The sequence below is a fragment of the Gordionus sp. m RMFG-2023 genome, chromosome 3 (assembly GCF_954871325.1).
Source record: "Gordionus sp. m RMFG-2023 chromosome 3, tfGorSpeb1-WG-v2, whole genome shotgun sequence".
NCBI classification, from domain to species: Eukaryota; Metazoa; Nematomorpha; class Gordioida; order Chordodea; family Parachordodidae; genus Gordionus; species Gordionus sp. m RMFG-2023.
The window spans coordinates 43,132,217-43,203,315 of NC_088777.1; the positions used below are offsets into that span (position 1 = coordinate 43,132,217).

The following is a 71,099-nucleotide window of genomic DNA, read 5'->3' on the forward strand; positions in this document are numbered from 1 at the left end:
ATGATAGTTTTCGCTTAAAAAATATAGTAATTACCCAGCTATAGTCTCGAGTGCCTGCCAAAAATAAATCACTTCGGGTTGAGATCAATTTCTATAAAAATATTTTACGGTCCGGGACAAATACTAACATTGATCACCCAAAGTTTTATTTGTATTATGTGATGATATAACATAATTATACCATAATATATTGTTTAAGCAATCCACATAACTTATTTATTAAAAAAATTTTATATTAGTTGCTATGCAAGAATAATAATAAAAATATTTAATTCCGCTAAAATAAATTTTACAAAATTTAGCTAATTTAAAACGAGTATTATTTTTGGGATTTATTAATTAATCAATATTATTGATTTACACGTGTTCATATCGAAATTTACTTTCCTCAAATATAAAATATAGGCGTATCCATGATAGATTTTGGTGCGTTCTGCACGCGTTTCCCCTTCCCCCTTAGGGTTGCCTTTGGTATTAACAAATCTTATATAATATCAGACCTGCAGAGATGCCATTTGCCCAGCCCATATTTTTTTTATTTTCTGCCAGGAGAGTGCAGACTATCCAGTGATGCATAATTTTTTATATAAATTATATGAGAAGCGTTATTAAGCTTCTTTATTAAACTCAATAAAAATATTTTTAATTTAGTAAATTGTTTATGGATTAATTAGGGGCAAAAAACGTCAAATGAGTCCATATTTAAGAGGAAAAATAAACGTTGCGCGTCTCTAAATAGCTTGAAAAAAAGTGAACATGATAATAATAAAAATTTGAATCATCAAATGGAATTGGATGATTCGCAAAGAATGCTTTATAAAGTTTTAAGTACACCGGTTAAAATGAAACGTACGGATCCAAATAAGAAAAGAATTCAAAATAAATTCTCAAGAAAAATCATAAATATTTAAATATTCTTTTATGCAATGTATATTTTATTTTTTGTAGATTTGTATTATAACGTTTTCTTTTTTATTATATGTGCCAATTAAAATATTAATATCTATGCCATCCTTATAGTCGCGTATTCAATGTTGATAATTAATCAAGGAATGTTAAAGAATTATAGGCTAGGGTTAATTAAAGATTTGACATATAGGATAGCTTTTAAAAAGGTATAATCTTTTTTTGTTAATATTTTGTCAAATCTGACTGGTCTTGTAATTATAAATAGAAGGATAAAATTTTAAATAAATCAGCTGTGCTAGCGACAATTATATGAGTCGGACCATAATCGAAAATATGAGGTAAAAATACATTTTTTTATATCACTATAAAATATAGTAGTGACAAAATATATTATAATTCTTTCTTATTTTAAAATTGATAATCTCATATTTCTTTAGTGGGTGAAAATATTTAAATGTTATTTGTTGGTAGATGTTAGCAACAGGAATGTGATCCCTTCGACAAAAGTGCCCGAGTTCAGAAATAAAATATTTGAAAAAATATTTGGCCTCAGGGTTTGGAGAGAATAAAAATAAATTGCTATAATATAACCATTTATTTTTATTCCACTCTATATTTTATAAACAATATTTACTACCAAATTTTTTTTTAATTTTAAATATTCTATTCTATCAAACAATCAACATGTTTCTAAATATCCTCGCCTGGCGGTTCCAATTTGTTACTAAGGTTGCTCAGTCTGATTTCAAAAAATTATTATCAATTATGATTTGACCATGTTTTGAGATAATATTATTCCAAATGATTTTTTGTTTTCCAGCTTTTACTTTTCAACTCAGCGTATACATGAGCGTGAAGGTAAGAACAGTTTGTATCCAATATTTTTTATGGGGGTAGGATAAATTTACTGGGGAAGGGTTGTCTCTCAAATATTTAGATAAAATAGGGTAAAATGTATTGCTGTAAAAATCAACACTTTTATTATAAACCTATTATAATATATATTTCTAAACATCGACCAAATCTATATATTGCTCACAATCATGGACATTATTTTCCAAATAAAACAATTTCTAGATCAGTTTCTGCTATCCTTTAAAAATAATTTAAAAGGTTTAAACCCATATTTCATGCCAAACAGTATACTACAATAATACATTCATTGTAAATGTGAGTTTTAAAATTGAATTCATGTTCTAAAAAATAATTCTTTTACGTTCACAATATTTTGATAGTTGTTAGTAGAGTATTAATATATTCTTTTTAAATTTTATGAAAGGACTGGTAATATAATTAAAAGGGCATAATTAATTATGTAGAAATATCGCTACCGAAGGTAGCAAAATCTTTTAGAGGGCTAGGTATTGTTTTTGAAGGGGATTTACATCCAGTGAATATTCTGTGAACGGGGGGGGGGCGCATCCAATTTTTCTTGAGGAGGGTAGGATAAATTTATAGGAGGGTTATCTATTAACTTAATGATATAGGGCAAATAAATTGCTGTATTAATTAATACTTTTATCATAGACGTATTTTTATGCAATGTATAGCTAAACATAATCAAATCTATATATTACACATTCATTGACATTATTTTCTAAATGACACCATTTCTGGGTAATTTTCTGCTATCCTTTTAAATGTAAATTAAACGTGAGTAGGGCATTTTATCAGTAAACTCGTATTCACGCCAAACAATATACTATAATAATGCATTCATTGTAAATGAGGGGGTTTTTAATTGAATTCATGTTCCAAAAAGAATTAATTTTACATTTACAATTTTTAGATATAAAACATTAATCACTTAAGTTATTCTTTTAAAATTTATATAGGAGTACAATTATATAAGTAATTAATAATGAGGTATGTAAGTATAGGTTTATGAGGGTGGTTTACGTCTACTGACAATCATATCATGAAGATGCTGTTTCAACCAAATGATTAAAATACAAATATTTTATTTCAAGTATAGATAAAAATTCGAATATATTTTTTAAATATAGATAAAATTATATACATTTTATTTAAAGGATAAGTTTATATACAAAATATAAAAATTTTATTAATATAAAAGTTATAAAATACACTTAATTTAAATTTATAACTAGAATGCAAAAATAATAAATGGTTAAAATTTGCCGGCTCAAATAAAAAATATTTTATATTAAATTATAATTTATATTAGAATTTTATTTGGATAATTGAGGCATAAAACTAAAAAATTATAAGAAATGAATAATGGTTCCACGAAAAAATCCATATTTTTCATTATTTTTATTTATGTCTTGAATTTGAAAATATTTCTTACACAAGAAGAGGGTTCGGGTTAACATTTTTATAGTAGGCACATTCAATTTTACTAATTCTAACTTAGTATTATTAAGAAGCTCGATTGGGTTAATTTTTTAAAACGGCCCGATTAGTCTGTTAGCCAAAATATTAACATGCCAGCCTGGAGATTTTGCTTAAAATGGCAGAAAGGTTTTAACCTCTATTTCAAATCTCGAGGATTGCATAATATCATTTTGGCTAATATCTTCATCAGGCTTTAAAATTCGAACCAAATTTTCTTTTTAACAATGCCATTCAAGCCTCATTAAAAAATTAAAGTATTAAATTATTTTTACGAATTCTCTGATTTGTTTAGAAAATAAATTGAAAAAGTTAAAAAAATTTTTACAGGTCATTTTCTAGTAATTTTATCCTAATGCTTCTCTATGCGCCTGAATTTTATCCTCGAATTCAAGCTTATAGTTGCAATCACTATTGACATTGCCTATTAAAACAATTTTTAACCAAAATAGCAACCAAGATGGTTAAATGATTCTATTTAGAACGATTTTTAAATATAGTAGATTATGATTTTAGATTAAATAATAAGCCTCATTTGACAAATATAAGTTAAAAACTTTCTGCAATCTTTGAGCAAAACCTCCAATCTTACATAATTTTAATTCAGCTAAAACTTCAATCGGGTAGTTTAAAAATTGATCCTAATCTGCCGAACAAAATATTAATTTCCCATAAAAAATCATGGCCTACTTAGCGAATGATTAGTTTTCATATGAAATTTCTGACTTACAATTATCTTAACATTGTTAATTTTGTTATAAATCTTATAGAATTATCATGTTCAAAATAAATAACCATCAAAATTGAACCAACTAATTTAAAATTATTTGTTATCAATGTCAGACATCATTATTTGTCTGCTTTCCAAACTGTGACAGATCTCGTTAAGTATTTTCTGATAAATCAGTTAATTATGATAAGTTAAATGTTTTTTGAAAAATTATTCATAAAATCATCTATATTTTATAAAGTATCAAGAAATTTTTGTAATAAAGTATCTTTTGATAATAATAAAATTGTTGAATATATTGATTTTGTTAAAAAACAACAGTTAACTAATCATTTCTATTTATTTGAAAATTTATTATTAAATTGGAATAATTTAGCAAAAGTTGAAAAAGAATTGGTTGAATTAGATAAATTAATAGGTATTGATTTATCTTAAACTCACTTCAATAAGATTATAGAGGAATATAATGATGATCAATTATTAATTTTGGCAGCAAATGACAAATATAAATGCCTTAATTGTATTGAGGACCTAAGAAAGCAAGTTATAAACAATTTATCCTTCATTAAAATTATATATATTTATATAGATATTTGACCAAGTTCTAACATTAGATAGATTTATTGATGTAAAATTACAAAATAAAGATTCAACAGAACTCAAACATTCCAGTGATAGGGAACATGATTTTTTTAATTATGAGTTAGATGAAAATGGAATAGCCTTGGAAATAACATCAGGTGTTGGTGGTCAGGAGTCCTCCTTATTTGTTAATGAATTATTTGAGTTGTACAATAGTTATGGACTTTGGCTAGGTCTACAATTTAATATTCTACATAGTGGGAAAACTGACATAGGTATATAATATTTAATTTTCTGTAAATATATAGGGCCATTTTAAAATTATATAATTTGATCCAGGAGACTAACCTGATACTATAACTAGCCTTGGACTCATTATCAATTTATTATACTCTTATTGTTCCTTATATCTTTAAGGTTTAATTTACCATTGACTGTTTATTTAAATTATTAGTAGAATTTACCCAAGGTGTTTAAGATATTTTTTAATATTTCTTGAATTTTTAAAAAAATTGGTTTGGTTTGGCTTTTTTTTACTTCCTATTTTTTAATATTATTTTAGGCAGAGTATGCCTATTATTGTTAAAAAGTCTCATTTAGGTCATTTTTTATAAATGCCTAATTAAAATTTTAGCCAAAATATTATTATGTAAAATCCTAGAGATTTGGCAAATATCTGTCCATATCTTTCTGCCATCTGTTAACAAAATCTCTAAACCAGGTTTAATTTTAGCTTTACCCATTTGGGGTGGGGGCATACAAAAATTTTAGAGTGCCAGTTAAGATCTTTTTTAACACCATTAAATAAATATTTGACTTGTTTGAACTCAAAATTGAAATAATGATTTTATTTGAAAAATGTTGCATATTAAAATATACATAAATATAATTATGATCAAATATGTTTATAAAATTAGATCAAAAATGAGAATTGACTAATAGCAGAAAAGAAATAAGTTAATTTAATGATTTCATAAATATTATGTAATATCATTGTTATAGTATTGTACAGCAGTATAAAATGAACAATAATAAAGCATTGACAATACAATATTGGTTGATATATATTTTTAAAAAGGGGTTCGAACCAAAGGCGGAGAAGCCAGGTTTTTCTGAAAAAAATTTGAACCCATACCAAACCTGAACCCCATTTATAAAATTTTAAAAACCCCAAAATGAACCTGGGAATTTTATTTGAGTTAGGGTTCAACTGGGTTAAGTGCTTTGTTTAAATTAATATAAGATATTTGTATAATTGTAAATACAAATATTAATAATACTTGACATTTTATAATATTTTCAAATTTTCATTTAAGTGAAGTGTTAATAAATTTTAAACAACTTAATTCATTTACTCCATTTTTAAATTTATTCTCGAAGATTCCTATTGGATTGTTAATAAATTTTAAACAATTAAATTCATTTACACCATTTTTTTAATTTTAACTTATTCTCAAAGATTATTAATTAGAGGGAAATGAAAGTGAACAAGTCAACGTAAAAATTATTATATTGGATATTGTAAATTTAAAGAAATACATCTAAATAATATTTTTTTATACCTAATTCATGTCTAGTTTTTTAATTATGATTTAAATATAGAATATTTTTGTTTATCAATTCAAAAATTCTTAAACCCGAGCTGAACCCAGAACCAAACCCGGGTTTAAAAATATTTCCCTGAACCATACCCAAACCAAACTCACCTATTTTTTAACCTTAAACCAAACCCAAACAGAATCCAGGCAAAAATTTTGCCAGGTTCGCATCTCTATTTTTAAATGCCTTAAAAACATTTTCAAGGTTAATAGTTTCATTATAGTTTTTTATGTCCTAATAAAACCAAGTTACCCTTTCTTATACTACTACAGAGACATTTATCTAATTTAATAATTCTTTTTAGTGATGAAAAGTTGACTCACAATTTGATATGGATGATCTAAACTGATGCAGAATATTTAAAAACATTTGGAAATGCATTTGTGAGGGTATAGAAATTTGTCAAAATCTGATGTAACACTATCTTTATAATTTTCTTAACATTTAACAATTAATTTTTTAATAACCTTGATTTCATTTACTGATAACTCTTCGGTAATATTGTTTTCCAAAAAGGTTTCTATTTATTTATGTCTAGAATAAAATGTCTACCTTGATTTAAATTTTTTTTCCAATCGTTAATTAGTTTATACAAAAAAAAGTTAAAAATCTTTTGTTCTTTAGGATCCATCATGTTTTTCAAGGCCACTTTTTCAGGAAATTTCTTCCAGTTGGTAAAACCCGTTTTGCTGTAACCATTGTTTAAGTTATAGATCCTATGATGAAAGCAAAAAACAAAAAACTGCATCCAATTATTTATTCAACACACATTCGTATTTATAAAACTTTAAACATTATTAGTAACAGTCTTTTTGAGTGATATTGGCCCATTTGGTAATACCTAATTTAAATCAGTTGGTTTTAAAAAAATATTTGAAATAAGAATGACTAAAAAATCTAATCTCCCCTTTTTGTTATTGGAAACTCAGACTCATTTTCCTTATTCTGAATCTTGGCACCTTGATCATTTCATCCACCAAATTCATTTAAATTTTCTCCTTATTCCTCATAACAATATGGGGTGTGGTTGGCGCTATTAGGTATTTCAGCAAATATGAATGAATAGTTTTTTAAAGCGATAGTAGTTTGAAAGCTATTATTTATCTCTTATTATTACATTCTTTTTTAAAATAAATTATCAAAAAAAAATATTTAAATGTTGGGGGGCACTGCCCCCCCCCCCAATAGGCCTAAGATCGTGCCTGCTTCAAACTTGCATATTATTTTAATTGGAACGTTTTTAAAAATCCACCTAAATTGGGCTTTTTAACTATACAAGAGTACCAATACCACTTTTTTTTTGACCATATTGCCAATACTTGATACTATAAATGAAATATAATCCAAGAAACTTAAGTTTAAGAGAAATATATGGTTTTTTATAGTCGCCATTTCCACAAAAATATTTTTTTTAATTTAAGCCTTAATAAATGTCTTTCTATTTTAATGAAGATTGTAGTCTGCATTTATTTCCCTGTTTTCATAATAAATTAATTCCACAACAAAATTTTAAAAGTAAAAATAAATAGGCAAGAAATTATAAATGTAGTTTTTTAGAAAAGTGATGTCACGATTGTTTACATATTTTTTCTAAAAATGTGCATATAAAATGCTAATCATAATCAAAAAATTTTTTAAGAAAATTCCTTTTTTGTTCGAAGGTCTATAATCAGGTCTAATAGACCAGTCTTTTATATGGTCTTTAGTCTAAGACAATGCAACCTATTTTATGTATAAAATTTTGGTCCAAAAAATGAATTATATGTTCCCACCTCTTTGTGTCTCTCTGGTACATCAGCACGTGAACAAGACCATTAGTATTCATTATATTTAAAAGAAAGCATCAATGATAATTTTGTTTACGTATATACGATATTTTGATATAAGATAGAATTATATATTAGACTCAGAACTTAATGGGTCTGAACTGGTCTTTAAGTTTTAGGTTCAGACCGAGAGTGGGACCATGTAGATCGATTTTTTAACTTAAACCAAATTTAAAATTTTATTTTTTTGACTGATAAAATAATGGTGGCTTTATTATTTTTAATTTTAATTAATGTTATTTCCTAATTGGGTGGCCTGATGCATTAGTCAAATTTTCGTTAATACACCTAATTTAAAATAATTCCCTCTTCCTCCCTTTTTTTGATAGAGGCTAGTTTTTAAATTATAATTTGATAAATATGGTTAATTAACCTTTTTTCTGAGAATAAACAAATCAAATAAGTAATCTAATCATTTTTAAAATGTTTGGTTGTTTTGCAAAATTTAAAAAAGATTAATTATATCTAAAAGATCAGTTTACTATTTAATTATTATTGTATGTTTAATCAACATTATTATAATACTTTCCCTGACACATTTGTTATCCTATCTTCTAACTCCCAAATATGTTTCAAAATCAAATTTAATAAACAATGAAACCAAGGTGGCAATGGAACATGGCTAATTTTATAACCTCAACCAATCTCTTATGTATCAACCATGATAGAATTTCAAGCTACATCTGACTCGTTTAATAAAATTATGTTTTCAAATGAAATAAATAAAAATGAATAATGGCTATTACGACCATTTAATTCATCAGCTGGATCCCAAGTAGTTAAACCACCATTTATCCTTATACCTACTGTAAATATGTGATGGGTTCATACGATAAAACCTAATATTCCAATTCCTGTTATATTCTAGACGAGTAGAAAAAGCTGAAGTGATAGATATCTTTCGATTAGAAAACTAGTTTTCTTTTATTAAATTCAAATCTCAGTGTCGAGTACATGAAGTTGCAATGCACTGCCAAAGTTAGGCATAAAATCAATCTTTTAATTTTTATCTAGATTTTGGAAGATATCATGATAGTTTTATAAAATAATCTAAGTCGCGACTCCAAAGCTAATCATAGTATTAAGTTTATTTTTAAATCTCCATAATTTTAACAGCTATGATTTCTGAAAAAATATTTAGGAGGTCTGAGAAAGGCAAAAGCTGAGATATCGGGTGATCCTTATTTAGTGAAAAATTTTAAATATGAATCTGGAATACATCGAATTCAAAGAGTGCCAAAAACAGAAAAAAGTGGTAGAATTCACACTAGCACAGTTGCTGTCTCTATCTTGCCGATATATCTAGACGTAAACAAAATTTTAATTTTGGTTTTTATTATAAATGTTAAATATTTAATCTGATAGTTTGTTTAATTAAGTTTATTAGTTCTTTTAGTACAGATTTTTTTAATCATGCTTGATAAATTTTTTAATATTTTTTTAAATAATTTTTTTTTTATAGATTGATGTTGAAATACACAATAAAGATCTTAGGATTGACACATATAAAGCACAAGGCAAAGGTGGACAGCACGTTAACACTACTGATAGTGCTGTGCGAATTACGCATGTGCCTACTGGTAATTAAAATATTTAAATTCATAACCATAATTTTTTAAAAAACTGTTATATAAATAAGTGGGGGAGGGGGGGGGGGTATATTAATTTGAATAAATTTTATATTCTGTTATATCCACATACTTTTTTTGACCAGATGGACTTAGACCTGAATTTTAAAATTGGAGTGGCTTGTACATAGACGCTGTGTGGGTCATGAAAATTTTCACTACACCATTAATCACGACATGAGCCTGGATTTTAATAAATAATTCTTTTGAGAAATTGTTTTTTTTTAAAAAGGGATACTCTGGAAATTAAAATTTTTTCCTTTCATATTTTTTTGGCCCACCCTCGCGTAATTCAATTTCTGTCCCTCTCCCCCCGAATTTAGATTTTGCCAATTTAAAAATATATATATTTCATAAAGTTATTTATTTAATTTTACTTCTCGTGATATTTAAATATGCCTGAAGATTTCTAACTACGATTTTCTATTAAAATGCTTACTTTTGCTTTTTAAGTTTTTTTGCAAATCTTCCTTAGTCCACTGAAGAATCAAATAAGAAATAAAATAAGTGAAAACCTTTTTTTAGCCTTACTTTTCGCTCTTCTTTCCATATAGGGTTTAAAAATTAAGACACCTATATTTTATATTTAGGCCTATATAATAATCTAATCTAGGAAAATATCATTTCCATGGAATTTTTAGAAATATTTTAAATATCAGTTGGAGATCAGAGGTTTTTCACTATTATCTTCAAAAATTGTTGACCAATTTTTCAATTGGCATAATTTTGTTAGGCTGTATATGAAAACTTATGATAATTTTTAGAATAAATATAAAATATATTGTGTTCTATGTGACAAATTTGATGTTTGTCATTACTTAACAGCATTACTTCTTAAATAGCGCCTTACTTTGTTTTTTTTTATGCTAATGATGGACTATAAATGATATAATTATATATTAATTCTTCGGCGAATTAGCATAATTTGCATTTCAATCCGGTCTCCTCTATTTGATAACCAATTATTTTACTGAAATATTTAATACCTACTATAAGAATGGCTGAATAGTATTCCATAATTAAATGCTGCCCAAACTCATGAAAAATCCTGATCATTTTAATCAAAAAACTTATTTCAGAGGTGATTATCATCACTGAGTATTATATATTTCAAATCTTACAATTTTTATTTTATTAAGATGACATGAAACAATATAAGTTATAATTATTATCCAAATGAAAAATTCTAGAGCATGTGTGCTCATTGAAGAGAGAAATTTAGGTATGTTCTTTATCTCTTCTAAAAAATCAATATATAAATTTTTCAAATATTCTGTTTGGGAGTGCGGGTCCCAATATTCCATTGGCCGATTTTGCCCATATCGACGGCTATTTCCATCCTCATCTTTTCGATTAGTTCCCATATCTTAAGTTTTTTAGACTTAATAAATTATTCGTTCGATTTTTCTCAGCAATCGTAACTTTGAATGCATTCCATGTTTCAGGGGAAACAATGGCTCTACTTGCCTTTGCGAATTTTTCCCATTTTTTAATTCTCCATTCACATAATTTTTATCAAATCCACGGTTCAATTTCGTTTAGGAATCTGTTCCGTGGTCCGGTTCGGTCTTTCGAGATCGGCTCCAACCTTGACTAAAACGTGACTTTCACTATAATAAATTTTATTTATTTGTACCTTTTTTTCTTAATAGGATTAGTCGCTGAGTGTCAGGAAGGAAGATCTCAAATAGCTAACAGAGAAAGAGCTTTTGAAATATTGAAGGATAAAATGATAGAACATAAACACGCTAATGCAACATCCCATTTTACCAATATTCGTAAAAATCAACGGGGTAAATGATATCTTAAATGTTAATTATCAAAAAAATAGATATATTATGAAATTTAAGAGATAATATTAATTTTTTTGAAATGAATTTTATTACGTTTTTCTTTTGGAGGGAAAAATGAAATATGTACAGAATATAGATTATTTTTATCTATTTTAAATTATAAGAATATTTTAATTATTTTTTAGAAGTTCATGATACCAAAAAAATGATTTGAAGATTAAAATCATTTATAATAATATAAAATTACCAAATAATTAAAACTAATTATTATTAAAAGAAACGCACTGATTTATATTATGATTTTTATTTTAAAATTTGATTTAATCATGTCAAATCTACCTGTCGGCTTCTGGTAGGACACACACATCCGCCTTTATAAAACCAACTCTATAGTATAAGCCCACTAACCTAATTTCATTGAGAAATCCCAGACATTTTCTTAACACCTATTTTGAATTAGAATTGTATATATATACATATTACAGAAGATAAGAAATGCATTATATAATAAAGGTTTCAAAAAAAGACTCACGTCACATGCTTCAATCACGATTTTTTTTAAGAAAAAATACCATTTTATTCGTAAGAGCTCAAATATGTAAATGGTCTGCAAATGGCAAAGTTTTCAGGCTCGGGCCGGTGGGAATTTAGTTATTGCTCGTCCTAGCAAAAAAATCAGGGGCCGGACCGGGCATTGAAGATTTACTAAAGCGATTTGTTCAGTGAATATTTTTTTCATTAATTATATTCGTATTTGAATAATTGTGTTTTATAGACAATTAATTTTCTTTCTTGGCATTATTATGGCTTAGAACGGATCGTTCGAAATTTTATTTGTATTTCGCCAATCGAGAAACTATGCGTAATAATGAAAAAATAATCAATAGAATAATTAGCCTTTTCTTTCATTACTCATATATTTGGTATTTAAAATTACTGGTAAATATTCAACTGATACTTTAATTTTCTTTGCCTAATTTAATTTTCATATCTCTTCTTCAACAAAAATGAATTAATATTTTTCGATCTAGTGATTATTTTATTCGTATTAATGCGGAAAATACTTCTGAGACTATTATTATAATCATTTTTAATTCTTAGCATTTTATAAATAAATATGTATTAAGCAATTTATTCAGAGCGAACTAATATATATATATATATATATATCTTTTTTGAAAAAATATTACTATAGGTACTCTAGGAAGATCGGAAAAAATTAGAACTTATAATTTTCCTCAAGATAGAATAACAGATCATAGGTTACCCGATAAGGCTTTCCACGGTCTTAAAAAATCTTTTCAGGAACAGACACCCACTCTCTTGCACGATATAATCTGTTCGATAGATGATTACCTTAAAAATCTTAAATTTCACCAAATCATGTCTCGATTTTCTTAACTGTCACCTTTTAAGTGTTATAGAATTCGTTTTATATTGTAGTAAATAAAATTATTTATAAATTTGATTATGATATGAATAATAATTTTCTGAGTAATTTTTTTTTTTTTTTCTCTTTAGCTTTCACCTTTTCTGGTGGTAAGCTCCTTCAACATCTCTCTCCACTTTATGTTATTCGTACAATCTCTTTTATCTATTATATACTTCTTTATATTGGCTCTAACTTTATGGCCACATTGAAGTTTTGGCCTTCCTCTTTTACGTTTGCCCATCACTTCCAATCTTTCAACTTTATTTCCTATGTAGTTCATAGGCCTTCTCATTGTGTGCCCATACCACCTAAGTCTGTTTACCATTAACTTAGTCTTAATGGGCACTACCTTTAAACTATTTAGTATTCTTGTACTGCGCACCTTATCCTTTCTTGTTACCCCAGCAATCATCCTCAGCATTCTCATCTCCATAGTTTGTAGACTTCTCTCGTCTGATTCTTTGGTTGGCCATGTTTCCGAACTATATAGAATAGTTGGTTGTACTATGGAACTGTAAATTTTTCCCTTTAATTTGTGTAAGATTCTTTTGTCAAATAGCACTCCAGATAAAGATCTCCACTTTAACCACCCTTGATTAATCTTATTCTTTATCTCTTTTTCTATTGTGCCGTTTGTTTGTATAGTGGAGCCCAAATATTTGCAGCTTTCAATTGCGGATATCTGCCAATCATTTATATCAATACTCTCCGTTTCATCTCCTCCTATCACCATATACTCCGTCTTTTCTCTATTTACTTTTAATCCGTGCGTTTCTAGGATATTTATCCAATTCACTAACCTTTCTTTCATTTCATCCTTGGATTCGGCAAGTATTACAATATCATCTGCAAATATCATATTCCACGGGACTGTTTGAGGTATAGACTGTGCTAATACATCTATTACTGTAATGAAGAGAATCGGGCTGAGAGCCGACCCTTGATGAACTCCTTCGGCTATTGTGAAGCCTGCTGAAGTACCTGTTGTGCTACGGACCATTGTTGTATGTCCCATATACATATCCTCTATTATTCTTATATATTTTTCGGGAACTTTTTTGTGGCGTAGCGCCCACCAGATAAGTTTTCTTGGGATTCTATCGAAGGCCTTTTCTAGATCGAGAAAGACCATGTGTAGCTTTTTGTTCTTTTTCCTGTATTTTTCACTCATTTGCCTAATTGCATGGATAGCATCGGTTGTTGATCTTCCAGGCATAAAGCCAAACTGTGTCTCTCCTATTTCGATTATATCTCTTAATCTTTTTTCTATTATTTTTTCGTATAGTTTTAGACAGTGTGACATTAGTTTTATGCCCCTGTAATTTTGACAATTGTGTGGATCCCCTTTATTTTTGAAGATAGGAACTAGATAGCTCTGCCTCCATTTTTGGGGGACCTCTTCATTTCCAAGTATTTTATTGTACAGATTTGTGAGGAGATGTATTCCATCATCTCCTAGTGCTTTAAGGCTTTCTATTGGAATATCGTCTTGACCCCTAGCTTTGTTGTTTTTCATATGCTTGAGGCATGTGATTATTTCTTGTTCTGTTATAGTTGTACAAGGTTTTGACAAGGGGAGTGTTCGTCGAGATGCAATATGTGGGAATTAAAGTTGAGAAGCTCCTGAAAATATTCTTTCCATCTATTCATTATTTCTTTTTCCTTTATTATCAATTTCCCATCTTTATTTTTGATTACTTTCGGAGCTCCGTTTATATCCCTAGAGTTCTTTTCTCGCTGTTTGGCTAATCTGTATATTTTATTTTGCCCTTCTTTGGTATGTAGATCTTCGTACATGTCATCGTATGCCATAGATTTGGCCCTAGCCACCGCCTTTGTAGCTAATCTCTTGGATTTTTTGTATCTTGACTTGTCATCTGCATTTTTGGATTTGTACCATATTTTATAAAGGGCTTTTTTCTCCTGTATAGTGGTTTGTACCTCTTGATTCCACCACCATAGTTCTTTGTGTGATTTGTTGCCTCCTCTTGTCAAGCCTAGCGTCGATTTTGCAGTGTCTATTAATCTGGATGAAAGGTCTGTCCATATTTTTTCACTGACTTGTGAGCAATTTATTGTTTCAATGTTTGCATTGATTGCAAAGGCATCTGTCATTGTTTTTAATTTGCCCCATTTGATGCATGGTTCCAGTTTTATCTTATTTTGAGTGGATTTATTTGAGATTTGTAAATCCATGATTAGTAGCTTGTGTTGCGCGGCGATATCTTCTCCTGGGATGACTTTGCAGTCTATTACATCTTTTAATCTTCTGCGAGAGATTAGCATGTAATCTATCTGTGTTTTCCTAGTACCACTTTCATATGTTATTAAATGACTGTCTTTTTTCCTATAGTAGGTGTTGGTTAAGGCAAGGTCGAAGGCTTGCGCAAATTTCAGTACGTGCTCTCCTTCATCATTTCTTTCTCCGTATCCAAAACCACCATGATGCCTTTTGTAGCTATCTCTTGCTTTCCCCACATGCGCATTTAAGTCACCACCAATTATGACTAGGTCATCCTTAGGGATTTCCATTACAGCTTCATCAAGGATAGCTCTAAAGTCATCTTTCTCTTCTTCCTTGCAACCCGTTTGAGGAGCATATACTGATAGGATGTGTAGTATTGATTGACCGCAGAGTTTTATCTTCATTAGTCTATCAGAGATCCTGTTGACTTCTACTACTGAAGAGGTTAGGTCTTGGCTGAGGATGATGCAGACACCGTTCCTATTGCTAACAAGTCCATTATAGTACAATTTATACCCATCTCCAATCATCAAAGTTTTCTGTCCTTTCCATTTAGTCTCTTGTATGCGCGCTATATCAACTTTTCTCTTGTTCAACATTGATGCCAATTCTCTCGTCTTACCTTTAAGCGTCCCAATATTCAAACTTGCCAGTCTTGTCTTCTTTGCTTTGACTTTTACTTTATTTTTCACAGGATGGAGGTCTACACCCTGCGCGTCGCATTGAGGGAACGCCCTAGCTTTCATATTCATATTTTCATTTGTGTCCTTCATTTGTTTATTGGACAGGTATCCTTAGCACCCGGCTGTCCAGGCCTGTCGGTGACCGGGGTGTCATCTCTAAGCTCCGAAATTCATCATACCATATGTCTTTACACATCAGTCATCGAAGAAAAACTTGAAAGTTTTTATGGTTCTTACCAGGATTGAACCCGCGTCCTTGTTCATACTCCTAGTAACATTAAAACTTAAAAAAATCTACGAAAATAAATAATTTACTTTATTATATATCAACAAAACTTTTTTTGCTCTATTTGGGATCTAGGTTAACCATCTTAATAATTTTTCAGTTATAAATACTAAATTTTTGTGGATATTGAGATAATTATTGATTTTTCTAAAAGAAATAAAATTTTATTCTAGAGAAAAAGCCAACAAATATTTCGATTCAATTTTACTCTTATGCCAGTTAGTATAGCTAAAAATGGATTAAAGGGACAGGCCAATCCGCTGCATCTAAGGCGGGATTTAATTTATTTGTGCTTCCTTTAAAGTTAAGCTTATTTTTTTAAAATATTCTAGGCCAAGGTCATAATATTTGCTAAAAATATAAGGTTCCGCCGGCTAAGCATTGGCTAATTACCAAACTATACTGGTTAGCTACTTAAGGAGGGAACGGAAATAAAGTATAGAATTTTTTTAGTATTGGTTATTTGTAAGATCACGAATAATAATTGATTAACACAAAAAAGAGTATGCTAAAGATTAGCGAAATCAATTTTATTTTGGCCTGAGCCTAGAATCATGATATCGAAAAAAAATTAGGTTTCTAAGCCTGATCCGCTGCCAAACTTTAAATGGAACTAGGGAGAGGCTCTCCTTTGATCGTAATTTGTCCAAGTGATGACATCATTATTAATAGGAATTTCAATGCAGATAAATATTCTATCTGTGTATTTATTTAATATATCAGGTTATTCCGAGTAATATTTAAGATATTATCTTAATTTACAACTATTAAATGGACCAAACAGTAAAATGGACGAATTTACTATAATGACTTGATCATCGTTAGGCAAATAGATATTTTATTGATATTTATCTTGTATTCTCTTCATTAAAAAATGCGATATAAATATGAAACAATTATTTTTAAATAATTTATTTTATAATAAATATTTTAATGAGGCAAAAAAAATAACAACTAAATATAATATAATATTTTTTTGGGATGGGGGGGGGGACGCTAGCTTGGTCTATATTTTATTTACAATGTCTCGGGCCGGCCTTGTGGGACCCTAAATAAAAAAAATAGATGCTTGTCAAATAAAGCAAAGGTTTTAAATTATGAATGTAAAAAAATTTAAAGATAGGGGGCCGTAACTATAAAATAGAGGTTATAGAAAGCCAGTAATGTTAATAAGATAGAAGGAAAAATGAGGGAAGCGGTGAAGAAATTGCGGAATTTGAGATGTTGAAGAAAATTCCTAATTAGCAGATTAAAAACGCTTTGAAAAAAGAAAAGCATAAAATGCATTTGTATGATTAATATTGATATCTTTCGGAATAAAGAATAGGATATTCTGTTTTATTTTCTTTAAATCAGAGTTGTACATTTGCTCAAAATAAAAAGATCTTCATAGATCTAGATCCTTGAAGATCGTAAAATTTGAAGATCTTTTATTTTTTAAAAATTTTGTCTAACGATCTTCAAAGATCTTCATGATATTTATTTTTTTACCCCTTTATTAAAAGCCCAGATGTTTTTCAATTTTATTAATATAATATTTCTTTTATGTTTTATACCTCTCCTCCTGCCTTGATGAAAATTGAAAAACATCTGGGCTTTTAATAAAGGGGTAAAAAAATATATGAAGATCTTTGAAGATCGTTACACAAAATTTTTAAAAAATAAAAGATCTTCAAATTTTACGATCTTCAAAGATCTTGCTCAAATTTTTGAGCTAGATCTCGCTCAAAAATCTTAAAAGAAGATCTTTTGTACAACTCTGCTTTAAATCACAATTTTAAAAATAATCCACCGATACCTAAATAAATTGAGAATTTGCTACTCTTAATTTAGTCGTTATTAGGCAGAAATATTCGAAAAAGTTATTTAAATCTATATTTAAATGAAATCTAAAACTAAGAAATCAAATCCATAATCTACATAAGCAACGGGGAGGGTATCAATTACATTTTGGGTTGAAATATGGCTAATATATTAATATAAAAATATATATCATTTAAATTATTTTTTTATTTTTAGCCCCCTTTCTAAATTTTGAGGAAAGGTTAAACCCCTCCCCACTACCGTCAAATAATTTTAATAATTTTTCAATAGTGTATTGATTTTATGCTAATCTTCTCAAAAATTACCGCTTCGGAATTATCCGATAGGAATAGCGTTGTTAACATATAAATTGGACTTTAAATTTTTTCTCGTTTAATATTTCTCAATTAGTTAATTTGCCTTTATAAATATATTTTAACATCATGCCATTTTAGATATTAACAAAATGATGGAATTTTTTTCGCATTTAAAAATATTTGCACTTAAGCAATATACAATTAAGTTTTATATTCATTTTTTTTGATTAGATTTTTTAGCATAGTATAAAGATTATTTTAAGTTTACTTAAGAATCCTGTAGAAAGAGTTTCAAGGCTAGCAATGCTTCCCTTGCTTCTATGGATGCTTATCATTGGATTGTCTACTTAATTTATAAGAATTATATTGCTGCCTTAAATATAGATTTGATGACAACACTATAAATATTAAAATATTTATATAAAAATTGAATATCAAGTCAGATAGGCGCTGGTTATTTTGAAATTGCTCTACTAGTAGAGATTAACACTTAATTTATAGTACCAGGTGTTTTAAAATAATATCATTCGTTCACAAATTATTTTTAAAATAATAATGATTTTAAGATTATGCATATTCCTTATATTATGGTCTTCTTATTTGCTTCTATATTTTACTAGAAAACCTTTGGGCATTGTAATTTCAATTTATATCTATTAATTTAATATTTTTTTAAAGATCAAAGTAAATCTTGAGAAAGATTATGATTATTCAAAATTTCAAATTGGTTTATTGGATTCTGCATTTTTGTTACCATATTCTCTTGGTCAGGTAATATAAATATTTATCTTATAAAAAGTTTCTGCATCTTATCTTAAAACATTTTTATAAAAAGTATCATATAATTTTATAAAAATGTCTGATACTATTTTATATCTCAATGCAATTTTTTTTATTATAAATATTTCGCAGATATTTTTTGTTAACACAATCAAGCAACATAATCCTATGAGATTTTTGCTAGTAACATTAATATTGGCAGGTTTGTCAACTTTAAGCCTGGGTCTAGTTGTTGGCAATTTTGGAGCATTCTTTATTTTACTTGCTTTAAATGGCTCTTTTCAGGTAAAATTAATTTTTATTATATAATTACACATATTTTCACAATATTTATAAAATAAAATATGGGCTAAGGATTGAATTTTGATTAAGGTTATAGTTTATATTTAATGTCACATGTGGATGGTTCATTTTTTACCATCTACAATTATATTAAATATATATTTAACACTTAAAGGTTTTTTGGGGCAGAGCACCACCCCAGAAATTTTAAATTGTTTACAAACAAACTAGATATTTTGGCCTGATTCTTTCAACAACAAATATATGAACATTCTTTGAGTTGATAACACTTCTATTTAAATAATTAAATAGGATTTATAATTATCTTTACTTGCTGGGTATCACAGCTGTTAAATATTAGACCTGCATATGTACCATTTGTATTTCAGAATTTTTTTTAAAAAATAAAATTGTTGGCCTTCCCAAGGTTTTATATTTTCAGACCTAGCCTGGATTCTTTAAAATATATTATATTTATTTTTAATTTTTATAGATAATAATGGTGATTTAAAATATTTGGTTTCACATTAACATGGCCTGGTCTGAGTATTTTTTCAAAAAAAGTGCAAAAATTTTTTTTAGACCGAGTCCATCATGGATATATAGAAAAATTAAAATACGGCCTGGACCATGTAGGGGAGACCAGGGCTAGTCAGTGCAAGGGGCTTGTCGGTTCAAAGGATTTTATTTTAAAACCAGTAAAGATTAAAAATTGAAATTTAGTTCTAAAATAGAATTCTATAATATCCATAATTGGGGATGAAAATAATCTATAATATTTAGCTATTTAAATTTTTATCCGTTATGACATGTTTTTGACATAAAAATTACAATATTTTCACTTAATATTATTAGTTTGTATTAAAAAATTAAAAGTTCAAATTAAACATGACAAAATGAACATTATATGAAAGTTAAATATCTATTTTAATATTTGGGAAAGTTCCAGATTAATATATAATGCTTAAATATATGTTAAGATCAAATTAGTAATATTACCACCATTGAGGTTAGTAGAATCGTGGCTAGTCAGCACAATCAGTCAATATTTATTATATTATTATGGTACCCAAGTATATATGCTAAATTCAAAATAGTAAAATTTTTACTATAAAAAGATTATGAAGAAACTATAAAACTGTATGAAAATGATATCTCATTAAGAAAAATACCATTTATTACAGGTTAAAATATAATATTTTATAAATGTAATATAATAAATAATAATTAATATAAATTTACTAATGTGATTGATTTTTCATAATACATTTCAATTTTAATATAATATCAGATCTAAATAAATATCTTGCAAACATATTGTGATAATATATTATATATTGTCACAGATAATATAATATTTTATAAATGTAATATATTAAATAATAATTATTATATAAATTTAGTGATTGATTTTTCATAATACATTTCAATTTTAATATAATATCAGACCTAAATAAATATCTTGCAAACTAAAATCTTCATATACTTATTGTGATAATATATTATTTATTGTCACAGATATTATATATATTGCATATATAAATTTTAGCCTGATAATAAGATCAATTATTTAAATTTATATCTAGCAAACAAATATAATATATATATTTTTTTTAATTGAACAATATTATATGATTCAAATTAATACATTTAATAGATATGAACATTTTAGCATATAAATTTTACCCTGATAAAAATATCAATATATTTAAAATGAATTATATCTAACAAACAAATATTTATATATATATCTATTTTAATTGACAATATAATATGATTCAAATTAATTCATTTTATTGGATATGAACATTTTAATTATCAGATTATATTTAGCCTGATAAAAAAATCGAATGATGTTATATATTTAAATATAGAATTAGATAAATTTTGAGTAAATTTATTATTAATAAAAAATAAACATTAATAAAAAATTAATAAAAGATGTGTGTATTATATGTAAGCTGGATTATAAAAGTTTTCATAATTTTGAAGATTTTCAATGTAGAGTGGTTCTCTGTCAAAAAAGATTGTTATTTTATTTGTTATAGTTGTAAATAGAATATTATATAAATAAAGTATCATAGTTATATATTAAAATCTGAAAAAAAAATTTCTTGTCCCATAAGAAGCCTAATAAACCACTTGATTCGACTAGCCCCATCGATGATCCGACTGACCACGGGTTCGGGGCTATTAGGTTCAAAAAATGACTTTTACTAAAACCTTTCTATAGAAATAATTATTAAATATTTAAAAAATATAACTATATATTTATAGGTAGATGTTTAAGGTATCTATTAGTATTTTGTAAGATTTTATATGATCATTATTTTCGGAGCTATGATGAATTTGACAAAAATTGCGCCGATTAGCCCTGGTCTCCCCTATCCATAGTGGGCTTAAAGTCGTGCTTATATATCTGAAAAATATTAACTATAAAATGCATAACCAAAGTAAACAGAAAATTATCATATAATCTGAATTTTTCTATATATCTTATTTTGAAAATACCCCCAAAAACATGTTTTTCATAAAAATTATTATGTTGATTGATTGCCAGAAAATTGACTTTCAGAAAAATCGGCTCTCAGAATATTGGCTCAACGAAAATCCCCCCCTCACCATCCCCAGATCTGAAACAAATTATTCGATTCATATTTTACAAATACGAATAACCAAATGAGTTCGAATCGAATATAAAATAGGAAAATTATTTTCTGTAAAATAATTTTTTATCGATTATTTGATTAAATTATTCCTATAATTTGAAATTTTTTGTAGTATTCAAAATTTACCATAAATATTTGGCATTTTTTGTAAATATTTGACATTATTCGTAAATATTAAAACCTATTCATAGATATTTTTAATTATTTGCAAATATTTAACATGTTCCTTACAGAACATCTTATTTTTTTTTAAACTTTATTTCCACAACTATAAATAACTTTTTAATTTTAAAACCTAAATTTTATTAGTGTGTAGAAAAATTTATGATCAAATTTCACCTAAACTTCCATTGATGTATAAAAAAAAATCTGTTATAATTTTCATGCTTAATAAATTCACAATTTTCTTTTACAAAAAATATTCAAGAATTCATTCTAAAAAAAAATTTGAAGATTTTTTTTTCATACTTTTGAAATTTTATTTTTGAAAAATATTTTTAATGAATTTAATTTCGAATCAAATATTCCGACGAATCAAATCGAATAATGTTTTATTATTCAAATGTATACAAATAAATAAGGATGGATCGAATACAAAAAAATAAAAATATTCTATTCGCATTTTTATAGTTATCTAACTATTTTAAGAATATATTTTTTTTATAATTGTATTATTTGGCGTAGAATAAGAATAATAATAAAAACCACCGAGATAATAAAATACATTTTATTTTTTTTGCAAATTATAATACAACTTGCATTTATTCATATAGACTCTCTTTTCTAATAAATTATAGTATTAAGTCACTATTTTTTCTAAAAATGTCCTATATCTCAAAAAAAAAGAAAAAGATAAATATTTTAATATTAAAAGTAAAACCAGAGGTCTAAATTTTAAGCCGGGCTCTCATTTAAAAAAGGGTTTATCGCTTCTTTTATTTTTATATTGATCATGGAATCAATACAATTTTTGCGTCCACTAGATTAGTACCTACTGACTCTAGATACTTATTTAGTAGTGGAGCTATTGTTATTAATAACTCATAATGGATAACATAATTTATATTAACGCATTGAGATAAAAGACCAGAGGCTTCGACTGAATCATGAGTGGAAACATCTAAGTTAAGAGTTCTAGAAAAGTAAAATAATACTCTCATAAATTTAGTGAGATGTTTCTAAATGACTAGTCCACCTCTGGTCTAAAAGCCTCTTAAGAGTATGACCTGTATATTTACAGAATACGTTAAAATGTCTAAAAAAATTTACAATGCAATTTTTAAAAAAATTAGAAGTTATAATATTATAACAATTTTGAACCACAAGATGCAACTTATGGTTGTAACAATATATAAAAGGAACTTTCTTATTAATTTTTTTTTTGAAATAGGATTTTCACTCCTCCATTTTGATCAGACATGACGTTTGCATCATAATATGCCTGGCTTATTCTATTCGTTGAATTAATATTTAACTCATTAAGTTGCTTTAAAATGCAATCAGTAATGCTTTCAGTAGAAAGACACTGTAAATTAATAATTCCTATTAAATTTTCTTGGATTTCCTCAGGAAAAATATAACGAATGTTATGCTTAGGTTTTCACAATCTGATGCATCTTTTGCCTCGTCAGCTTTAAGACAAAAAAAGGCACTCACTTTTGTCATATTTATTTAAGATATTTCAAGCACTATATCTGCCATAATAGATATTACTTCGTTTTGAATCTGGGGTGATGTATATTGGTTTTTGGGTATTAATTTGGATATTTTTGGATGATGTATGAAAACATTGCCATAAATAATCCAGAAGAATAAATTATGTTTTCATCTTTTGCAGCATCCGTAATTTTTTTGAACCAGTCCCAAGGTTGCTTATGCTAATAAATAGCATCAAATCAAATATTGATTTCTAATAGATTACAGTTAATTTGTTGGCTTACCAAAATTGTTATCTATGTATCCTTAATATTAAGATTTTTATCATGCCAAATTCTTATTGAATTTAAATGAATTTTTTTTGAGGGGGGGGGGTGATAGCCCGCTCTCCTCCCCCGTATCTACGGCTTTGAGTGTGGCTATAATAAAATAATCGGATAGGATGCATTTTTATAAAATATTTTTAAATATGATTTAAAATTTATTATATTTATTTGAAAAAAGGCGTTCTTTTGGCCATTAGCCATTCAGTTGATATCCAATATTTTCACGCATTCCTCTCATCTCAATTTGATCCTTGGAATTTATGGTACATGCGCATTTTCTGGTGGAACTATAGGCACCTTATTCGCGGTATACTTTATGTGACGTCAAAAAATTTTTGAATTTTAAGTTTCATTTTTGATTTCATCTTGAAAAGATATTTTTTATGCACGAAAATTGCTGAAAATTTACTCGTAAAAGATTTTACCTTTTTTAGGTAAAACTCTAATCTTTAAAAAATAAAACCTTATCTTTTTTATTAGCTTAGAAAATAAATTTTTACTAAATTTTATATTATATTTAGAGTGTTTAGATAAGAACTGTTTTATAAAACAAAATTATACTAAAATTCCTGTCTTTTTTAAAAAATAAACAAATATGTTAGCGGTTATGTGTTATTTTTTCATTTTTTGAGCGCGTTTTTTTAACATTTAAACATCTGATTTTACCGGAAATATATTTCAGTATACTTAGAATACCTGTCATATGAATTCTAGACAATTTTGGCTTTATTATTGAGTCATTTATAATTTATATGAAAATATCTATGTGTAAATGAATCAAAAGTTCATGGCAAAATTGTCTAGAATTCAAAGGGCAGGTATTCTAAACATCATGCAATACATTTCTGGTAAAATTAGATCAAATTCAAAAAATGATGCTTAAAAGAATGATATATAGTTGAAAAATAACACATTTCCGGAAAAAAACACATTGCCGCTAACATATATGTTTTTATATAAAAATAAATATAATTATAATATATTAGGTAAAAATTTATATTAAAATATATAAATGCAAAAATTTTACCATATACTCAAGCCCGGCTCGGCTCGATATTTTTTTAAAAAAGTTTTGCCCGGCCCGAACCCGAAATTTTTTTCCGAACCCGAAATTATTTTTGAAAAAATTTACCGGCCCGGCCCGAATTTATTATAAATATAGAAATTAATTTTTATAAATAAATCAAAATAAATGATACAAGTTATATGGCGTCTAGTTCCTATATAAAATCAAATATAATATTTTTATTTTACACAAAAAATTCAACATAAAATTGATAAATTTAGATATATTTTAAAAAAATTCTAAGACCCGGCCCGACTCGAATTTTCATAAAAAATATTAGGCCCGACCCAGCCCGAGCCCGATTTTTTTAAAAAAATAGGCCCGAAGCACGTTCAGGCGGGGTATGGGCCGGGCCTACTTTTGCAGATCTCTAATTTATAGTTTATGCTGGGCATATATCGAAATAATAAATGATAGAATAAATTAAATATTTTTAATTAGATTTATAAAAATTTAATTGCTGGATTTTATTAGTTTGTGTTTGGAAAATTTGATGGACATTTCCATATTTTTTTAATTTATTTTCAAATAAAATTGTTATAAAAATTTTTTAATTAAATAATTACGAATTGTTATTAATGTGGATCTCAATTATTTATATGCTTTATTTTATATTTAGGTGTATATAAGAGACAAATATGATTGGCGCTTGATCTATCCAATAACGTCACTGATTATGGTAAAAAACGAATTCTTTATATTATTCATTTTAGATTTAATTAATCAATTGATATGTGAAACCATTATCAATGACATTTGACAATATTAAATTCATTCAAAAATATATGGGGAGGGGGGGGGGGTTAATAAAGTCTTTTATATAATTGGGAAATATTTTGTCTTGTCGATTCGATTAGTCATTAATTATAAATTATAGAACCTACAAAGATCAGAATAATCTTAAGAATTTTTTGGGAATTTTGGCCTAGCCGCGGATTTTTAAATTTTGATCATTTTCCTGGGCCCGGCCCAGAAATATTTTTAAAATTTTGTTATTTTCGAATATTTTTGCAAAATTGTTTCAATTAGTAAAATTGAAAATACGAGCAGATAAATGAAATATTAAACATTCCTTTATTATTTTTTTTAACTGATTTAATTTATTATAAATTGTTTTTTTCAGCCCCTTTCGAGCCTTATGTCTCACTTTATTTGATGAATAATTTTATTTAATTCCTTATATCTAGAACCAAATCTCTAGAAGGAAAGGCTGAGAAAGGCTTTTCAACTAACTAAATTTTTAAAAATACTAGAATTTATTAAAAAATGTGTATTATTTAAGGAAATTTTTTTTTTGCTATTTCATATTTTCTTTTATTGGTATAATTGCTTATATAGAGTATTATAAACAAACCCCTTCCCATCCGTCATTTAATTTTTAAAAAATGTAACTTTCAAGATTCGCTTAATTAATAGTATTTAAAAAAAATAAATATCGTCGGGTAATCAGGAGTTAGTCAAGATTTAGCTGTGCTATATAACCTATATGTCTTCGGTTGACTATTATAGTGTTCTATATCCACTTCTTTTTGTTTTAATGAATTATATGTATTATTGCATCGTAATTTCCTATTTTAAAATACAAGAATCCTTTTTCTTGAATGCTCTCTTGAACAATTTTTTTTAATGGATATAGAACATTATAATGCTTAGTCTATGATATATCAGATGTTTATTAGTAGTGAAGGTCACGAACTGTATGTTTATCAATAACTATACAGTGTCGACCTTTTATTAGTTCTAATTTATTTTATATATGTCAATCTTCGGTGCATAATTTTGATTATCTTTTAAAGGCATTATATCAGAGACCTACCAGAGATACCATTTACGCGGCCTGACCCAGATATATAAAAAAATTTCGGCCCTGGCCGGCCAGGGTTTTATTTTCAGGCTCGGCCCGGATTATTTTAAAAAAAATATACGGCCTGACCCGTGTACCCGGGCCGGGTCTGCCGGTCTCTGATATTTTTTATATTGTAATGTTTGTTATTATCATTTACAAATTATTTATCTTAAACATAAAACACGTATAACAAGATTTGTTGCGCCATCGTTTTTATGATAATTTACGAATACCTCAAGACACGCCTCATTTCTCACAACATATTTCAAGGGTCGGACGCAGGAAATATTAAAACCACCAACGGCGGTTTCTTTAAAAAAAACATAGTATAATAACAACGAAGCCTTTCTAAAGTGACCACCCATTATATTACAGTTTGTGAAAGTCAACGATCCAGTTTGGACTGGGGCCAAGGATCGATATTTCTATATATTGGACCGGACTAAAACCCGATTGCAAAAAAATTAAACGCTTGAAGACAGTTTATAGAAAAATAGGATTTCTCCGATTTCCGGCGCTCACATTCGCTAGTTTTTAAAAACTATGTTAAGTTTAAGATTAGAGTCGAGCCGGAAGGCATAACTTTATGTTAAAATATAGGCCCGGGATATAGTTGGAAAAATATTCCCTTTATTTTTTGTGCCTGATTGAATATTACAATTTTAAAATGAGGAAATATTTACTATTAATTTTCATATCATATTTTTGTAATAGATAAAAATAAAATAGATAAATATCTTCTTCTTCATCGTTTATTAAAGGGTTTCCAGTTTTCCCCGGGGTATTTTACGATCCTGAGCCTCTTGTAAGACTCATTCATGTCGCTCGTTATCACTTTCATCCATATCTTCGTCGGTCGTCCTCGAGTTCCACGAAGTCTCTTAACCCAATCATCTTGCGTCTTTCTATCAACGTGCCCACCACCTCAGACTATTTCTCCTGATCACCACTCCAATCGCTTCTATAAAATTCTTCCAGGAATTCGTTGCTTGTTTTTCTCTCTCACAGGTGCCTCATGTATCCATCTGACCATTTTCATCTCCGTTCTTCCCAATTTAGCTTCATTATCCACATTTCGCCACCGTAAACTATACAGCTTCTCACACAGCTTACATAAAATTTTTCTTCTCACCTTCAGAGATACGTTCTTATCTATTAGAATAGACGATATATCTCGAACTAACAGTGGAATCAACACCTCCTTCGTTCAGCATGTTACCCAAATAACAATACTTTCCCACTTTTTCCAGAAGAGCTCCATTATCTATATTTAAACCACCTTTTTTTACGTTATCATTATCATGAACCACTTTCGCTCATGTTCTGATAAAAGTCACGTTTGCTTTCATCAAACTTCCGTTCTCACCATCACCACTACATTTTTTATGTACCCATTTCTTACAGCCGGTACATTGGATTGCCTAGCAACGCCTTTTCCACACACCACTTGTATCCCGTTTTTTCCTTTTTTCCTGATTCTTAGTCTTCAAGCATCATCTTAGTCCTTCCTTCATTCCACTTTTAAACTTTAAAATTATCAAAGTTATTGCTTGAATGTTTTAATTTAAATGAAGAACATTAAATTATAGAATATGATTTTTCCCCTATAAGTTTTTTTAATAAAATTCTGGCCGTAATGCGCTAGCCTGGCCTAAATTTTAAAAATAATTGCCACGGGCTGACTAGGGCCAAGAATTTTTGATCTTATAGGTCTATATTAATAATCAGACTTAGGGCCAGTTTTTTTTAAACATACAATTGACCTTCACTAATATTAAGGCTATGATCATTTAGAGAATAATTTAAATATTTGGGTTCAGAGATGGTTATGTGAAATCATGGTCACTTTATCATCCACAAGGTTTTATTGTATCGAATTTTATTTTTTTTTAGCGGTTTTTAAAAAAAAAAATTTATATTTATTATATTCCGACTTTTCTTATATTATTTAGTTCCCAAAGCCATCAATGCTCTTCGTAATATTTACCAGAACCCTATGATGAGCATATCCAACATTTATCAGGCGCTAATCAACAAGATACACGAAGCTCTGGCGATATTTAAAACTGTTCCGTAAAATATAAATCTTTCATTAAATTATGAGGGAATTGTATATATATTTTTTTAAATAGCAAAATGAAATGAAACTTCTGTTACAATATCAATAATGTATATATATATTTCTAGATTAGCGATTCATTAAATCGGCCAACCCCAGATATTTTAAAAATTCTTAGGTCTCTAAGTTATTTTTTTTTCCAAATAAAACTTTACGACTTGGCCCGTATATCCGGACAGGACTTTGCCCCGGGCCCTAGAGATTTCTGAAATAATATTGTAAATTAAAGAAGCGCGTTTCGAAGAGTTATATTTTAAAAAAATCCTATAAATTTAGAGAGGCAGTAATAATTATTAGGCCTAGCTAAAAGGAGGGATGAATGGACCCCCCCCCTCTTCTATCTGAATATTCTTGTTCTCGTAAAAATATTATTTTTAATTAATATAAATTAACCTTCTTACACTTCCCTCTCCACCAAAAAAATGTATACAATACACCAAGCAAGAATTTTAAAGTAAAACAAGTTAGAGAAGTTTGATAATTTTTTTTAAATAATGCCTATAATTGCAAATTATTAGAAAGAAAAGTGAAAACCCAAAATTATTTTTATAAAAATATAACATATCCAAACATGTAGAATAAATGGGCTTAAAGTCCAATAAAAATTATGACGGAAACCCCCATTTTAAAAAAAATGGGTTTTTATGTAATGAACTCTGAGTTTGTCGAAGGCTCTAAAAAGAGCTTAATTTAATAATGATGTTCCTAAAAGCCTTCCCCCCTCCCCTTAGCAAAATTTTGGCTACGCCTATGGTATTGATTATTTATTGTTTTATATATTTTTTTTTATTAGAATGGTATTCGATGTATCTTTATTTATGTTATGTCTCAAAACTATACGATATATCCTTTACATGTGGCTTCCTTTGCTATTGGAGCAAAAGGTTTTGTTTATAATACTAAATAGCGAATATTAGTTGTGTTTATATTGTAATTATAATAATTTTTTGATAAATTTAAGTTGGTAAACACTAATTAATACTAATCATGATTTTTAATATTTTATCGAATATTAGAGTCAATATAATAGTACCAAAGCAGGTAACATATCCGCCATCTTTGAAATTGGGGGCTTGTTGGGATCTATCATATTAGGTTACCTTTTGGATAGGTAAGGATTTAAACCATTAAATTGGAATAGATTTCATTTAGTAATTTTTATATTTAAAAATTATTTTTAATGTTGAATAATTTTATTTTACAATTTAAAAAAAAAATAAGATACAATATATATTTTAAAAGAACAAATAAGAATGTATTAAAAATTATAAAACAAAAAATATGATTTGTTGATTATATAAATTTATTAAATAGAAGATCAAATCGTAAATTATATAAAAAATAATTAACAGAATAACCAAAATTTATAAACAAAAAATAACAATTTGATAAATGAGTTGCTGGTTTACAAGAGAAAATTCATATAATTTAAAATTAATTATTTCTTTAATTTTTATTTTATTTTAAATTAAATAGGGGGGAAAAATGTGTATATATAACCATACACAGAGTTGTTAAGGAGCCGCTACATTTTTTCAAAAACACCTGGAGCGCCCCTCCTTTTTAAAATTGAGGAGCGGAAGCGAGATCTATCTCTTTTTAGGGCTGGAGTGGAGGAGCGCCGCTCCCTCTCCTTTAAATTTATTTTTTAAATATTAATAATATTTAATTAAAATTTATCCATTATTAAATGTTTAGCCGAGTTTTATATTGGTTTTTCATCTAATCATTTTAAATATTAAACATCAAGTTTTCCTTTTTATATTGAAATTTTTTTGGAAAATCTTGTAAGTCATATTAATGTTCGTTTTATAGATATATAATAAAAAATAGTTTTAGATAATATATGGATTTAGATATCATAGATGAAGAAATCGAATTTCCATTTCCATCATACATAAAATATTTTAAACTTCTAAAAGATGCTGATCCAAATGATCAAACAAATTACGGGCAAAATGTCTTGTGTTTAAATAAAACTATTTAATTTTCAAAAGTGAGAACTTCAATCTAAAAAAGCATCTAAAAGTAAAAAATCTTTCTTTTAAATACAAATTAATTTGGAAGATTTTTTTGGATTCCATGAAATTGATCATCAGGAAGATAATATATTGGACAAATATTTTTTAAATAATGATACCAAAATTACTATTTTTGATAAATTCCCTGAATTAAAAACTATCTTTATAAAATACAATACCCTGTTTTCCTCTAGTGCTTTTGGAGTGCCTATTTAGTATTGCAAAACAGATCTTAGGGGAGAGGCGTGAATGTTTGATAGATTCTAATTTATTACTTTTAAAAGCTAATAAAAGGTTATAAATATTTTGATAGATAATTTAATATAAATAAAGCTTTTTGATAAAAAAAAATAAGATTTTATTTCTTATACCCTCTAAAAAAATGAAAATCAAAGGAGCGGTTATGGAGTGGCACTCCATTACTTGGAGCGGGAGCTAGCTCCTTTTAAAGATGTAGTAGCGGGAGCTAACTCCTTTTGAGAAGGTAGGAGCGGGAGCTAGCTACTTTTAAAAAGGAGCGTTAACAACTCTCCCCATACATAATTTAAATATGAAATAATATTCGTTTGGGCTCATTTTATACCTCTGCCATAATTTTCAAACTATAATCTCTTTTTATTTATTTTTAATAATCAAAAGTAAGAAAGAAAAATTTTTCTTAGATTCTACTACTTATTCAATTATATGCTTTTCGAATTTACAATTAATCATGAAATTTTAGATATCACATTATGCAATAAAGTACCTACTAATTTTTTATATTTAGATATTTCAAAAGGTGTCAAATGAAAGGCGTTTATTATTTTTTGGTATGCAATTTGATATGCATCTTCGTTTTTTTGTATTGTACCAGCGATCCTGGAATAAATTGGATAACGACCGCTTCCATTTTGCTCTTTTTAGGTAATTACTTCTATTATTTTAATTAAATTTATTAATCTCTACAGAAATATGCATTATTTTTGCACATTTTTATATAAATTCGACTGTTCACATGTCACTTGTAAATAAATTATCGTTTATAAAGCTACCATTTTAAATATATATTTTACATTAAGGTCTGTTCCTAGGTGGACTGGACAATATGATGGGCAGTTGCGTTCCTTTATTCATCATAAATGATTATCACAGCCACCACCCGGCTAAAAAATTATCTAACGAAGGTAAAGATCTTTCGGAAATAGTTAAAAAATTATCTAACGAAGGTAAAGATCTTTCGGAAATAGTTGATGAAAGTGAAGTAGTGGTGGACAAGTCTACGGTCATAGGATTAGTTAACGGTGTCGGCTCTTTGGGAACATTTATTGAGGGGCCTTTCATAGGATTCTTATTAGTTTCAAATGGCATGTCCTCTTCAGCTTTTACCCGAAAAGTTTGTTCTTAAAAATATTTTTTAAATTAATTTAGAGTTTAACGAAGTGAAATCTATTTTCCCCTTATTCTGAAATATTTCCACAACTTGTCCAAATGTAGATAAAAAATAAATGAGCTCTCTCAAATGAAGCAGATCCCTTTTTATTTAAAACCTTGCAATTTCCATTCGGTCTTAACTTTGTCAGAGCCCATCAATAATATAGCGAAGAAAAAAATAACTAAATTGCCAATAACCTTTTTCATTGATTTCGTTTTCTTCTACTCAAGATAATCTCGATTCAATTTTTCAAAACAAAAAATTTATAATTGACCGTTTTTTAAAAAAAATTTATAATATTCCTACCTTGATATTTAAAAAATATCATTTATCAATTCATTTACTATGTTAAAAAACCTTATTGAATATAATTTTATATTCAGGATCTCTCATCAGCAAATATGGACATAGATAACTGGTTCAGATTTTACGTGTTGATATTTTTGCTGGCTCTTATACCAGTCATTAGATCTCTAGTATCGCCAACTTGCCGGAAACGTATATTTGCTAAGCCATCCCTACAATCATTAGACTCTAAAGGTGTGGAAAATTTGCTCATCCTTAATGAATGAGGGACAAAATTAATAATTAATCGCTCATATTTTAAACAATTTGTTTTAAGGTATAAGATACTCATACTCGAATCAATTAAACAAACCAAAATTAATCTTACAGGGAATTAAATTTAGATCAAATTGCATATTTTATATTTTGTACGTAATGATTGTAGAAAAATTAATTTGGCGAATAATTTATTTGAATTAAGTTCAACAATATGGAATAAATTTTATTATTTGAATCAATCGTATAAATATTTATATTTAAAATCATAAAAAAAAATGTAAATATACATAATATAACTTGAACAATTTTTTAAAAAATATTAAGTAAAATGTACAAATTATTCCTTAAAAAGGATAATATTCCAATAAAAGGCCCCACCCCGATTAGAGTTGTTTTAAATAAATGTGTCTAAAAATATAATATATATTATAATAATTTTTAGTAAAAGCATAAGACTTTATAATATAAATACATTTTTTTTTAAAATATTAGATTAATATATTAACATTTTTTTCCTGTGAGTATAAATCATAAATATAATTGGCATAAAAATTTTGTAGATTTAAGTTTGGTCAAAAAATTGAATTCCAACGCTTTATTCAACGGTTACAGACTTGGCTAAATTCCTTGGACAATCAACCTATAAATATATTTATTTGATATTTTAATAAAATTAAAATATAAGTGCCGTCGTATTTTTTAAAAAAATATTTAAATTTCAAAAGGTCTATTTTAATTTTTAACTTACATTGCAGCCTTTTAAAACAGCAATGTGGTAGGAGAGAAGTTGGAGAGGAATTACGGCTAGAATGCTTTGTAAACAATCCACCGTGTGGGGAATTTCAATGTATTTAGAAGACATCTTTTTCGTTTCCTCGTCACCTTCTTCCAATATTATCACGGGTTTACCCTAATTTTTTTAAATTAAGTTTTATAAGTAATTTTTAATAACATCTGAATGTTGTATATAAGTAATTTTTAATAACATCTGAATGTTGTATATAAGTAATTTTTAATAACATCTGAATGTTGTATATAAATAATTTTTAGCCCTAAAGCCCAAACGATATTTCAATTTAATAACATTTGAATTTTGTAAAAATATAAATCATTTCAAATTTTTCGTCCTAAAAGGCCAAGCGATACATTTCAGTCAGACTTGAAGGCCCAGTTCGGAATCAGCTCCATAAAATAGTGTATTAAAAATTACGAATCTAGGCCAAAAATTGTCATTCATCGACAATGTCTGTTAAATATATTTTTTTCTAATGATTTAGTCTGTTAAATATTTTTTTTTTCTAATAATTTCAATTTATATTTGAAAACATTTCAGAATTACCTTTAAAAATACGGAGAAAAAAATTACATAAATAAGTTCAATTGAACCCGATGAAGAAAAACTTTGCTTATTTAAATTTATTAAGCTATAATTTGTCCATGCATATTGCCGGGTTAAAAATAAAAGATTTGTATAAATCCCGGGCTAAGCTGATTAGTTTTTCAATTTGGAAACAAAAAATAAAGAAATTTAAAATATTAGAGGTGGGCCTGATAATAGATATCATTTTTAAAAAAAATCTGATCTAGGCTTTAAAATAACATGTGCTAGAAAATTCCTGGTCAACATAAAATTTTTACCTTTGTAGGTCTTTCATTTTAATCTTGTTAAAATTAAAATGCTATGAACATTTTTTTAAATAAAAAATTATATACCTCGCGAGAAATAACTTGTTGTAGGGCGTTCATGCATTTCGAATATACGGCATCTCGCGTGCAAATCATTATAATAGGCATTGTGCCATCTATCAAAGCTAGCGGCCCGTGTTTTAGTTCCCCGGCTAAAATGCCTTCCGAGTGCATATAAGTCAATTCTTTTATTTTCAAGGCGCCTTCTAGGCAAGTTGCAAAATTATAACCCCGACCCATAACGAGCAGGCTTTTATTAAGGTACATCTGTTTAGCTAGTTCGTATATAGATTTATCGAGGGCTAGGACGGTTTTAATTTTTTCTGGTGGATTTGTTATTTTATTTACATTATTAAATATATTTGTTTTTTAAAAATCATACCTGGCAGTTTTATCAATTCTTCGATAATTTGCATCCTTCTAGGTTGCATTGACATCTTGTCTTCGCACATGACCAACCCAAACATAACTAAAGATATGATCTGACTTGTGTAAGCCTGAAAAACATAATATTTAAAAAAAATGAATCATTTGTTAATTTAAAAATACAATTAACCAATTTTATTGAAAAAAATATAAGTCGCTCTCCTACACCTCTCCATTTATTTTATTGATTGGTTAACATCATTCCCCAGACCTTTATTTTATTGATTGGCTAATATTAATATCTAGATGGTTGAAAGGTCAAAATTTCTTAATTTTTTTTCTTAAAAAGATAATTCTTTTTATAAATCTGCTTCAAATATTAAATTCCCGATATAAAAGTCAAAATAATATCGTAACTAAAAAAATAAGTTAGTACTTTAGTGCTGGCCACCCCAATTTCCGGTCCAGCGTTGATATGAACTCCACAATGGCTCTCCCTGCATATACTGCTCCCGACAACGTTAGTCACACCCACTACCAATGCCCCGCGTCTTTTGCAGTATCGCAAGGCTAGAAGGGTATCGGCAGTTTCCCCGGATTGGGATATGAAAAAGCATACATCATCGCGAAAGACGGGCGTAGCTCGGTCAAGAAAATCGCTCGCCAATTCGGTTACCACGGGAAGTTCAGTCGTTTCTTCGAGCAAGGCACGAGACTATTACATATATTTAAATTATAGCAAAGGGCGTAAAAAATAATAGTCAAAAATATATATTCAGTTAGTTGCATAGTGTATAAGATGAAAAGTGGTATCCGATAACGTTTTATTTTGGGTGAATATATTTATTCACTCTTGGTAATTTTTTATATGGCAGTAAATTTTTTATTTTGAAAAAAAAAACGGTTTCAATTTAAAAAATTAAATAATACGAACATTATCAAAAAATATATTTTAAAAAAGGAACAAATACGAATATTTTGGCAGTCTCTTCAATTATTTATTATTTTTATATATCCCGTCAATTAAGTTATATATATTTTCGATCGGAACTTTTATATAATTTTTTTTTTATGAATAAAAATTTTATAACAGAATAAAGATTACTAATTTAAAAAAAACATACTCTCAAACTCAATCCCAAATATTTAGAATACTATCGATCGTAATATTATGAAAGAAAATAATATATTTAGAGAAATAAGCCACTTTAAATAAATACAGTAAATTGAAACTGAGAAATATATTTTATATAGAAAAACATTAAAAAGAACTAAAAAATATTTTAAAGGGTACTTATTAATTACCCTAGATAAGAGTGAATGCTGCTTAAAAAATTTGACCTGCTGCCGAAGGCAAAATCCTTCGTTGGGCCCTGTGGTCTATCTCAATCTTTTCCTATGGTTTTAATTAAAGTGAGGGTCTCACTTCCGAACATGCCTAAGGTATTAGTATGAACACTCTGCAAGCATATTTGTTTTTTAAGGACTTCTGCCTTTCCGATGGCAGTTGGTAACTGCAAAATCGACAAGTATAGTCCTAGGGGTAGACCGGAGAATGAGAGATATATTATCAGGGCGTATGCCGTTTCCATTTGAAAGGCCCATTGGTTCGAGGGGCATGGGATATTAACTTTTTGAGGGCAGCTAGAAGAATGTTGAAGGATTAATGGCGTAGTTGTCCGCGAGAGAATTTGTAGTGCAAGAGATGGTATCCATTCGATTTGATGGGATTACCACAATCGATGAATGGAGTACTGCATTACAGCCAAGGCGAAGGGCTATATTTTGTAACTGTTTTCCAGTCACGAGAGGCCAAGATTGGAAGGAATGGGTTCCAACCATTCATAGCCTTTTTCATTTAATATTATTTTATTGGAATTTTCCTCAAAGGGCATATTTGAAATGAAGTATTCAATGGAACGGGCGATCAAATAGCATGCCAGTCTTTTTAAATGCTAGAGGCAAGCCTGGGATAGGTCAGGATCTATAGGGGTGGATATTGATGATAATTTGAGCAACTAGACGGATGAAATAAAGGCTGAAAGAAAGTTATAGCGGGTATCCGATACTAATACCACCTGACTTGCTGGAGGGTGGCCTGAAGCCAGGATGAGTTGGGATATTTTAGAGGAAACCCTAGATTTGAATTTTATGAGAAACTAGCAAATACCTGCATTTGTAGATCGGTGCGAATTTCAGGGCGTAGAGGATGAGCATTAAAATAGTAATTTAAAAAAAGGATTGATGTGCAGGGAGGTAATCAAATAATATGTTTATTTAGACAAATGGATTTGTTTAAAAAGGTTTCGATGGCTTTTTCTCCCCCCTATCCTTGATTCAAGATGTGTCATCTCATCTTTGTTAATGACATAGTAGGTGGTGCCTAAAGAAATGGATGTAGGATTTAGGAAACATATCTCACACTTAAGGAGTGATAGCCCTGTAATATGTGAGAGATCCTCGATTATGGGGGGATATGCAGGGTTGTGGAAAGGTTGCTCGCAACCATGCCATTATCAAGATACCAGGGTGGATACCAATGCAAAAGAGAGTAGGGCCAAGGGAGTCTCCCTGTTGAATTCCCTCTTGAGACTTGATTATATTATTGTATTTTAAAAATGTTGGGCTTGAATAGCTGTGATGAATGTATGATGTGTAATCCAGAATATCTGTTATAGAACAAAGTGTTGTTGTTATTGAAAGCATGAAATTAAGTTTTAAAATTGCATCATCAGGAATACTATTTGCAATAGTTATATACGAGTAAGATGAGCAGAAAATTTTGCGCCTCCAGGAACGCCAAACTCTAATTTGAGTAGAGGCAGAAATGAGAAATGAGGAAAGAGATTCCTTGATTCGTGAAGCAATGATTTTAGAAACAGCTCTTCTGAAGAAAAACCTTAGCGAGATTGGGCCAATCCCCCCCCCCCCCGTCCTTATTTTTAAGAACCATTAGACGGGCACCAAGATGAATAGGGAGATGGGTGTTGGAGGAGGCCATTTATGGCGATTGAATAACTCGCTTCATTCCGCAAGTATGTAGGGCAAATATAGTTATTAATAAATATGTAATTTAAATTTAAGGGTAAATTTTTCTCAATTGTCCCTTTATAGAAATTTTTTTGCAAAATTACATAAGGTTAAAAAAATAAATAAAATTACCGCTAAAGCACTGTGATAACTCGTACCACAGGCGATAAATAGCAGGCGTCTGCAGCGTTTTATTTCGGTAAGGTAGTCTTTGATGCCTCCCAGAACTATAGCGCATGGGTTGTCGGCATGATTGACACGACCTCGCATGGTGTTAACGACCGATTCGGGCTGTTCGAATATTTCCTTTTGCATAAAGCTCTCATAGTTGCCTTGCAAAATTATGTTAAAATATTGGTTATATAAATCGGATGGCAATTAACATAGCTAACTTTTTCTAGTTCTTAATTTTAAATTTCGTGAAAAAATGATAAGTTGATGAATCAGGATGAACAAATAAAAAATTATTCTAATTTGAATCGAGATTTTTTGAAATTTAAAATGCCGACACATAATCATATTTAGTCGATTAATTACAATGTTTTTTTATCGTTCCACCTAACCAGTGAGAAAAAATCATAAAGGTGATTTCTAGTGTAGACCATAGGATTAAAAAAGTGATCTTAAAAATTAGTTCCACAGACAAGAGATGAAAAAGACAAATATAAGCAAGTGGTGTGTTGGCATATAAATTCGGGAATGGCGTAGCGGGGGAAGGTGATCTAGAGGCCACTCCTCATTTCAAAAATGTTTATCATGCAATTTAATGCTTTGAAATATTTTGAAGTTTCTTCGTGTAGATTATAATTATATTCTTAAAGGTAGTAATTTACGCCAAAAGAATTTTGGTTAATATTCTGAATGTATTAACAATCGCAAATAAAAAATAATTAAAAAATAGTCGATACCTTTCATAATTTGTTGAATTTCCATTTTGAGCGTTACAATTTCCCTGTTCTTTGAATCATCTAAGGACCGTTTGATGCGGTGAATGGATAAGGCGCCGTTCTTAACGGCTGCAATATCATCATCCTCTAGGTATATGACTCGATTTGTGTGCTCAATGACAGCGCTTAATGATTTTTCAAAATATACAATATAAAAGATAAATAAGTCGAGTCTATAAAGAAAAGAAAATGCTCTCTTTCAAAAATCGGCACCCTAAATTTTCAAAAATTAGTATCCGTTTAGAGAAATATATTATTTTGTTTAAATAATTATTTTTATTAGCTTTAATCTTAATATAAATATATTATATTAATAAATTTTAAATTTTTCTTGGAATCATTTTTATATTAATTTTCTTCTCCTTCTGCAAGCACGGTTAAAATGATAAAAGGCGTAAATATATTTAAGAATATGAACAAAAAGTTTGTTTTCTCCTCGTAATATTTATTGCCTAACCCTCTATATATAGTTAGCACGAATTCGCGACGAAATATATAAAAATACACAAAAATAGAGCACATTTCAGGAAAATAAAAAAAATATAGTATTTAATACGCCCTAAACTATGAATGAGGGGTAAAAAACAATTTCTTGGAGAACGTTTAGGCTCGTTACCAATTACAAGTATAGAAAACAATAATTAGTAAATTATTTATGAATCATTACACTTGTCCTTTAATAACTTTAAGCAATTTTTAACTCTGACGTGGGCAGAAATTGGAGCCCTAGGTTAGCGAATTTATATTCAATTCATTTATGAAGAGCAATTTTAAGTTTGAAACACATGATTTTACCTGAATCTTATTTTGGTAGAGTACCTATACAAACCTATAAATTTTGTTATGAACTTTAACCACTCTTAATTAGTGATGCGTAATCGGCTAAACCTAATTAGGCTTAGCTTAGCCAATTTTTAGGCTCAGCCGATACAAACCTATAAATTTTGTTATGAACTTTAACCACTCTTAATTAGTGATGCATAATCGGCTAAACCTAATTAGGCTTAGCCCATTTTTAGGCTTAGCTTAGCCAATTTTTAGGCTTAGCCTAATTAGGCTTAGCCGATTTATTCACCTAAAATCTCGGCTAAGCCGTTTTATAGTCGGTTAAAATTAGCCGATTACGCAACACTACTCTTAATCTTCTCTTCATTTTTGATTTTTTCATATGTATGAAATTATGAGAGTCCGGCAAAGTCAGGAATTAAAAATCACGATGTTATAAAACTTCGTTCAGGCTACGACATACATCCTTTTATTTCATTTTTAAAATATACTAATATAATTTTTTATTTTTAGTCAAACCTAAATTATTATTTTCATTAAAGAGTAATTTAAAATTTTATTCTAATTAGAATAATTTTATATTAAATTATAACCTTTAAGAAAATAATAAAAAAATTGTAATGCCAAAAATTTTTTTCTCTAATAAACATTTACAGTAAACTTCTATAACACCCCCTTTTTAAAAAAAAGTAATGACGCTCCTGTTCCAATCCAGTTATTAAGCCGTTTGGAAACACATAAATACTTTTATAACTCACTTAGTTTCAAAATTTATAACTAACCTGGCATCGCTGGCAAAAAAGTACTCAACTTTTTGACGCTGTTTTGAGGGAGTAAATTGGGTGGTATCTTCGTCATCTGGGTCTATAGGGTGTTTCAGAATTTTTTCAGCCTCGTAGACTTTGTCTCGGTTGGCATTAACCGCATTGATGATTTCTTCTGGTTCCCCTGATTTAGTAGGCCGGTAGTCTATCACACAAAAAAAATTCGTAAATTTTTTATTTTCAAGATATTTTTAAAAAAAACTTAGCTAATACTTTCAACCATTTATATACTGGCAAAAATTTGATACTTACCAAATATATTATAGGCGTAATTTGCGCTTGCGTCGATTAATATAAAATACATTTAATATGTACAAATTATTCTAAGAGTTATATTACGATAACGTGTAAACTCAACCTGAATACTACTATTATAAAATTAATCTAAATTTTATTTTGCAATTTTAATTAAAGCGGTTCACACTCAACTCACGTTTACTATGGGACACATCTGCTTGTTATAATGCAACATAAATGGGGTTTTCCAACATTTAATATTAGCTGATATTATATCATATAATTATTGTTTATAATTTTTTTTTTATTTATATGTATTAGTATTATTATAATAATTAGTTTTAAATATGCATATAAATTTATTGGAAAAATATTATTGCAAATAATAAGATATCAAATTACAACAAAGATTATGGTATTAAAATGGAATTTTTTAAAGTAAAATTAGAATTTTGTAAATAAACCGTTTTGTTAGATATGAGTCACTGGATTAATATTATATAAATAGACGCGAACACATTTTAAATTATGGTAGTTATGGTTAGTACAAACGAATTAGTTTCTTGTAACATAATAAATAGGGTTAAGATTGATATTATAAGACTGGTTAAGAAAATACCTTGAAACAACGCTAAAGGTGAACAGGGCATGTTTAAGCTATCAGATATGAAACTATAGTCGTCAAAACTTTCATTTAAACTATGTCTGGAACGAGCTAAAAAAAATTAAGGAAAATGAAAAGAGCAAACCAAATATTATATTAGGTCTATTAAAGAATCCTTTGGCAAATTGGCGTTAAAAAATTTATTTATCACCTTTTTTATGCCATATTAGTAATAGTTCTTCTAAGTTTAAAATGATTATTACATACAAAGCCTTAGGAGTGTGAATCAACAATGAAAATTTCATAATATATTGTGATAAATTTCATTGTCCAACTCAAGGAAATGGCCGTTACAACAGCTGATTTATTAAAATTTTCATTCGTCCATCGTATGACCTGCCAGATTTGAAAGATTATTAATAAAAAAAGATAAGAACCATATTTAATAGATCGTAACCCCTATCTTTCAAACCTTTGATTAACCCTAATCCATATTTCTTTAACCTTTAATACTACTCCTTACTTCGGATACGAATAATTACGAATAATGCCCTATTCGATTAGCATTTAAAGAGGCCTAATAGTATAAATGTATTTTTAGCACTGAAAACATTTTTTATTTTCTCAACAACTACATCCGTAAAATGTTTGATACAAATATGATGTAATAATAAGATAATTCGCGCAATATAGAAGCATTTTTTTCGGAAATAGTGCGACGAATAAACGATGAGCTTTTAATTATATTTATGTTTCTTGATTGGAAATATTTAAAAATTTTTTTTATCTATGTTGCATATATTTTTAGTTTTTGTAATATTTTTTTTAAATGATAATTTATTAATACAAATATATTTTGAAAAAAAATATTAACTACGTTTTAAAAAAAATGTTTTAGACATTGCAGGTTATCCATATTCGACAGGTGATTTTCCGATTCCCCGATTGTCAGATTCAATGGTTATTATACAACATCCGATTCACGAATAATGAGACATAAAACATAAACGTATATAAAATCAGTAAAAAAAAAATTAAATAAAAATTAGGTTATGATTGATTAAAATTTGAGAGCATATTTTATTCCTTCTAATTTGCAAATTTTTTTATTTCTATTAAGTTGAGTTAGAATACTATAATAATCAAGCGATGATTCAAAATTTCGTCATTTTTTAAAAATAATCGAGCATTAAATAAACAAATATTATTAAAATTGAAAAAAAAATAAAATAAATAAATAAGAGAGAAGATCCGTATAGTTCTTAGAAAACAAAATAAATGCGTTAAATAGCAAAAAATAAATTATCATAACACATCAGAAACATGTGGTCATACCCAGGAACTAGGCCAGTAAAATGAATTGATAAAACTTAAATCTTATATAGTAATCAGTTGGATAATCATATGATGGATCGTTAAGCCATTCATTTATCTTTCATATTTTTGATTTCCCTTCGAAACAATTTAGAAGAAAAAAACAGCCAAAATTATTCGAAATAACCAAATTTTTAAAAATTTTAGGCTGTGCCGTGAATTAATCAAAATTTTAAGAAAATCCGGGAGGGGGGGTCGGTTATGGATTAAAAAATAATACCAGGACCGGGTCCAAATTTTTTTTAGAAAAATCGACTGGCCTTGAAGACCCAAAACAAATATTATTTTATAATAGGTCGATCTTAAGGTAAGTGTCAATGTCAAACTATATATAGTTAAATGTCAACAGTAAAAAAAATTAAAATCAGTTAAGTTCTCAATTTATCAATTTTGTGATAAATTAGACACTTATTTAGTCTTTAGTAGATATAATAAACCATTCATGACCGCATATCAGAAGAATTTTGAGGGGGTATATACAGTATAGTAATATTCATATAAAAAATAAGCAGTAATGGACAGCTTAAAATATATTATTTATCTTAACCTAAAATTCTGAGTCTATGTAAAATTTACTACATTTTTGGGGAAAAAACAATTCTTACATATCATTCGAATAACTAGGCCTGTTCAACCCGAATATGAATCGAACTATAAATTACTCGCATTAGATTCTTAATGAAATCGAATAATTTACTATTCGTACATATGCCGTTAAGGATGTGGAATCCATGGGAATTCAGGGTCTCTGAATTTTACTGAGGGGAGTTTGATTTGACCGGAAATATGTAGAATATCCAGACTATAAATTTCAAACAATTTTGCCGGGAACTTTTGAACATATCTTAAATTTATATTAACCTTAATATATAGACTCAAAAATATACTAAAAAGTTAACAATTTATAAATTTTTTAGGATAGGTACTCTTAGAAAAACTGAAATATATTTCCGATGAAATCAAAATTTTCAAAATTAAAAATTGCTTTCATAACAATATCGAAGAATAGAACTTTTGTCATAAATTATTCGATATTCGTTTATTAAATGAATCTAATACGAATTATTCTCATTATTCGACTGATATTCTTTTTTAAATAGGCCCTACAATTATGAATAAAATTTCCTTTGACCATATATGCAATTGGGGGAAAGAAATTAAGTTACATTTAAAATTATTAGGCCCGATTAACCTAATAATAAATAAATTATTCAATATAATGGGAGAAAAAAAACAATCTTATTGTTGTTTACCTTTGCTGTAAAGAATAGGAATGTGATCCGTGTTAAATCTGGCGTCACTTTTTATTCCGATCAAAAGAGGGCTACCTCGCCTTTTATTAAAAAAATAAAAGTTTAAAAAAAAGGAGCAAGTTATGGGTATTGATAAAAATATAAAAACTAGGAAATTTGCAGTCCATTTCTTAGAAACCAGCATGACAAACAGATCAAAAAATAATCGGCCAAAATAATAAAATTGAGCTTACCCTTTTTAAAAATAGCGAGATGTAAAAATTGCCATATAATCCTGATCTCACTACTATATCATTATAAATCTTAAATTAAGGATAAGTTTATAAAAATTCGAGTAATTTTACGGGTGTCTAGTTAGTAATGATGTAATATTATTTATTACCTAGCAGCGACTATTTCCCCGGGGAAATGGGTACTTTTAAAGCACAAGGCAAAAGCTCCTTCCTAAAAAAAATTAATTTCTATAATTATTTTTATACAAAAAATGGTTTAAATTTGCATCGTGGTTCATGGTGGATATTATCTGATATGATTTAACGACTGATTGAAATAATAATGTCATTTAATGAAATCAGTTTTTATTAGTTTCATCTTTATTTCCAATCAATAACGATCCAAGATTTGAGAATTATATTAAACCCATAGATTCTATAAACTCAATCAGCTGTTAAATCGTTAAATCATGTAATATAGAACCCAATACGAATTTAGCTTCAGAGTTTGAAACCTGGCAGTTCCTGAAATTTTAAAGTTTAAATTTGGGTCAAAGCTCAATGTTTCCAGTTTTAAACTTTCTAAAACCTAGCAGAAAAGGAATACAAACATGTATTATAATATTCGCTTTCCAACGTTCCAATGAATGTATAACGAATTAATTTTGGGACTCGCGTAACTTTATTGCAAAGGTTTTTCAGTTATTAAGGGTTCAGCTTTTCCTCTATTTTAAATTTCTGGGTCTCTTGGGTAGATTATATTCCATTTGATTTTTATTATAAAGAGATCATCACGATCAAACACAACAATTTTTTTAAAAAAATAAATTAATATAGGTTGTTTATTTTTTTTAAAAAAATCTAAAATATTTAGAAAACGTTTACAGTATATAAAGATAAACATGTTATTGAGCCAAGATATTTTAAAATTGATAGTAAATATTTTTTTCGAATAAGATTTTAATGTTGACTTTTATGAAATATTTATTTATCAATAGTAGATTTTTTCCCGTCATTATTTTAAATGAGGTTGATAAGTAATCGCTCAAATCGAGCCAATTTTTAAAAACGGCTAATTCAATATTTTAGATAGAAAAATATTATTCAAGCCTGAAGATTTCGCCCATATAGATTAGTGATCTGCATCGGGCCTAATTTTTCAAGCCCGGCCAGGCCCGAAATTTTTTTTAAAAAAGTTTTGCCGGCCCGGCCCTAACCCGAATATTTTTTAAAAAAATTTACCGACCCGGCCCGAATTTATTTAAATATAGAAATTAATTTTTTTTAATTACTCAAAATAAAAGACATATGTTATATGTTGTTTAATTTCGATAAATAAAATCAGATATTTTTATTTTACATAAAAAATTCAATATAAAATTGATAAATTTAGATATATTTGAAAAAATTTCTAAGGTCCGACCCGACCCGGCTCAATCATTTTAAATAGAATTAGGCCCGAGCCCGGCCCGAAGCCCGTTGGGGACGAGCCGGACTCGGGCCGGGTACGGGTCGGACCTAACTTTGCAGATCTCTAATATAGATGGCACACAGTTTACGCATCCATTATGGAAATTTCGAAGTTTTTATAATATTTTTCTTGTTAAATATTAAGTTAGCCAATTTTAAGATTCGGATCAAATCGAGCAGTTTAACAACACTAGTCAGTCACAATACAAAACGTTATGTGTGACATCTTTTAAATTATTGCTTTTTGAAAGTGAAGTCCTCTATCACTTACCCCTCATTCATAGTTATTGCGAACTATACTAAATGTGCCCTATTTTAGTGCGTTTTTATATATTTCGCCACGAATTCGCGCTAACTGTGAATGCAGGGTTACGCTGAATTTATAATAAATGCGTTCTGAATTTATGATAAACACGTTATGTACAAATATTGCGTCATTTAACGCTATCGAAATCAAAGCTGATTCTTCATAGCAATAATATTTAATAAAATATATCTTCTATATAACAAATATTAAATAAAAATAATCTACTGCATTTAAAAAATTGCTAATAAAAGCTTTATAATCGTATTGCATATTTTTTGTCATAGCATCGCAACAAATCTTTCGAATTCTATCATAGCGTTCATAACGCTATTTTTAAATTATACCTATTGGCGTGATTTTGTAAATAACGCAGAACACGTTTACTATAAATTCGCCTTTTAAGGCCCGATTATATTTTTTATCATGATCTATATAGGACCAACACCAACAAATGTCTATTATATTTCAATAATAAAATATATTTTATGAAAAAGGAAATTATGAAGTATAAATATATTATAAGAAGCATCTTTTTATTATGATTCAAATTTTTATATTAAAAATAATGTTTTTAGTCTATCCTGAACAATTTTAAAAAGAAAACATGAAGTTTGCAATGTGATTAGTGTTAACTGTTTAACATCACAAGTGTCACCAATGTATCTTCATGGGAATTTATTTCTGAAATGGAAGATTTTACTATATATTGAACTAATTACAAATAACACCACTTAAATGCAAAGCATTTGGGAAAAAAACTAATTTTTTCTGGTATATTGAATTTAAGCAATAATTTTAATCTATTCATGCTTACCTTTTTAATTGATTAATAATTGTGGTTTTTAATTTGTGTAATAGATTTATCTGTTAAACATTATGAATAAAAATGGCTAAAAAATCTTTTCTATTTTTCTTAATTTAATTATTTTTTAATAATCATATTGTATCGTCATCCAAATCCTCATGCATGAGGTAAGACATGAATTCAAAAACATTTTCCTTTTTAATTGATAATGATTAACAATTAAAATTTTCTCTGATAAAAACATTTTATAATTTTTTGAACAATGACAAATAATTTTATAAAATAGGCTAGCATACAATGTGAAGCTAATAAAACTCATTATTATTATTGACTTCTAGCTAAGAAGCATTTTTCTAATTATATTAGAAAATAAGATTTTAATATATAATTGAAATTTAAACTCTTACAAATCACAATTTTGATTATAAAGTTAATTAAATTAATCCCTCTATTTGAAAGTAATTAATATTATTTAACATTATATTAGTATAAAAAGGGACTTTAAAACTTTCACATATATATAATAATTCTCACTTAATCGTTTGCATTTATACAATAATAATTAACATACATTTGAATGATAAGTTCAACTAATTTTAAAGAAATATTTCTAAATATTTGTTAACAAAAAACAAAATGCAGTATAGAATTATTTTTAAAATTTTATTTTCATAAATATTTAATAAATTTTTACTAATTGTTGAGCAACTTGTTCCACTAATTGAAGGAAAGACATATTAGGATGCTTATAGTATAAATGTTGTATTAATTTAGCTATAATTTCAGTATCCGTATCTGATTCAAATTTCATATCTTTTGTTTCCTTAAAAAAAATATTTATTACATTTTAACCATAAATTATTATATTATTCAGAATCATCTAAATATTTATCATATAATCAGTTTTACCAGAAATTTTTTAACTTCTTTGTAATTATTAATAATACCATTATGGACTACTAAAAATTGATGATCAATACCAGATCGCTGAGGATGACTATTTACAGCAGATGGCACACCATGAGTGGCCCATCTTGTGTGAGAAATTCCACTATGGATATCAAACACCTCATCAAAATTTAATACATTTGCCAAACCTACAAATATTTAATGCAATGCAATTGTAATTTTTATAACTTTTTATCTCATCTTCCAAAACTTTTACTTTACCAGGCTTTTTAATAACTATTATATTTGACTTTTTTTGATCTCCTGTGTCATCTTTGAAGGATCCATCAATTGCCAGTCCTGTTAGTAATTAAAAATATATCCCAAAAATTTGAATTCTGATTAACCTGCACTATCATATCCTCTATATTCTAATCTTTGCAGGCCTTGAATTAAGATAATTAATATTTCTCTTCTTGTTCTAGGAACTAGGAAATTAAGATAGGCAAATATTCCTAAAATATTTATAGCATATACAATAAATTTAAGTAACTTACCGCACATATTTTGATAAAATTTTAAATGTTAACTACAAATTTTACTTAATTTAGCAAATTGTAAATAAAAATTAGTAAATAAAACGTCGCAATTAGCTAATGTCAATAATTCTATTTTTTAAATAGCAATATAAACACAACTGATTTCCACGCGGAAAACATGAGAAAATCATTTAGAATAATCATTTGAAAGTGAAAACATAGATAAATTAATATAGATAGTAACAGAATCGTGCAGACGGGGGGGGGGGTGGCAGTCGTCCGGTGCTGCCAAAATTAGACAATTTTTAGGGCCGCTAAATCGTCTAAAAACTATTTTTTAATATACTACATACAAAGTCATTACTTTTTTTGTAAAATATTATTGTATATAATTTAAAAAAAAGTTTAATATGTTTAATAAAAAATCTAATTTAAATTTTACTAATTTACTGAAATGTTTTTTTCTATTTTTAAATAATCTTTAACAATTTATTAAAGTTTTCTATTAACAGAGAATCAAGATAATATGTAAGTAAAAAATTAAGTAAATTTTTTTTTTAAAAAAAATGATTTCTATTAAATGACTATTTTGATAAATATTTGGTCTATTTTCTCGTAAAGGGATACTATTTTAAAATAAAAGAGTTTACACCTTAGTCTATTTAATACATATACCTATCGGGTGGACACACTTAGATTGAGTTATTATAATTAAGATTAATTCGACTATTAAATGTACTATGTAATATGCTAGTTTCAGACTCTTTAAAAATGACGAACTTGATTAATATAAATATATTATTAATTAAGTGAATTAAATTGTTAGATCACCATATAATATTTTATATCATAACCAACATTTCATAAATCTAAAAAACAAATAGATAAGAGAACCATCGAAGAAACGAGGGATATTTTATTATAAATTTAGGAGTATCACCGATGATGGCGATATCTTTTAAATAATTTAATATGATACTCTTTATTCTTTTTAAAATAAATTCAAATAGTAAAAGTTTATAAAAAAATTATGTGATCTTTACAATTTCTTTTTATGTGATAAATATAAACTATTCACTATTTAGAAATTAATACATCTCTTAAAATAAATCACTATCAATAAAAATATGTATTTAAAATGTAAACTACAACTAGCCACCCATTATTAAACCCAAGTCTTAGGGGTAATTGATAATACATGACCAATAATTCACCAAATATGGACGTTTTTTATTTACTTCAAACTATATATTTAAACATTCCATCTATCTTGATAAAATTTTGGCCAAAAAATGATCTAGAGCGACTTTATAATAGGAATTAAGAATGGCGGTTTTTTCATAGGAGGATTTCCCATGGAATCATCTTTATTACGAAGTTTCCATAAGAAATGCGGTTTTTTTGTCCATAGGAGTCCGCTTGACACTCCTCTCACGAAGAATATGGATATGCGACTTTTTTATCAATAGACGCCGTTTAATTCATCTCACGAATAAGAATAAAGAAAATTATATAATTTCCCCGACTACAATTTCCTTGTAATGCCATAAATTTATATTTCCCTAATTTGAATAAAGAAGAGAATATATTTTCATAATTTTGTAAAAGCGTAAATTTCATATATCTCTAATTCGAATCAAGAATGGAATATATTATTTTATATTTCATAATTTCCTCCGATTATTACAATTTCCATTTAATACCGAGAATTTTATATCTCTAATTCGAATAAAATAATATAAACTATTTATACCCAAAATTCTCATGCACATCTCTTCCATTATTATCGATAAATCATTTATGATTCCATAATTTCGAATATGATTTACTAAAAATTATTTTAAAATCCTGGAATAATTCCCACTAAAAATAAAATTTTCATTCTATTCTGCAACACTACGAGTTATCATATTTCGGAAATAATTTATGCACTGGAATATGATTAGAAACATTTCTCAGATCGCGTAAATCATTCTTTAATAATATGTTGATAGTCTTTACTAATGGATTGAGTTAGAAAATCGAATTGGCAAAAATCAAAGGAATAATGAACATGAACAACTAATACCAGGTACAAAAAGTGATGTGATGCTGATAGAATCATCGATATCAGTCTTTTTGGGTCAAAGAAAATTACCTTGTAGAAAAAGCATAGAAAAACTCAATCATCAAATAGAAATATTTTTTATTTATTCTCGAAATTTAATATACTATTATTAGATCGGATGCTGTCAATTAAATATTATATGTTAGATTAGGAAACGTTAGAAGGGAATATTAATCCTCAAGATCTAATAGAATTAAAAATTGTAGTGAATATATTAAATAAGCATCCCATAAAAACTCATTTGAAAATTTTACGCTATATTAACAATAATAGGTTAAACGAAGCTTTACAAAATATAGCCATTGTTACCGTGACATCCTCAAACACAGCTTTGCTCAAATTAATTAAAACTTACCTACAATCCTGTATGGAATAGACCAACTTGTTTATTTCTTTTCAATTTTAATAGAAAATGATATCGTCTCATCGTTTTAATTATACTGATATATAATATCTTCATTTTGCAAAAAGGCGAGGAGGAAAAATAAAAGTGGAATATTTTAATTTATGATTATATTAATTTTATAATGAGCGTTACTTATTTATGTTTAAAATTTCATAAATTATATATGTTTTTAGTTTCTCATTGCGAAAACTTATCATATAAAAAGTAAATTGTGTTTTTCAAATGGCCGCCAAATTATTTTTTGCCCTCTTTTACAATTCAATATAATCATATGTTCTATTTTAGGTCCCCAAAAAATCAAAAATAAGAAATAGTTTGATCTTTTTTAAAAAAAATTTGAATACAACAAAATATTTAAACATTTTAATTCCTAATAATATGCAATCACGCTTAAAGTTTTCCTGATGTTTTCCATTTTGGATTGTAAATCATAATTTGTATATAGAATATGGCTACCGTCCGGTGTATTCGAACAGAAATAAATGTTCTTAAAACTGCCAAGAAACATCCTTTCTTGATTGGACTTTATGCATTTTATCAAACTCTGCGCAAGTATTGTATTATTTATCACCGATTTAATGAGAAAGTATGAAAATATAAAAGTTTTAGCTAGGGTCATAATAAACTGAAAACATTTAAGAAAATGAGAATTTATATGTTAATTGATTATTCCTCATGCTAATCACTTCAATGTTATAAGAGATAATTTTATCTCATGATATGAGCGGTTTTTTAAAAGGTTTACATAAAAAGTTGATCCTGAATGAACTTTCAAAAATAAACATTTCATATTATTTTTTTTGTAGCTATATAATAGTTAGGGATTTCACTTCTGGCGGTGATCTTAGATCCCTTTTAAAAAGATAAAGACTCCTTGAAGATCACGCTATATTTTATTCCGCCGAAATCGTGATTGCCATAAAATATTTGCACGACAACAGTTTTTTAGAATATATTTTTTTAAATGATATGTTCTTGTATTTATTATATATTATTGTTAATTTTAACGTAATTAGGTACATTTTTTAAGTTACTTTTATATAAACTTTTTAGAATTATTTTCTTTCTTTATAATTTCTATATATATTTTTTTATCTTTTTAGGGATCATTCATCGTGACATCAAACCGGAAAGTATACTTTTAGACCGGAAAAGCCATGTGAAACTAGGCAACTTTGCATATTGCAAGGTATGTAAATAATTATTTTGAAAAAATTTAATAATAGACATTTGTGCCAAAACTATGACCAGCGGTGCGCTGCTTTTTAGCGGCCGTCATTTTGGGCGATATAAATCGGTGCACCGACTTAAAATTTAATATATTAAATTTTCAATTTTAATTTGCTAATAGATTTTTAAGAAAAGCTAAATATAGTTAGAAATAAAATATATACAGCTGATATATAAGCATATCATGATCTTTAGTGAAAAGAAAACGAATTTTAAAATAAATAATATTTTGTAATTTTAATCATTTGTAAACGAGTATCAAAATATAGATCTATATTGTCAAGATCTAGCAGTTCTCAATTCGATCTATTGCATTTAGGAATTTTTTCTGATTTATCGCTTACTTAAATTCAACCTCTACCTTTTTTTTATCTTATTGCAGTTATTATCTCACTTATTTTTTCGATTAGATTTTTTCAATATAACTACCTAATCTAACCCTTTGTAACCAACAAAAATATTTGTCAGAATTTATTGAAATTGTTTTATAATCTTGTTTTATTACAAATGTCCAATAGAATTTCCATACGAATGATTTTCTATTTTTATTGTTTGCTGTAATAATATCGAAATCATTGATAAATTTATTAATGTATATGCAGACATCATTATCCATTTTAAAAATATACAAATAAATGGTATCCCTTATAGTTTTCTATTTGATAGAATAACAGCTGGCCGTCACAATCATAACAATTTTATTTTAATCAGAGTTTGGAACCTTTAGAAAATACTTTGATCCACGAAACATATCTGAAAACTTCATTTTAAATTACCAGGAATAGGTTCTGGAAACCGATTAGAATATCTTAAACATTTTTGTCATTCCTTAAAAAAGAATTATTTAAGCGAAAGAAATATTGCTAAACATTTATTATTTCATAAATTACCATTTCTAGTATTTGTAATTAATTCTTCTTATTAATCTTGTGTAAAAATCATATTGATTTGTATAATACTGCGAGAAAATTTATAGTTAAATTTGTTGAGCCGAGTTAATACTGATTTGTATCTACCGTAATTACTTAAATTAGGAGGGCATTGCAAAAGGCGACAAAGTTAATGGCTTCTATGGGACAATCCCTTACATGGCGCCCGAGATTATGCGTAATGAATACTATGGTAAGTATATTATTTATTTTTATATTTCTCCTTATGTCGAATGTAGAATATAATTTATATATCTTTTAAACCTAGTTTTAAAAATTTTAATAATTAGTACCAAAAGTTCATTTTTAACATTTAAATTTTAGCTAAAATTTAAAAATATTAGATAATTTTTATTCAAAAATCTATTAATTATGAAAGATTTTAGCGTAGATTGGTACTCGTTCGGAGTTGTTCTCTACGAATTACTAATTGGCCCTGTCTATTTACTAGGGTCTGATGAAGCTACCTCTCGCTACTACCAAAGTTAAATAAATTACTATTAATGTTTCTTTGAATTTTGTTTTTTTTTACTAATAATTAGCTTTTTAAAATTATTTTTATTATTAATAACATGTAATCATGTTTCATTTTTTGTTAAATTCAGCAATACTTTTAGGTCCATGGAGTGTATCAGTCGAAGCCACCTCTATATTGAATGGATTCCTCAATATGGTTTGATAATATAATTAGTGCATTTAAAATATCAATTTTATATATTATATTTGTAGAATCCTGAGGAAAGACTAGGAGGAAAGACTAGGAGGAAATCTAGAAAATGGTTTTAATGATATTTCATCCCATTCATTTTTTGCATCGATACATTGGGATAGGGTAAAATGTGTTTTATAATTTAAAAAAAGAATATATACATAGTATTATCTTATTTTTAAAATTAAATTTTTCCTCCCTCTTCCATTTAGCTCCAAACAAAGGAATTATACCCACCTCACAAACCGATGAGAAAAATGAAATTTGGGGTTTTAAGATATTTCTTCGATGCGTTACTATATTTAGCATACATGAAGGATTTAATGTGATTATAATTATTATTATCAAATCTAATAAATAGTGAAAAAATAATATTGATTACAATTTACGTTGACATATGTTATATTAAAACAATTTATTAATTTAATTGTCTTTTATATAGGTTGAGTTTTTTAAATGCTGATTAAATTTATTTAGATTTAAGAACAACTTAAGTTAAAGTTTTTGAAATTAAAATTAAAATATATTATTAATTTGTAGCAAATTATTGAAAAGTATTGTTTTTTGAAAAATTTATTGTAGGAGTTCCAACATATGACTAGTTTCATATAATCCTATGCTAATATTTTTTATTGTTGCTTATGTAATTTTCGCTTATTTTTATGTTTAAACAAAATGCCTTAAGTTTTATATAAATCAGGGAATGAATCAAGATTTTATATATGCTTATTTATTAAAAAGAAATATGATAAGTTAGAAAGTCCTGCAAGTTTCACCAAAAGCAAATGTATAAACGCCGACAATGGTATAAATATTTTTAAAAAATTTTGATTTTATATTGTTAAAAACACCAACTGGGATTATACTAAATAAAACCCGAAAAAACGAATTTTCTTATAAAAAAAATGATCTATAATAAAGTAATGGCTTATCACCACTTTTACCATCACAACTAATTCTCTGAGATTGGCTATAGACTTATGGAAATCAAACTCTCCAATTATTTCCTTGCTTTTATCTTCCATACACAAAATTGGGATTTACTCTTATTCCAGCATTTCGTTTATATTCTTTTACTTGAAAGCAGCTTTAAAACGCTCTTCATAGATCTATAACCCAGATATCATCTCCCTAATAAATCAAAGTAGGGATTCTTCATCAAAAATTTAAAATTTAAACTTAGGTTAGGAATCGAAATCTCAAAGCCCTGGCAATAATTTTCAGGCTAAAATATTGAGTTAGCCATTTTACACTTGTTTGTACATCTATATTTGCTTTCATTTAGAGTAAGGTAAAAATAAACAATATTTTGGCATAGCAAAATGATTGGTTAAATAAAGGTGCTAAATCTAAATTAGATATTCTAATTTGATTAATGCTAAATTAAATGAATCTTTATAATAAAAATCATGGCCTTTCCCGAAAAAACAGTATTTATGAAAAATAATGATGGTTTTAACCACAATATTAACTAGGCAAGTATTACCGCATTCTTAATTTTATATATAAAAAAACGAAAATAAAAATTATTAATTTACTCGAGTTCATAACTACTGTTTAGGAACTAAGTTCACAACTCGAATTAGTTTGGGAAGATTATTTCGATCCAAAACTTGGCTCCAGTTGTAGACTTAGCCGATTGACAACACTTATATATAACCAACACTGTTTAATTTGGGCACCATCATGGCTAAGATTTTGTCCAATTTATCGAGATTTAATGTTTAAAAAAATCTTTTACCAATATGTTATATTCTCAGTTTAACAAAAAATAATTAAAATTCTATCCCCTGGTACAACATTATTTTGTGGCCAGACACTAATAATTAATATAGCAGACAAAGATGCCCTAGTTAGAACCACTAAAACCACTTCTACTAATATTTTTTTTGAATAAAAGATACTAATATAATAGAAAATCTTGAAGACGGGTTTTTTGAATCTAAAAATACTTAAATGAATATTTTTGATAATTTTTCTTATATTAAAAATATGTATATAAAATTAATAATTTCTGATTGTTTAGACTTGGTAGATTTGGCCGAGTTTCTAAAATAAAATTAATAATTTTTACATCAATATATTTTGCCCAATTTTATCTAAAGATGTAATAGCTAACCCCCCAATAAATTTATCCTATTTCTAGCCTACCCTCCTTAAGACACCCCTATCCCAAATAAGCAAACTCTTCCTATCCCCCCCCCCCTTTCATGCCGAAACTATGAGATAAAAAGTATAACGAATAATGTTAGTTGTATTATATATTAATTCCTTAGAATTATTGCTTTTTTTATAAAGATTATTAGAGTTTGTCTGTATGAGTTTGTCCACATCAATTCATTGGCTTGAGGATGAGTGATAAATAACATTATATAGATTAAAGAAATAGATTTAATATTGTTTGAATTTCTTAACAAAAATGATTATCACCGACTAATTGGTTATATTACCTCAAAGAATAGTTGCATTTATTAAATTTATGGGAGATGTAACCCAATTTTAATATAAGGGGCCGCTTCTTGTAAATATTTTAGCGTTGAAATAATCTATCACCGATTCAATATATATTGATTTTTTAGATTATTAATAATTAATATTTGGTTTTTTTATTATTAATTAAACCCAAATATTGTTCAACAAAAATATACAATATATGCAAGTAAATATAACGTAAAAACATGAAAAACAAATCAATGATAAACCATTTACATCTCAATTATTTATAAGTATACATGGCATTGTATTCTTATTTATATATTAATATTAAACGAATTTAAATTTATACAGGTGAAAAAAGTAGGATAGAATTATATAATTCATTTATCAAAAAAAGTTATATAATATATATATATATAAAGATGCAAGGCGTGTAGCCAAGAATTTGTTTGCTTGGGAAGAGTTGGATAAATAAATGCAAATTATTAAATTTGGTATGATTGATTCTTGAAAAATTGTTTCGTTTTTACTTTCTGACTAGTTTTCTTGTTCATGAATCATTTTCTTTTATAATTTTAATTAATAGCAAATTAAAAATGCTTACTAATTTTCCCGTAGTCAAAGTTTTCTATTTCGGTTCTTTATATGAATATTACCCCAGGCAGGCCAATTTTTTCTGAAGAATAAGTTGAACTTAAAAGGTTACTTCCATTATTGGGAATTTAACAAGTAGGCAAGCATTATGAGAAGTTGTATTTATATCATTTTTTCTTAATTAAAACATATTTATAAAAAAAATATTCTTATTGTCAAATACGTGTATTGAATAATTGGAAGGTTTAAATTGTAATCAAATTAAATGACAATTATATGAAATTATCGATGGTATGGAAATTTTATTAGAAATAGTGAGATCGAAAATGTAATCATTCAAGAAAAGAAAAAGAAAAGAGAAAGTTTTAAAATTTTACTTTATATTTTGATTTATCAGAATGATTTTGATTAACTATATTATTTTAATAAATAATTTGTCATCTTCAATTTTGGATCTTCATATTTAGTATTTGTTTTAAAATACTTATGATGGAGAAAATATTGGGTCTTGGCATGATTGAATAATATTTTGTTCTAGAGATAACATCCTCTCATTCTTTACTTGGGCTAAGTGCATTTGTCCCCTTGAATTCCCAACTGACATAGCTAGCGGTTTAAGTATATTTTAAAACTTTAAAATTTTTTTATCCAAAATTGTTTTTTGTCTAAGATATGATTGTTTATTATCTTTTTTAAAGCTCGTTTGCGAATTTGTATTTGTTGCATGCATTTTATTGAAGCCTACCTCCTTATACTAATTATACTTAAAGTAGATGATAGGCTGTAGCGAAAAATACTGCACTTATATGTTCATTTTTAAAAAAATTTAACATAATAATAGACATATATGAATTAAATAACTACTCGTTAAAGATATAACATTTTAGAGTATTTGATCAAATTTGATCTATCAAATATACTTTCTATTTATACTTTATTTGACTGCCAGTCCTGATTTAAGCATCTAATTTCGTAAATTCGTTAAACCTATTAATGAAGGCCTGCAATTCCTACCCCAGTAACATCCAAAAAAATTTAACTGGCCTGGTAAAATAATTATTTGGCTAGGGTTTGATGAATTCTTAAATTTTATAGAAGTGATAATCAATAAAGTGTGGTGTTTTTAATTTAACTGCTCCCCAATATTATTAGTTGTTTATTTTGGTGTTCCGGGTTAGGTCTTATATTTTAAAAAAAACCTGGCTGGGCAACAAAAATTTATAAAAGTGCTGCGCCGGATACAAATTTAACCTTTCGGGCCTGAAAATTTTGCATATGCAGAGCAATAATTACTAATACCTAAATATTCTGTTAATTTATCAAACATAAATTCTAAATATAATTTTATGCTCAAAATGCTGTTATGAGAATATTTTCCTGCTAAAAATTTGTTTTTCCCGTGTTTGGAGTCGACTGAAATGGAGGTATCACTATTATCTAATCATTCTAAAATAAAAAATTTCTGCAAATTTTTCTTTTTGAGAATTTAAAATCAATTTTATAATAATTACTCTAAAAAAATGCCTAATAATTAGGACTATCCACCATTTTCGATTTTTGATGGTTTATCTATTGCACGGATATGTACCCGCTGTGTACCGATTTGTATCGTATTCAGTTCTATTTGTACCATCACCATTTAAGATATTCAAAGAATAAAAGGGTGGGGCCAACTTCACGGTAGCCCCGCCATATTTGAATTTTCAAATAAAAAGTATATATAGATCGATAGAGATAATATACATATCAGCCCAATAAATAAATCATCAAAAATCGAAAATGGTGGGGCCAAATTTACGGACCTTTAATAATTAATATTTAAATGTACATTAATACATAATAATATTCTTAAGAAATATTGCATATAAACCACCAAGGTATTTACAAAAAAAAATATACGCAATATACTTTGTTATTTCGCATATGTTTAACAGTATTTGGTAGAGTGATATAAAGTCCGATTAATTTTTAAAAACGACCCAATTAAAATTTTACCAAAAATAAAATTTCGTAAGCCTGGAGATTTTACTTATAGATGACAGAAAGGTTTAAACCATCATTTTTCAAATCTCGAAGCTTATATATTATTATTTTGGCTAATACCTAACCGGGTCTTAAAATTTACCAAATCGGGCTTTTTAACAACCCTAGTATTTGGTAGTATTGTTAGAAACCTCGATTTAAGTCAGTCATTTTCGAAAAACAGTTATATGAGGATAATAAACAAACATAAATTACCTAGCCCCTGATGTCATAGCACAAAGGCAGGGCCCATTTTTGACAAAATCTTAAGGAGATACGCTAATATTTGAGAGGCTATAATCTTGATTTCGCCATTTTTTAAATCGGTGAAATTAACAAATCTAGTATTTGGCAAGCTTTGATTCTTCTTAGAAAAAAAGGTTATTTCATTTGTCCAACTGCAAATACATTCATAACTGGTAAAAAAAAATGTAATAATTTTAATATATTAGCAAAATACTCATAGAATTTATAAGGATTTTTTGATAAATCAAAAACCTTTTCATTTGACTTAAAAATTATCTAAAGGGATCGTATTGTCAAATACCTATATTCAGTTTTTTAGAAAAATGATAAATTAATATTTTGCGTCCCAAGATTTCGGCATAAATTTATCAGAAGGAGTTGGCTCTCTTTTGTTTAAATATCGAGGATTAGGTGATATTTTTAACTAAAGTATTAATTTTAGCCGTTTTCAAAGCGGGTAAATCAAGGTAAAGCCAAGTTCTCAAAATTGTGGCTCAAGCCGGCTCAGGAGTTCACTAGAGTCTAATTTTAAGTCAAAATTTTTTTATAATTTTTTTTTATTTGTCACTCTGACCCAAAATAAAAAGTATTTGTCCGCCCGGTCAGAATTTATAAATAAAGAATAATTTTTTTTTTTATAGTAAAAAAAAAATATTATACAGATAAAGTATATTAGCGCCTTGTTTCTTACAAGAATTAAATATATCAATTTATTTGACAAAATATAATGATATCTCAAATCAAAAATTCAAGTCCGGCACAGTCCTAAATTTTATAAAAAATATTAGTCACGGACCGAAATTTTTTTTTTAAAAAAGGGCTCAGAGTTTTTTAATATATTTACTTGTTGTTATAAAGCGACCTAAAAGTTCTGAAACAAATTCAGCTAATTCACTCATATTGCTCATCGAGCTAGCTTAATTCTGAATCAATTTTTTTCATCAAAATGGCGATGTTACACTATTTATACATAATTATAATTTAAAAAGTCTTAATCAATTGTCTTCTGTTGCAGAATCCTCTCGCTGATTTCTTTCTTCTCTTTAAAAATAACTTATATATCTTAAGAAAATATTAATAGCACAAAAACATATAAGATTAATTTTTCTTAGTGCGTTTTATCTATTTTAGTTTAATTTTTTTTTTTATATAATATTAAATTTTCTTCACGCCTTCATTATTTTTATTTTTTTTTAAACATTAACTCCTTTTTAATTTGTCTTACATAGCCATAAATAATTAATATAAAATATAATAATTTTAAAAAAATCACAATAAACGATAAAAAAAACGAAATAAAAAATATTACGAAAGAATGATGAAAAATGAATCAGACTTTTAATAAGAATTTAATCGTAAGTAGACCTACAAAAATAAGACGAAATTCCGAATCGAATAATGGAATTATTCGTATCGTCGAATATTCGATTCAATTCGAAAATTTTATTTAACTGTAAATTAAAAAAGATAGCATCAAATTTATTTTGTAAAATTTAACTATGGATAAAAGACAAACATTTATTAGTAAGATAATATGAAGCATACATATATAGTATATTTATATATAATGTAGAAAAATCAATATAATATTCATATCATGTAGAAGACAAATATACCAACAACAAATTTTTTAAACACAAAGTTTTTGCAAAAAGTCAAATTTATGATTTCTCCATCATCAAACAAAGGAGAAATATCTGGTTCCCCCGTCATTCTTGACGGGATAGTTACTAGTTATTTATAATTGTATATGTGTTATAAATTACATATAAATAAATACTTTCTTGGCCATCATAAAACATTTTCGGAAGTTAATTTTGTATTATGAATTATTCGAATAAAAACAGCCGTTAACAACATTTAGAAATATAAAAAGTTTCTTCATTATTCCTTTATTAAATAGGAATAATTGCAAATAATTCTTAATAATAATATATGATTATTTTTCCATATTTATGAATATAAATTATTTTAATCGAATAATCTCGAATAATTCGATCGAATAATAGATAAAAAATTATTCGACGAATTATATATTTTCCTTATTCGAATTCGATTTGAATTTTCGAATCGAATAATTGTGTTATTCGTATTCGTAAAATACGAATTGAATTGAATCGAATATCGAATAACAAATAATTCGTTATTACAAAAATTTATTCTTTTTTTTTATTGTGAAAAAAATATTCCACAAATAAAAAATTTATCGCCTTGTTTCTTGCAAGAATTTTAGAATATATCAGTATGATATTGCATTTAAACCACAGACCGAATAAAAAAATATTATGCTCGACCCAGTCCGAACGGAGATGATTTTTATACAAGAGTTTTGACATCTTTTAGTGAAAAATCTCGAGGTTTAGGCAATATTTTCTAAGTTAGCCGTTTTTAAAAATCGAGCCGTTTAACACCAGGTAGAGTATAGTTTCTTAATATATTTACTTGTAATTTTTAATAAACAATGACCGATCTCAAGGTTCTGAAACAACTTCAGCTAGCCCATTCATGCTGCCCATTGAGCTAGCTTTATTCTGAATTCACTTTTTCACTCAAAACATGGCGGTAGAACACTAATTCTACCTAATTATATTCTTAATATGTCTCAATCACATATAAATAAATTTCGGCTCAAAATTAAACTCATGCTAACTCCTCAGCCGTCTTGAGCCAACTCTGAGTCAGCCGACTCATATGTCACAATGAGCAGGGTTGAGCCTGAGTCAATTTTCGACTCAAAAACTGACTGAGATTAAGGCTAAACCTGCTTGGATCAGCCGTTTAAAAATACTAATCACAAATAAATAAATTTGTACTTAAAAGTCGGCTTGAGCTAATTCATAAGCCGGCTTGAACCAACGGCTTGGAGTCGATTTTACTCAAAAACTGAGTTTAGGGCTAAGCCGGCTTGGCTCAGCTGTTTAACAACACTAAGTATATAATTAAAGAGATATTTGATTCAATTTAATGCAAATATAAAAATTGGGTTCATTTATCGAATCTAGTAAGATGTCTTCTTCTGATAGAAAGTCTCTTTATGGTCATTCTGTCATTTCACTATGAACATTTATAACTTCCCTAACTTCACAAAATACTTGATTACTTGATAATTATAACTTTAAGAATTTTTTTTTATAAAAAACAGCATTATCTTTGGAATTGGAAGGAGCCCCGCCCCACCTCACGTTCCCAAAATTATAATAATACGGAAATGAGGTCAGAGTAGTTATTAATACAAGAACCAGTGGCGTGGAGAGACCCAAGCCAAATTTTTAAATTCCAGGGGTCTCAATAAACATTGTCTATAAAAAAAATTTGAGCGGGAGGCTCCTAGATTTTTAAGTCATTCCTCTGATTGACTTTTAATCCTAATAAATAATTTATGTAGTTTGTATAGAATAAAATCAAATAGGTATCTCTTTTTTTAAAAAAATCATCAATAAATTACATAAATAATTTATCCGTACAATAAATTATTAGAATAAACTATTTCTTAAGAATATTAAAATTCTCATCATAAATTGTTTAAATTTACCAAGGCTTCGGTTTATATATGTAATTTACTAAAGTGTCTTAGAAATATATATAAATTTCGTAATAATTATACTTAAATTTAATTAAAAACAATCATGATATTTTTTATTTTTCTTCCCATCATCAAATATGTCTATACAATAACTATAAAGTAAACGTTGAAATACACTTTTTTCAAGATGCAGGTAAAATATATAATCATTTTGATAATCTTTATTTTTAACTTTTAAATTTATTAAATATTATTATATCATATTCTTCTATGAAATAAATAAAATATAAAACAATTCTCATGCCATGCATATTTTAATCTTTTTTTTAAAAAAAAATTGCAGTTGAGGAACCAGACTAAATAATTGCCAGAAATTCTAATTTAACTATAAAATAATTAAAACCTCAATGGTTCATAGGATTTTCTGAACTAACATCAAAATTGAGATAGAATAAGGGTTGTGCATTTGACCGGTCAAATACGATTCGGTCAATTCACCAATATTTGTTCGGGCAATATGGCCAATAACTTTATTTTATATATAATAGTATAATGAATCTATAATTTTTTAAATTCTATGTCATTATAACGTTTTTGCTCTCCGTGTCAGAGTCTTGTTGTGATTCAATATTATCATTTCTTTAATATTTTTTAATAAATTTTCCTGATGTCGAGATCTTCAATAGATTTCAGTTTTAGTATGAATATTAACCCATGCAATCTGGTGGATTGAGGGGATGGGTAGATTATTAGTGGAAGTCTCGGAATGCATATTTACTGAGAAATAAGCGCAGGTTTAAAAAAGGACATTTCATTTATATTATCGATTAAATTTTATTTTTTTATATTATCATAACTCGAAAATAAATGCAACTTAAGCGTTCGTGAACGAAGTTCGGTTTTTTTTGAAAAAAATGATGAACGACGTTCTTTATATTTTTACTAACACGTTCGTTTTTTACGTTCGTACAATATTAGAAAATCTTCGTATTTTTATTCATTTGAAAATTTTAAAATAAATTAATAATGTAAATCCAAATTTTTTTAAGAAAAAAGTGTTATTTTTTAATCCGTTGTTTCCTTTATCACATTTGAATTATTTAACCAACCTCTGTTCTAGCATAGTTTATTAAATTGAATATCCATTTCGTAAGCATAGATGTTGTTATTTCATAATCATCATCTGATTCTGAATTAATATTACCATGGCCCAAATATAATAAATAAGAGTAACAATCATATATTCAATATACAAATTCTATCATTACCAAATGTAAAATTTATCCAAAAAGTATAATATCAGTTTCATATCTTAAAGTTCTAATTTAAAGAGATACTTGATTGTAATATTAATTATTTTATATAATATAACTGTAAGTAACCTGTTAATAATTTTTAAATTGTTTTATTTTATAGGCTTATTAAATATTATAATAGTACATAAATTAAAAATCATTAAATAATATATATTGTATATGTCGTATGGGGATTCGGAATCTCTCAATTTTAAATAATTTACTAATGGCGATTTTTAGATTTTAAAAATCTGATTTTGCAGGAATTGTATTCCAGGATGTGTAGAGTATTTACCCTATAAATTTCAGCCAATTTCAGCGATAGACATTTTTGTTTTTATAATTTATATGAAAAATCCATATAAAAATTAATATAAATTAGAAGTAGTTCTAAAGTTCATGGCTATATTGTTTGAAATTTACAGTTTGGGTACTCTACTCATGCTAGAATACATTTCCGGTTAAATCGGACTTTAAAATTTTTTAAATGACTCTTGGTAAAGGATTTAAAATCAAGAGATTCCGAATCCCCACGGATTCCGAATCCCAATACGACATATACATAAATATAAAATAGTTAATATCTTTTAGAATTTATTCATTTTTAATGTGATTTGGAATTTGTTTTTATTAAGGGTTTTATATTTTAATAGTTGAACACATTTAAAGTATTATAAATTTATATTTTATAAATTAATTAAATTTTATATGATATATAAAAGTTTTTATTTATTAAAAATATTTTTTTATTCACTAAATTATTAATTTTTAACATGACTAATATATGCTATTTATTTATATTAAATAAAAATTAAAAAAAAATTATTAACAAAGTTTTGAATGGATTGAATGTGAAAGTTTAAAGCATTCGATTTTTGTCGATGAACGTTGAACCAATGGCGTCACTTGGGAGAGGCGCGCAAGAGCTTGAGCCCCCTGAAAAATTTGAATAGCCCCCTGAAGCAAAAAAAATAAATTTAATGGCTTCTAAATATCCCCTTAAACTAAAAATAAATTTTTTTGATTGCCCCCTGAACGATTTCTTTCATAATTTTGTTAAGTAATATATAGATTTGATTTTATTATTTAAAAATTAATAAGACTATCTAAATTTTTATTAAATGAATACTATTTTAATTATTAGACCAGATTAATACATATAAATTATATTTTCACTATGTAAGCTTTTCAATCAAATTCTATATTAAAAATAGAATATCAATATCATTAACTAAATATATATTTAGCATTAACAGTTGAAGCTTAATTGACTTTTATTATTTAAATTATTATATAACCTTAATTAAATAAATATAATCAGTTATTAATTGAAAATTAATAAATTAATATTGTAATTAGCCGAGTTCAAAATCACTAATCAAATATATTATTGATTTTTAAATTTAATTAACATGCCTCTTCCTAAAATTATTTTCAAGATCCAAATCCAAATAAGTATAAGAGATTTATTTATAAAAAATAAAAAGTAAGTAGACATATAGTTTATAATCCTTTATTATATTTATATATAATTAGTTAAAAAATATTAGGTTAAATGCGACTTTTACAGACGTATTTGACAGTTATATAATATATTAAAGTTAATATTTTAATAAATTTTACTAATAAATGCTTTTGAGTTATATAATATATTGAAGTTTATATTTTAATAAATTTTACTAAAAAATGCTTTTGATAATAAATATAAGTAACAATTTGCATTCAATTCTTTAACGCCATCTATTAATTTAAAAATATTATTAAAAATTATTCATCCCACAATGGATGTAATAAATTAGATATCTTTTCTTATCTTTTTTTACTTGTTTTTAGGAAAGCTATTTTTTTTTTATTTGAAAAAAAGTTATGAGTTAAATTTTTAATACGAGTATATTTTTTATATTATTACCAGAGTTGTACAAAAGATCCTCTTTGAAGATTTTTGAGCAAACATAAAAGAAATATTATATTAATAAAATTGAAAAACATCTGGGCTTTTAATAAAGGGGTAAAAAAATAAATATCATGAAGATCTTTAAAGATCACAAAATTTTTAAAAAATAAAAGATCTTCAAATTTTACGATCTTCAAAGATCTAGATATTTTGAGCAAATGTACAACTCTGATTATTACAAACTACTATTATTTGATATAATATACCAACTAGAGGTGATGCGATAATAATATATAAAATCTTAGTTGCTTTCATCATATCACTCTGGTTCTTATTTTATAGTTCAAAATGTTTCATTTCTAATATGGCATCCTAGCCATGTAAATAACTCAAGGCTTAAATATATTTGCATAATTTCTTCTAATTATTTTTAATATTTTTGTTTTATCAATTTATCTAACATAATAAATTCTGATATGAGTTAACATCTTGGGTGTCATGGCTATGACTGCAAATTAATCTTATCTATTATTTGTGTAGCTATGCAATTTAAGATTATTACTATAGCTGCTGAATTTTTTCAACCCGATACTAACCCAATTATTTTAAATTTGAGTGTGAATATTAATAATATCCAATATAACAATTATGTGTAATACCTTAAATAAAAGTTTATTTGACAGCCATAATATAATCAATATTTATATTAAGTTGCATTATATTTAAATTGAAAGCATATACTTTTTATTCACTTTAAATATTAAAAAAGTTGAATTACAATCGAATTTAAAAATTATTTTATATTATAAAGATATATCAATATCATTATCAATAGTTAACACATTATGAATAATTGTGAAATATAAGTAAAGGCCTAGTTTGACAGGCATTAAATATGTCCTCCTATCTTCAAAAAAGGTCCTATCAACCACTAAAAGCGCAGCTTTCACAGCTAGCTGAGTAAACAGAGATAGCTAGGAATTTAAGAGTCAAAACACATAAATTGAGAATTTCATTTTGGTAGATCTTCCACTAATTTAAGATTTGACAACCTATTTTAAATATTGAAAATTTGAAGCTATTTAATTAATTATAAATTAGATAAATATATTTTAATTAACTTGATAAAATATGATGTAAATAATGACACAAAAATATAATAACAAGATAGTTTGGTGAACGGATGTTAGTAAAATAATCATTGTAAATGACATGCTAATCAAATTGACTTATGACTTAAAATTGATATTTATATATTTATCAGATAGAGTCGGACACCTCCCAAACCCTAACCCAAAAATGAGAAGTCTTTTATGTCCGAACCCGATCCGACCCGGCCCGAGCTCGAGTCGGTTCAGACTACGGACAGCCCGTGCAGACCTTTAGCCATATCTCTAATTTTTTGTTAATAATAGAATAACAAGAATATTATATTTTGGGATTTTGAAATTGATTTGGTGTCATTAAAAATTGACATGCTATCAAATAAGTCATTAGTTTAAAAAAACAATTAACCTTAAAATCTTTTATAATAATATGCAATTTTACTCTGCTACAAAATTTAGAATAGAACAAGCCTATCCATTAAAATAATAATATATATGATCGGAAATATATTTTTGCTTGATAACGCAATAACTATAATGGAATTAGATGAAATGGGCAAACTGGGTACTTATGACAAGGACCGATTCCCTAACACCGATTTAGAAAAACAGTACAAGATTAATTTACGTACTTTAGATTGGCCAGATTTTGATGGAGACACAAATGACAAATATCAACTATCAATAAGTGACTTATTTCAAGAAGATAATGCCTTGACCTTACCATATATGATAAAAGAATACACAAATAACTATATAGATCAAAATAAAAAATATATTTATTTTTCAAATCCTGGAGAAAGTGTTAATGCTCAACCCGGCATTCCCTTGGTGATAGGCGATAATAGGGAAAAGGAAGATAAGTTTTCTTTGAAGCAGCACGGTGAGATTTTCAGAAATTTGAACAGCAAATTTATACTATCTCAAGCGAAATTAAACACGGGGAAACTCAAAAATTTAATCGTAAGTAATAAAAATATGACCATCTATAAAATTTTAATGTTAAATTAAATTTTCAACATTTACTTCTTATATTATCTCTTTAGTCTTGACTATTTTAGATCTCGGTACAATAATTTTAAAAAAATCCTTATATAATATATTATATTTTAGAATTTCAATCGGAAAAAGTACGATCTAAATTGGCTTTATTCTCAAAATCAAAATCCTTACATTAATAAACTCCCTAATAGAGCTTATAAAAGAAACCAAAATAATTACGAAAACGTTTTAACATCAGTGTTAGGCCCGGTTATGTCTATCATGAATATTATACCTAAAAAGTATAATTGGAGCAGGAAATCTAAAACTTTCATATTCAAAGGATGAGAATCCATGTTTACTTAATCTTTAACTATTAATTATATCTTATTAACCATAAATTTATAGTTTATTTAACATGTGTAATCTATGTTTTAAGTTAATTTACTTTTCGTAATCGATTCTGAGTTGTGACTTATTACATTATTATTTATGAAAACCAAATCAGTTGTTTAACGGTAGCATCATTAGGAGGGGACGCATATGGGATCAAGCCCCCTAAATAATTTAAATAGTCCACTAAATTAATAAAAATTCTTTCTAAATTTTTTATTATTACTTATTAAAGATTTCCTATTGTTTTCTAGAAATTTTATTTAAAAAATTATAATATTTTATTAGAAATATTATTAATCCTAATAAAATAAATAGTAATTAATTAATTAAAATAAAGCGAAAACCCAATTTAATATTTTGATTTGTGTGTGAGTCAACTATAACATTTCAGATACCCAATCAACTGTATCAACAAATTTACCATATTGAAAATACTCTGCCAAAAAATTTAAAGAATGATAATTTTCACCCCTTAATAAAACAAACTACAAAATGCTGATTAACTAAGTACATTGAAAATATATTACGTTTTTTAAATTACACTTAATAAGATTTAGATAATAAAAGAAGAGAAGTAGAATCTGAACTTAAGAATATGATTGATTTGAATAATGGAAGCAAGAGAAGATGAGCATTATTGCTTGCCTGATTGACAAAATCGAATACTCAAGCAGGGAAAATAATTTTAAATTATTTAACTTCAAAATCAATTGAAGTAGTAAGAGTGGGCAGGCTTCAGGAATTCACTACGTTTTAGGGCATTGAATGCTTTAGTGAAATTGATTTTGCTAAGGATGTCATCAGGGGGATTGATATCTTAAATTCGGACCACGTGAAGAATTGTTTCACATCCGACTTTGATGTTAATTTATAATTGATTGAAGCGTATATTGCATGATATTGAAATTGCATCCAACTCATTACAAATTTGGGTAATCGATGTCAGTTAATGCAAAGGCTATATATTTAACGTCATTGTTAGATTTATGAAGAGTCTTAAGCTTGTCCCCATATAAAATCTTGAAATTAACTGAGGGAATTTCCCTCTAAAAGCATACGGTTGATGAACTGGTTTTGAAAGGATATCAGTTTGTTAAGTGATAGCAGGAATAGTCAGATCCTAAAAGAATATAAAACTCGTCAATTCTTTAAGACTCACTTTTTAATAGTTGTTTGTTAGTGTTATAATTTAGATATTCTTCTTAAAATATAAGAAGGGAGTACCATTATAATCAAAACGTAAAAATACTTCCTCTTTATTCGAGAGGAATTGTTGAGTGTCGTTCCTTTAATGTAGTTATACCTCTATTTAAAAATCTAATCGTACATATTTCTAGATTATAAGTTCTCGAAATCCAAGAGGTTACATTCTTATAAATATATTTTGGAATTGCTTAAAGTCATCCTTTTTTTTATCTAAGGGCAATGATATATAATATAATATAGATAGGTGATTAACTCATTAAATATATTTAAAAAAATATTCACACATAGGAATATGCTGAAGTGCTATATTATAGTTTGAAAATTGCTAATTTGTTTTAATGAAATATTATTGAAATCGTAAAGCAAACATTTATTATTTTATTCAAAATGAATAAAACCTCATTACTGGCCATGTTTTTCACTAAAGAGCTTGAAGGATCATCTGTTAATAATTAAGCACACATTGCATTCCTTAAACTAAAAAAGAAAGTTTGATATTAAATATATAATTATAAAATATTTTTTATAGGTAAAACAAGCTGTTCAAATTTTTTGTATATCTGTTACCAATAATCTGTTTTTTGCCCAACATTATTGTTAAGGTTGGCAGGGAATTAGACAAGATTATAAAATTAATTTTAATATTTTTATTTATTAAATTTATTTAAAAATATTTAACTAAAAATACAATATAATTTTTCTCTTTATATAGTTTACAATATCAATTTATATAAAAAAATCTATTATATAATTTATATCAAACTATTGAGTTAATATCATAAAATGAGTCCGTAAGGTTAATATTAAAGAATAAAAAAAAATCAATCTTTAAGGTTAATATTGAGTTAATAGATAGCGAAAAATAAATATTATATCATTGTTTAAAGCCCCATTATTATAAAATACAATTCCGGAATGTTAATCTCATTTTGATAAATCGGTTACAAATGAACTCTATTTTATAAATCTATAAGGCAAACATATTAAGAAACTCTAATTAGTTCCATGACAAATATCCTGAAGATCATGGAGTTATTGGGTAAAACCCAAAAATAATGTATTATATTTTATTTATAACAATTATTTATTAAACTATAATATAATAACATAGTAGTTTAAAGGTAGTGCCTATTAAGACTAAGTTTATGGTAACTTAGGTGGTATGGGCACACAATGAGATGGCCTATGAACTACATAGGAAATAAAGTTAAGAGTTTGGAAGTGATGGGCAAACGTAAAAGAGGAAGGCCAAAACTTCAATGGGGCCATAAAGTTAGAGCCAATATAAAGAAGTATAAATTAGATAAAAGAGATTGTATTAATAACACAAAGTGGAGAGAGATGTTGAAGGAGCTTACCACCAGAAAAGGTGAAAGCTAAAGAGAAAAAAATAAAAATAAAAAAAATATAATAACATTTTTTAAGATTTTTTTTTTCAACATATACCCCACAAAAACAATTGGTATATTTATTCATACATAGCAGGATTAGATTTAATATCCATCAGTTTAACAAGTTTGATCTGCTGTTTGAACTTCGTAATGACGAAATTGGATATATCAATTACAGGAAAATGTATTTCCTTAGATAATACACATATAATATATTCTAATTTTCAAAATCGTCATGATGAGACTTAGAATATTCTTAAACCTGTATCCAATTGTGACAAATTTAAAATATTACTGTTATAAAAATATCTGAGGTCAATATATTAAAAATATACAAGATAAAAAAATTTTAAGTATAGAAAATTAGAATAA

General features: G+C 27.0%; 5 protein-coding genes across 8 annotated transcripts in view; 4 read left to right on the top strand and 1 right to left on the bottom strand.

Annotated features, from left to right (window-relative positions):
* Positions 1-993, top strand: part of LOC135926182 (polynucleotide 5'-hydroxyl-kinase nol9-like) — a 6,642-nt gene extending 5,649 nt beyond the window's left edge. Inside the window, exon 10 of one of the 2 annotated variants that reach the window (XM_065461935.1) lies at positions 675-993. In XM_065461935.1, the coding sequence (XP_065318007.1) occupies positions 675-911 (237 nt within the window). In that variant the 3' untranslated portion in view covers positions 912-993. Of the gene's footprint in view, positions 126-674 lie in introns of those variants that run through there. The other variant, XM_065461936.1, reaches the window with a different exon arrangement.
* Positions 994-1,755: 762 nt separating this feature from the next.
* LOC135926998 (peptide chain release factor 1-like, mitochondrial) lies at positions 1,756-12,859 on the top strand. Its single transcript, XM_065462932.1, has 8 exons — positions 1,756-1,767; positions 4,316-4,412; positions 4,452-4,537; positions 4,584-4,851; positions 9,143-9,309; positions 9,464-9,581; positions 11,282-11,422; positions 12,618-12,859. The coding sequence occupies exons 1-8, from the start codon at positions 1,756-1,758 to the stop codon at positions 12,821-12,823; spliced, it is 1,095 nt and encodes a 364-aa protein (XP_065319004.1). The 3' UTR covers positions 12,824-12,859.
* Positions 12,860-18,743: 5,884 nt separating this feature from the next.
* LOC135927000 (glucose-6-phosphate exchanger SLC37A1-like) lies at positions 18,744-33,130 on the top strand. The gene is made up of 13 exons (XM_065462933.1): positions 18,744-18,824; positions 18,867-18,959; positions 19,101-19,253; positions 24,080-24,208; positions 25,587-25,646; positions 27,008-27,119; positions 28,766-28,886; positions 29,726-29,816; positions 29,949-30,043; positions 31,720-31,856; positions 32,012-32,116; positions 32,159-32,325; positions 32,748-33,130. Exons 1-13 carry the CDS (start codon positions 18,744-18,746, stop codon positions 32,934-32,936), a joined length of 1,533 nt encoding a protein of 510 aa, XP_065319005.1. The 3' UTR covers positions 32,937-33,130.
* A 6-nt stretch (positions 33,131-33,136) lies between these two features.
* Positions 33,137-48,409, bottom strand: LOC135927256 (glutamine--fructose-6-phosphate aminotransferase [isomerizing] 2-like). 3 transcript variants are annotated; one of them, XM_065463208.1, is made up of 16 exons: positions 48,275-48,409; positions 48,125-48,232; positions 47,967-48,077; positions 47,739-47,926; positions 47,524-47,652; positions 44,418-44,479; positions 44,036-44,115; positions 41,424-41,519; positions 40,526-40,712; positions 38,919-39,082; positions 38,143-38,342; positions 35,417-35,695; positions 34,997-35,111; positions 34,642-34,937; positions 33,677-33,838; positions 33,137-33,568 (listed from the first exon to the last, which is right to left on the bottom strand). In XM_065463208.1, the coding sequence occupies exons 1-16, from the start codon at positions 48,279-48,281 to the stop codon at positions 33,524-33,526; spliced, it is 2,229 nt and encodes a 742-aa protein (XP_065319280.1). In that variant the 5' UTR covers positions 48,282-48,409; the 3' UTR covers positions 33,137-33,523. The 3 variants fall into 3 exon arrangements, with proteins under 3 accessions (XP_065319280.1, XP_065319282.1, XP_065319281.1); XM_065463210.1 differs by lacking the exon at positions 41,424-41,519 and having other exon boundaries at positions 40,526-40,691; XM_065463209.1 differs by lacking the exon at positions 41,424-41,519.
* Positions 48,410-51,217: 2,808 nt separating this feature from the next.
* Positions 51,218-53,714, top strand: LOC135927001 (atypical protein kinase C-like). Its single transcript, XM_065462934.1, has 6 exons — positions 51,218-51,326; positions 51,873-51,958; positions 53,034-53,121; positions 53,308-53,412; positions 53,534-53,601; positions 53,658-53,714. Exons 1-6 carry the CDS (start codon positions 51,218-51,220, stop codon positions 53,712-53,714), a joined length of 513 nt encoding a protein of 170 aa, XP_065319006.1.
* The last annotated feature ends 17,385 nt before the right edge of the window (positions 53,715-71,099 follow it).

Coding starts and splice junctions, on each gene's coding strand:
- LOC135927001 (XM_065462934.1), top strand. CDS start 51,218: ATGGCTACCGTCCGGTGTATTCGAACAGAAATAAATGTTCTTAAAACT. Junction 51,327..51,872: donor TCAAACTCTGCGCAAGTATT/GTATTATTTATC, acceptor TTATCTTTTTAG/GGATCATTCATCGTGACATC. Junction 53,602..53,657: donor TGAATGGATTCCTCAATATG/GTTTGATAATAT, acceptor TTATATTTGTAG/AATCCTGAGGAAAGACTAGG.
- LOC135927256 (XM_065463208.1), bottom strand. Junction 33,839..34,641: donor AACAAGTTATTTCTCGCGAG/GTATATAATTTT, acceptor TAAAAAAATTAG/GGTAAACCCGTGATAATATT. Junction 33,569..33,676: donor CTGTTTTAAAAGGCTGCAAT/GTAAGTTAAAAA, acceptor ATATATTTATAG/GTTGATTGTCCAAGGAATTT.
- LOC135926998 (XM_065462932.1), top strand. Junction 4,413..4,451: donor TGAATTAGATAAATTAATAG/GTATTGATTTAT, acceptor ATAAGATTATAG/AGGAATATAATGATGATCAA. Junction 9,310..9,463: donor TCTTGCCGATATATCTAGAC/GTAAACAAAATT, acceptor TTTTTTTTATAG/ATTGATGTTGAAATACACAA.
- LOC135927000 (XM_065462933.1), top strand. CDS start 18,744: ATGATTTTAAGATTATGCATATTCCTTATATTATGGTCTTCTTATTTG. Junction 29,817..29,948: donor CTTTGCTATTGGAGCAAAAG/GTTTTGTTTATA, acceptor ATCGAATATTAG/AGTCAATATAATAGTACCAA. Junction 30,044..31,719: donor TTAGGTTACCTTTTGGATAG/GTAAGGATTTAA, acceptor TTTTATATTTAG/ATATTTCAAAAGGTGTCAAA.